This window comes from Eumetopias jubatus, unplaced genomic scaffold, assembly GCF_037043125.1.
Source record: "Eumetopias jubatus isolate StellerSeaLion01/CBP00866 unplaced genomic scaffold, mEumJub1_p1.0 scaffold_1, whole genome shotgun sequence".
NCBI classification, from domain to species: domain Eukaryota; kingdom Metazoa; phylum Chordata; class Mammalia; order Carnivora; family Otariidae; genus Eumetopias; species Eumetopias jubatus.
In genome coordinates this window covers 207,616,353-207,688,441 of record NW_028274807.1, presented here as the reverse complement: position 1 = coordinate 207,688,441, position 72,089 = coordinate 207,616,353, and the positions used below count along the sequence as shown (strand labels likewise).

At 40.8% G+C, this 72,089-nt stretch overlaps 4 protein-coding genes and 2 pseudogenes across 4 annotated transcripts; 4 read left to right on the top strand and 2 right to left on the bottom strand.

The window, feature by feature from the left end:
- Positions 1–2,120: 2,120 nt before the first annotated feature.
- LOC114202854 (olfactory receptor-like protein OLF4) lies at positions 2,121–3,089 on the top strand. Its single transcript, XM_028096243.2, has one exon. It carries the CDS (start codon positions 2,121–2,123, stop codon positions 3,087–3,089), a length of 969 nt encoding a protein of 322 aa, XP_027952044.2.
- A 9,656-nt stretch (positions 3,090–12,745) lies between these two features.
- LOC148165163 (rRNA-processing protein FCF1 homolog pseudogene) lies at positions 12,746–13,537 on the top strand (annotated as a pseudogene).
- Positions 13,538–14,685: 1,148 nt separating this feature from the next.
- On the bottom strand, positions 14,686–15,645 carry LOC114202847 (olfactory receptor 7A10-like). The gene has a single exon (XM_088022424.1). It carries the CDS (start codon positions 15,517–15,519, stop codon positions 14,686–14,688), a length of 834 nt encoding a protein of 277 aa, XP_087878550.1. The 5' UTR covers positions 15,520–15,645.
- Positions 15,646–31,363: 15,718 nt separating this feature from the next.
- On the bottom strand, positions 31,364–32,324 carry LOC148165162 (olfactory receptor 7C1-like; annotated as a pseudogene).
- Positions 32,325–51,768: 19,444 nt separating this feature from the next.
- On the top strand, positions 51,769–52,734 carry LOC148165161 (olfactory receptor-like protein OLF4). Its single transcript, XM_088016823.1, has one exon. It carries the CDS (start codon positions 51,802–51,804, stop codon positions 52,732–52,734), a length of 933 nt encoding a protein of 310 aa, XP_087872949.1. The 5' UTR covers positions 51,769–51,801.
- A 7,253-nt stretch (positions 52,735–59,987) lies between these two features.
- LOC114202851 (olfactory receptor-like protein OLF4) lies at positions 59,988–63,208 on the top strand. The gene is made up of 2 exons (XM_088022412.1): positions 59,988–60,010; positions 62,263–63,208. The coding sequence occupies exons 1-2, from the start codon at positions 59,988–59,990 to the stop codon at positions 63,206–63,208; spliced, it is 969 nt and encodes a 322-aa protein (XP_087878538.1).
- Positions 63,209–72,089: the final 8,881 nt, after the last annotated feature.

Below are 72,089 nucleotides of genomic sequence, written 5' to 3'. Positions count from 1 at the left end.
TCGATCTCCTGTTGAGTTCGTAGGTGTTCAGAATGGTTTGATCCCTATTCAACTGAATTCCTGAGACCAGACGAAATCTAGGTCTCCTACTCCTCCGCCATCTTGCTCCGACCGACCTAACCTGGTTTTATCTCCTCTGTCATTCTCTGGATTTCCTGATGTCTCATTTGCTTGAACTCATTTCTATACAAGTGCATATACATCCACACCCATAAAGAAAAAGACGAACAGTACAGATGAAGTCCCTGCTCCTTTGGTCCTTATGTCACAGTGATAGACAAGAGCACAGTGAGATAAATGTGAGTCTGAGATAATGTCCTCAGATAAGTCACATGAAGAGTATTCAGAGTGAGAGGATAGATTGCCACGGGGTGTGTAGGATTCTACAGAGTCTGGGGAGGTCTTCGCATGTTGGAAAAGAACAGAACCAATAGAGGTAGGTGTGCTCCTGGGACTTGTCAAGAAAGTGACTTAAAACCCAAAGGATATGATGACAAATAATCACAAAAAGATGTCACATAAGAAAAGTGATGAAGTGGCTCACCTTATCCTCTATGAACCAAACAGAAATCAGTGGGTCAAATAAATATGCAATAGGCACAGAAAAAACAGTTCCCCTCCTAGCTTCTATCTGTTAATAAAAATACCTGATTTTGTGAAGTGTTGGTATATTCTATTTACTCATTTTTCTCTTGTGGTGTTCAATCTGTAAGGTGTTTTACACCATAAATAAGTCACTACCTTTGTCTCTGGGCAATTTATTTTTGCTCTTTTATTATTTTTGGTGGTTATAAATGGGGTAAAACCAGGATTGGATGCCACCAGCACCAAGGAAGCTTTCCTTCCTCATAGTGTCTCAGGACAAATGAGCTGATTAGGTCATTTTACTCTTTATGTCCATCTCATTTCTCCCTCCCTCCATCTCTCTCTCTCTATTGAACATAATTATTTATGTTTCCTTACACACAGGTCAGAAAGTGGCCATTCCAAAATGGAGCCCCAAGATGATTTATCCCTGGAAAGCTATGAATAGGAATTTCTGGAATTCTTATGGGAAAAGTAATATGATGTGTATGCATTCATATCCTAAATAGTGTGTTGGGGTGGGTTGGGGGTGAGAAGGACATAGAGTAAGACATACCAGGAGGACATGGTGTGCTGTGTTGTGTGTATGACACTGTGTGTGTGTGTGTGTGTGTGTGTGCGCGTGTGTGCGCACGTGCATGTGGGCACCTTGATGAGTGCGAGCAGTCCTCCACGCAGGGATACATGGGCTCCTCTATTACAAGGTGACACTTATAATACACAGGCCTAACTCAATCAACAGTTGATACTGAGGAGGGATGTTCAATGGACTGGACCCTATTACAACCAGATCATAAAGTGCAAGAGGTACATACTGTGGATGAAGAACTCCCTGTGTCTTGAACTTAAGCAGCTATGAGGCCACATGGTTCTAGGAAATTCACTGCCACCACCTCTCATCACTCCCTCTTGTCCATTCCCCTCAACACCCTGGCTTCCCTCTGAGCCTTGATTTTTCTGACAGAAGCACTTCCTCAGTGCCTTTGCACTGGCTGTTCCATCTGCCAGGAAGACCTCCCATCATCTACCCTCTCTTCCATGAGGTCTCTGTTCAAAGGTCACCTTCTTATCCAGTCTTGACTGAACACCCAACATAACACCCCATTCACTCTCTCCTTTAACGTGCTTCTGTTTTTTTTCATAGCATCTGTCCATTATTTAATCTTTATATCTGCTTCTTTTCTATCACCATCATTGAATTGTAGGGACTATTGCTTTTCAGCACCCTCTACTTTATGACTAGGAATTTCTGAAACATGGTCGACACTCTATATATTCCTTAAATGCATGAAATGATTTCTTATTTAAACTTTATAATATCTGACCCGTTGGGGAACATCTGATGTTGGGAAGGAAATTCCTAATCAGACAGGAACTGGGGATACCCTCAAGGAGCCCAAATCCATTCACAAAATATTGAAATTGTTTCTTGAAATGGAAAATGTAAATTTTAGCATTTCCACAATGTGAGCAATGCCCATTTGTGTGAAAATTAATCATGTTATTTTCCCCTGTGCTGGTAGTCATCTCCAACAATGGACCCAGGAAACACTACAGGAATTTCAAAGTTTCACCTTCTAGGACTATCAGAGGAACCAGAACTGCAGCCCCTCATATTTGGGCTCTTCCTTTCCATGTACCTGATCACTGTATTTGGAAACCTTCTCATCATCCTGACCGTCAGCTCTGACTCTCACCTCCACACCCCCATGTACTTCTTCCTCTCCAAACTATCCTTCATAGACATCTGTTTCACCTCCACCATCGTCCCCAAGATGCTGTGGAACATCCAGACTCACAGTAAGGTCATTAACTATGCACGCTGCCTCAGCCAGATGTATTTTTTCATACTCTTTGCAGGAGTAGACATCTTTCTCCTGACTGTGATGGCTTATGACCGCTTTGTGGCCATCTGTCACCCCCTGCACTACATGGTCATCATGAACCCCCAGCTCTGTGGACTGCTGGTTCTGGTGTCCTGGATCATGAGCATCCTGAATTCGTTGTTACAAACCTTAATGGTGTTGCGGCTGTCCTTCTGTACAGAGGTGAAAATCCCCCACTTTTTCTGTGAACTCAATCAGATGATACAACTTGCCTGTTCTGATACTTTTCTTAATACCATTGTGATGTATTTTGCAGCTCTGCTGCTGGCTGGTGCTCCCCTAGCTGGGGTCCTTTACTCTTACTCTAAGATAGTTTCCTCCACCATATGTGGGATCTCATCAGCTCAGGGCAAGTATACAGCATTTTCCACCTGTGCATCTCACTTCTCCATTGTCTCCTTATTTTACTGTACGAGCCTAGGAGTGTACCTTAGCTCTGCTGCTCCCCAGAGCTCCCACTCAAGTGCAGTAACCTCGGTGATGTACACAGTGGTCACACCCATGCTGAACCCCTTCATCTATAGCCTAAGAAACAAAGACACAAAGAGAGCCCTGATGAGATTCTCTGGGATGGCAGTTCTAAAAGGGCCAATTGTCCAAGGCCTGAAGTGCCCATGATTGCAGGGCAAATGACTTAGAGTCAGAAGTTGTGATTATTTTATGTATACTGTGGAAATAGAACTTGCTTCCTTACTTTATTTCCTAGAATTTCTGTTTTCAATTTCAGTGTCTTATACAATATATGTAACTCATTTTCTTAAGATTTGTGATATCTCTGATATCCAAAAGATTTTCCCTTTGTCATTTTCCTATGTCTCAATGTCATTCCTATCTTTGGATGTGAAATATTTGGACATTCTTATCCAAAGGATTACATTAAGCTGTTAAGAATAATTTCTTTGCAAGAGAGCCTAAAAGGAACATAGACCAGAAAGGAACAGAGACAATATACAGTAACAGTCACCTTATAGGCAATACAAGGGCACTAAATTCATACCTGTCAATAGTTACCCTGAATGGAAATGGGCTCAATGCCCCAATCAAAAGACACAGGCTATCAGATTGGATTTAAAAACAAGACCCATCGATATGCTCTCTGCAAGACACTCATTTTAGACCCAAAGACACCCCCACATTGAAAGTGAGGGGGTAGAAAACCATTTACCATGCTAATGGACACCAAAAGAAAGGTGGGGTGGAAATCCTTCTATCAGACAAATTAGATTTTAAATCAAAGACTGTAATAAGAGATGAGGAAGGACACTCTATCCTTTTAAAGGGTCTATCCAACAAGAAGATCTAACAATTGTAAATATCTATGCCCCGAACATGGGACCAGCCCATTATATAAGGCAATTAATAACAAAAGCAAAGAAACACATTGAAAACAATACAATACTAGTGGGGGACTTTAACACCCCCCTGACTGAAATGGACAGATCATCTAAGCAAAAGATCAACAAGGAAATAAAGACTTTAAATGACACACTGGACCAAATGGACTTCACAGACATATTCAGAACATTCCATCCCAAAGCAATGGAATACACATTCTTCTCTAGTGCCCATGGAACATTCTCCAGAATTGACAACATCCTAGGTCACAAATTAGGTCTCAACCGGTACCAAAAGATTGGGATCATTCCCTGCATATTTTCAGACCACAATGCTTTGAAACTAGAACTCAACCACAAGAGGAAAGTCGGAAAGAACTCAAATACATGGAGGCTAAAGAGCATCCTACTAAAGAATGAATGGGTCAACCAGGAAATTAAAGAAGAATTAAAAAAATTCATGGAAACCAATGAAAATGAAAACACAACTGTTCAAAATCTTTGGGATACAGCAAAGGCAGTCCTGAGAGGAAAGTATATAGCAATACAAACCTTTCTCAAGAAACAAGAAAGGTCTCAAATACACAACCTAACCCTACACCTAAAGGAGCTGGAGAAAGAACAGCAAAGAAAGCCTAAACCCAGCAGGAGAAGAGAAATCATAAAGATCAGATCAGAAATCAATGAAATAGAAACCAAAAGAACAGTAGAACAGATCAACGAAACTAGGAGCTGGTTCTTTGAAAGAATTAACAAGATTGATTAACCCCTGACCAGACTTATCAAAAAGAAAAGAGAAATCACCCAAATCAACAAAATCATGAATGAAAGAGGAGAAATCACAACCAACACCAAAGAAATACAAACAATTATAAGAACATATTATGAGCAACTGTATGCCGGCAAATTAGATAACCTGGAAGAAATGGGTGCATTCCTAGAGATGTATCAACTACCAAAACTGAACCAGGAAGAAATAGAAAACCTGAACAGACCTATAACCACTAAGGAAATTGAAGCAGTGATCAAAACTCTTCCTAGAAACAAAAGCCCAGGGCCAGATGGCTTCCCAGGGGAATTCTATCAGACATTTAAAGAAGAATTAATACCTATTCTCCTGAAACTGTTCCAAAAACTAGAAATGGAAGGAAAACTTCCAAACTCATTTTATGAGGGCAGCATTACCTTGATCCCAAAACCACACAAAGACCCCATCAAAAAGGAGAATTACAGACCAATATCCTTGATGAACATGGATGCAAAAATTCTCACCAAAATCCTAGCCAATAGGATCCAACAGTACATTAAAAGGATTATTCACCACGACCAAGTGGGATTTATCCCTGGGCTGCAAGGTCTGGTTCAACATCCGCAAATCAATCAACGTGATATAATACATTAACAAAAGAAAGAACAAGAATCATATGATCCTCTCAATAGATGCAGAAAAAGAATTTGACAAAGTACAACATCCTTTCTTCATCAAAACTCTTCAGAGTATAGGGATAGAGGGGACATACCTCAATATCATAAAAGCCATCTGTGAGAAACCTACAGAGACTATCATTCTCAATGGGGAAAACCTGAGAGCTTTCTCCCTAAGGTCAGGAATGCGGCAGAGATGTCCACTCTCAGCACTGCTATTCAACATAGTATTAGAAGTCCTAGCCACAGCAATCAGACAACAAAAAGAAATCAAAGGCATCCAAATTGGCAAAGAGGAAGTCAAACTCCCACTCTTTGTAGATGATATGATACTGTATGTGGAAAACCCAAAAGACTGCACCCCAGAACTCCTAGAACTCATACAGGAATTCAGTCAAGTAGCAGGATATAAAATCAATGCAAAGAAATCAGTGGCATTCCTATACACCAACAAGACAGAAGAAAGAGAAATTAAGGAGTCGATCCCATTTACAATGGCACCCAAAACCATGAGATACCTAGGAATAAATCTAACCAAAGAGGCAAAGGATCTGTACTCACAAAAGTATAAAATACTCATGAAAGAAATTGAGGAAGACACAAAGAAATGTAAAAACGTTCCATGCTCATGGACTGGAAGAACAAACATTGTGAAGATCTCAATGCTACCTAGAGCAATCTACACATTCAACGCAATCCCCATCAAAATACCATCAACTTTTTTTCATCGAAATGGAACAAATAATCCCAAAATTTGTATGGAACCAGAAGAGACCCCTAATAGCCAGAGGAATGTAGAAAAAGATAAGCAAAGCTGGCGGCATCACAATTCCGGACTTCCAGCTCTATTACAAAGCTGTCATCATCAAGACAGTATGGTACTGGCACAAAAACAGACACAGAGATCAATGGAACAGAATCGAGAGCCCAGAAATGGACCCTCAACTCTATGGTCAACTGATGTTTGACAAAGCAGGAAAGAATGTCCAATGGCAAAAAGACAGTCTCTGCAACAAGTGGTGTTGGGAAATTGGACAGCCACATGCAGAAGAATGAAACTGGACCATTTCCTTACACCACACACAAAAATAGACTCCAAATGGTTGAAAGACCTAAACGTGAGACAGGAGTCCATCCAAATCCTAAAGGAGAACACAGGTAGCAACCTCTTCGACCTCAGCCACAGCAGTTTCTTCCTAGAAACATCACCAAAGGCAAGGGAAGCAAGGGCAAAAATGCACTATTGGCATTTCATCAAGATAAAAAGCTTTTGCACAGCAAAAGAAACAGTCCACAAAACCAAAAGACAATCCACAGAATGGGAGAAAATATTTGCAAATTACATATCAGATAAAGGCTAGTATCCAAAATCTATAAAGAACTTATCAAACCCAACACCCAAAGAACAAATAATCCAATCGAGAAAAGGGCACACGACATGAACAGACATTTTTCCAAAGACATCCAAATGGCCAACGGACACATGAAAAAGTGCTCAACATCGCTCGGCATCAGGGAAATCCAAATCAAAACCTCGATGAGATATCACCACCCACCAGTCAGAATGGCTAAAATTAACATGTCAGGAAATGACAGATGTTGGCGGGGATGTGGAGAAAGGGGAACCCTCCTACACTGTTGGTGGGAATGCAAGCTGGTGCAACCACTCTGGAAAACAGTATGGAGGTTCCTCAAAAAGTTGAAAATAGAGCTACCATATGACCCAGCAATTGCACTACTGGGTATTTACCCCAAATATACAAATGTAGGGATCCGAAGGGGTACGTGCACCCCAATGTTTATAGCAGCAATGTCCACAATAGCCAAACCGTGGAAAGAGCCAAGATGTCCATCGACAGATGAATGGATAAAGAAGAGGTGGTATATATATACACAATGGAATATTATGCAGCCATCAAAAGGAATGAGAGCTTGCTGTTTGCAACGACGTGGATGGAACTGGAGGGTGTTATGCTGAGTGAAATAAGTCAATCAGAGAAAGACATGTATCATATGACCTCACTGATATGAGTAATTCTTAATCTCAGGAAAGAAACTGAGTGTTGCTGGAGTAGGGGTGGGGTAGAAGGGATGGTGTGGCGGGGTGATAGACATTGGGGAGGGTATGTGCTATGGTGAGCGCTGTGAATTGTGCAAGAATGTTGAATCACAGACCTGTACCTCTGAAACAAATAGTTCGATATATATTTAAGAAAAAAAAGAAGAAGATAGCAGGAGGGGAAGATTGAAGGGGGGGAAATCAGAGGGGCAGACGAACCATGAGAGACGATGGGACTCTGAAAAACAAACTGAGGGTTTAGAGGGGAGGGGGGTTCGGGGATGTGTTAGCCCGGTGATGGGTATTAAAGAGGGCACGGTCTGCGTGGAGCACTGGGTGTTATCCACAAACAATGAATCATGAAACACTACATCAAAAACTAATGATGTAATGAACGGTGATTAACATCACAATAAAAAATTTAAAGAAATGGTAAAAAAAATAGGTGGTTTCCTTGGTTCTAAGATTGCAAGTTTTACTATTACATGCTGTGGGGCCTTTTTCTGTTTTCCTTCATCTTGAGAAGGGTCCTGTCTGCCTCTAGGCATGAATGTTTGTTTCATTCCCCAGATTAGGAAAGTTCTCAGCTACAGTTTGTTCAAATATGTCTTCTAGTCCTCTCTCTCACCCCACCCCTCAGGGATCCCAATAATTCTGACATTGGAACTTTTCATGGCATCACTTATTTCTCTAATTCTGTTTTCATGGATTTTAAGCTGTTTTTCCCAGGCCTCATCTTTTTCCTTCTTTTCCATCAATTGGTCTTCTAGATCACTAATTCTTTCTTCTGCCTTGTTTAACCTATCCTGACATCATATCATGACTTGCGCTGAAATAAGGAGTCACGTGCTCAACCAACTGAGCCACCCAGGCACCCCTAGAAATGTAAGTTTTAAAAGAAACTAAGGGGCGCCTGGGTGACTTAGTCACTAAGCGTCTGCCTTCAGCTCAGGTCATGATCCCAGGGTCCTGGGATGGAGCCCCGCATCGGACTCCCTGCTCAGCAGGAAGCCTGCTTCTCCTTCTCCCACTCCCCCTGCTTGTATTCCCTCTCTCTGTCTCTCCTCTGTCAAAAAGTAAATAAAATCTTTAAATAAATAAATGAATGAATGAATGAATGAATGAATGAAACTAAGAGCTTATGGAACAAAGGATAGCCATAGGAGTAAGAATAGGTTAGGCATGGAGCTATCTCAAACAACAATCTGAAACACAATGACAATCTAAAACTAAGTTTCTAGACAGGTATAAAATAGTATTAATGTAATGACATCAACCTGGGTCACTTATTCAAGATTAAAGTGCTAAAGACTTGAAAACAGGGGTGCCCGGCTGCCTCAGTCAGTCGAAGTACAGCTCCTGATTTGGGGCTTGTGAGTTTGACCCCCACATTGGGCCTACAGATTATGTTTAAAAATCAAAAATTAGAAATAAAAGAATATAACAAAAAAGTGGGTAGGCAGCATTATCTAAAGTGATGCTTTCATCTCATGTAGAGATATATTACTTCATATTTGTTTAGGAAGAAAAGGTGAATGTTAGTCAAATGACAAAGAATACCTTTCAAATGAGGGCTGCCAGTGACATGACTTTGAGAAATAGGTCTAATCACAAAATACCAAAAGATACAATAAGGAATAAAAGAAATGTGAAGATAGGTTGGAAATATGTGTAAATGGTGATTTATTTATTCAAAAGATTCAGAAGAACTTTCTACACTTAAACATGCAAGAAGGGGAAGAAAAATATGACCAAATGATAGGCTTGAGCGCAAGAATGTATTAACTTTCCTACTACCCTCAAATACATACACATACATAAAGGAACTGAAGGTTAAATGGCAAAGTTGATGGAAAAACTCCAATTCTTATGTTTGAAAAATGCAATCAACAACAGGAATATAAACAATCCAAACCCAACAAACAAAGCACAAAAGTGACCCTGACAATTTACAATAGAGAAAGCAAATGTCTTAGAAACTCACAAATATATTCATCCTGGCCAGTAAGGAAATAATTGCAATGTAAAGCTTTTTTCATATACCACTTTCACATATAAATTTTTTTTTAAAAAAATTGATTTGAATGTCCAGCAAAGAAAAGGACTGTGAAATGTACGTCTTATGATCCACTGGTCTGGATCTTTCTCACCAATATGGGAGCATACTCAAATTGTCCCTGGCTTAAAAGAGTAAAAGGAATGCCCTCTCTTGACTGTTTATCCCTCCTGGCTAATGCCCTATATCTCTATTCCCTTTATTCACAAAGATTCTTGGACTTGTGTCTTACTCCTACTGGGACCACTCTCTGCCACCCATCACCACTCTTCCATCACCACTAGTTAATCCTCAACAATCTCCCCTGCATGGCTGATTTGAATGTTTGCTTTTCTTTCTAGGACCATAGATAAATGTATTCATTAGTTAATCCAGCAAGCTAACAACCACAGTGATGTCCACGATGTTCATATGAAGTTATGCTTAGAATCCCACATTACCTTCAGAAATAAGGAATGTGATGCTCAGAAAGCTGAAATTTTTAGTAATTACCTAACAAAGCAGTTAAAACTTATGTACAGGCTTATTGTGTATAAATCATACACAAATAGAAACTTGAACTATGTACTCTTCATTTTTGTGTAGGTCCTTTAATTCACCAAAGTGTATGCAGGTTATTGTGTATAATTTTACATTAATGATTTAATTCAGTGGAACAAACCTAATGGTACATGTCTATGGGTAGGATCTAGAGCACATGTAGCTGACTCTCACTTAAGAGGGATGGGAGATAGCACTTCTAATGGGGAAGAAAGCCAAGTGTTAATACGGATGTATGAACAATGGAATGAAATTTAAGTAATTCACATGATAAACCAATTTTTTATAAATAGAAGATTAGCCTACATTTGGAAATGTAGTAATAAGAGCCCATAAAGTTGCTGAGACAGAAGAGCACTACAGCCACACACAACACTATGGTTTAGCCTTAGAAAAAGTGTGTAGAGATTCACACCTGACTCCAGATCCATGAGAAGCCCAGGAGAGATCAGAAACAAGTCCCAGCACATAATTCCATTTGATTGTAAAGGTGTTATGATATCCCATTTGACAAGGACAGTCTGTTACACAGTAAGAACTGACTGACACAATAATCAAGTGAACAGAACTGAGACAATTACAACTTGTGCTCCTTTTTACTTATGGCTTATCTGACCTTAAGGAGAGCAGTCATGATCATTCTGTTATTCAAGTTTATTTCCAATGACTTTATGAACAAGTGACTATATGTGGGCTCCCTTCTGGGTAACTGAGAGAGTTTGAAGGACATGCACATTTGTGCAGAAGAACTGGTGATCCTGTACCACATGATCAGCAGGACATCCAGCTCTCCTGTGAAGCGTCCTCTGATCATGCAGGTGGAAGAGATTTCTGAGCAGGAAGGAGGTATGAAATGGCTAATGCTGATATTGTCCATTCGCCACCCCTTAGTATTTGAGACAAATACTAGGAAAAGGGAGTTATTTCATGGAACAAGATAGAGTCATATTAGCAGGTAGCAGTGGAAATTTTCAATTAGAAACAGGAATATAACTCTGTGATAAAACTTAGAAGACACTAAGCAATTCTTCACCTCAAAGAATAAACCCCCTCAGTTGTGGACACCAATTATCTATGCTTCAGTAAATAGATGCACACCATGAAAAGGAAATATTTTGGATAGTAATAAAGTTCGTGGCTTGAAATGTTGCACCCTCACAGTTCTTAAATATTTTTACTTTTTTAATGCCAGTATAATTAGCATACAGTGTTATATTAGCTTCAGGTGTACAATGTAGTGATTCAGGAATTCTATAGATTACTCATTGTTCCTCACGATAAGTGTACTCTTTTTTTATTAAGGTTGTATTTGTTTGTTTGTTTATTTATTTATTTATTTGAGAGAAGGGCAGTGTGGGGAGGGGCAGAGGGAGAGAGGATCTGAAGCTGACTCCATGTTTAGGAGGAGCCTGATGCAGGGCTTGAGCTCATAACCCTGATATCATGACTTGAGCCGGAACCAGGAGTCAGATGCCAAATCAGCTGAGCCACTCATGAGCCCCTTGATAAGTGCACCCTTAAACCCCTTCACCTATTTCACCCATCCTCTTGTCCACCTCCCCTCTGGCAAACACCACTTTATTCTCCATATTGAAGATACATTTTCCTCCGTTTTTTTGGTTTGTTTGTTTGTTTGCCTCTTTTTTTCTTTGTTTAGTTTCTTAAATCCCACATGTGAGTGAAATCATATGTTATTTGCCTTTCTCTGACTGACTTATTTCACTTAGCATTATACTCTCTATACCCATCCATGTTGCAAATGGCTACATCAAAACAAAAAGTTCCTGCACAGCAAAAGAAACAGTCAACAAAACAAAAACACAACCTACTTAATGGAAGAGGATACTTTCAAATGATATATAAGACATCCAGATGACCAAAAGACACATGAAAAACACTCAACAACACTCATCATCAGGGAAATGTAAATCAAAATCACAATGAGATATCACCTCACACCTGTCAGAATGACTAAAATCTACAGCACAGGAAACAACAGATGTGGGCAAGGATGTGGAGAAAGGGGAATGCTTTTGTACTATTGATAGGAAAGCAAACTGGTGCAGCCACTCAGAAAACAGAGTGGAGATTCCTAAAAATTAAAAATAGACCTACTCTATGATCTAAGGATCCCACTACTGAGTATTTACTCCCCAAAAAATGCATCCACCTATTTCTGATCATCTCTGACACTAAGAACATATCAAGTCAATCCATTTATTCAAATTTGTATTTCCATGCAGACTCCACTGGGAAATATATGTTTGCTAATCAGTGTTTGCCAGTGTCCGTGATAGGCTTTCTGGACACCTAGGTGAATAATAGAATAAAACAAGGAGACTAGTTTTAAAGCACAATAGCATGTTTGTAGAGAAAGTGCCTGACATGAAGCTTTTGATTTCTGAAGCATGCATTTCAAGGACAACCGTGTTGAATAAACATATTGTCAGGTGTGTGACAATTACCAGATAAGCAGTCAGGCTGTCCCCAGCCACGAAGTATCTCTTCAGAAAGATCTGGGTAACCTCAATACTGAACCAGTAGTGACCCTGCTTTCCCTTTCCCTGCCAGAATTTCACTCTTATGTTTTAAACTGGTCAATAAGGAGTGAACCTAGGAACCCCTAGCCACTCTGCCCATGGACCTCAATAAAGGCAGGGCCCCCAGTTCTGGCTTTCTCTCTCTTGTTCTGAATCTCTGACCCTCTGCACTTTCTGACACTGCTCTCCAGGACCTGTGAGTATAAACCTGGTTTTGTTAGAGTTCTTTGATGGGCACTGCTGAGGCATGTCTTGCAATCACAATAAGAACCCAAGGGCTGGGTTGGTGATTCCGGAAGAAACAAGTGCGCGGCGTGAACATGGGGAAGCAAAAGAAAACCAGAAAGTGTGCGACCATGAAGCGAACGCTTAGTCTCCGAGATCAGAGTCTTAAAGAGAAGGACAGATTAAAACCTAAAAAGAAAGAAAAGAAAGATCCCAGTGCGCTCAAGGAAAGAGAAGTCCCCCAACATCCTTCCTGCTTATTCTTCCAATATAACACACAGCTGGGCCCACCTTACCACATCCTGGTTGATACCAACTTTATCAACTTTTCCATTAAAGCGAAACTTGACTTAGTACAGTCAATGATGGACTGTCTGTATGCCAAGTGTATCCCTTGTATAACTGACTGTGTAATGGCTGAAATTGAAAAACTGGGGCAAAAGTATCGAGTGGCTCTAAGGATTACCAAGGATCCAAGATTTGAACGATTACCATGCACACACAAAGGAACCTATGCAAATAACTGCTTAGTACAGAGAGTAACTCAGCACAAGTGTTACATTGTGGCCACAGTTGACCGGGACCTTAAAGGAAGAATCCGGAAGATCCCTGGAGTTCCCATCATGTACATTTCTAACCATAGGTACAACATTGAGCGGATGCCAGATGATTATGGAGCCCCTCGGTTCTAATTCTTAAAAGATAGAGTTCCTCTGCCTTCCTTTACCAACTTTTTCTGTTGCCAGTTCATATTAGCAATATGCTGTAGCATGAATTATTCTTCTTACTCATTTGCTCTGTTATGAGCTGACTGTAGTTAAATACACTCACTTTTTGATGTTTTGAAATTGATATTTTGTATCATTTTAAATATTGTTGCATCTTTTTATAAATCAGATGATTGCTCATATTAAAAAAAAAAAAAAAAAACAGACCCCAAGGGCTGGTACAGCCACAGCAGAGCCTCTGGTCAGGGAAGCATCTGTGGGAATGTCCAGAAGCACAGGGGTGCAGGGGAGTGCCCAGGCTTTCCTAGTCTGAGCATCGCTGTCAGTAGCCTGAGACTTAATGGGAACAGTGTTAGAGTCCACATTCTCAGGAAGAGGAGTGAAGGTAGTGATGTAAAAAGACTGACAGAATCAAGGTGAAAACTGGGGTTTTGTATTTTCCTCTACAAAAAAGTTATGTGAAGGGCTTAGTGGCCAAGGTAGTTTCTTCCATATGAAGAATACAGCTCATGATTATTCTTTTGGGAAATCTAGGGAAAATTTACTTGGCATGGTATGTCATTTGAAATGAAATTAGCCCGGTGATGGATATTAAGGAGGGCACGTACTGCATGGAGCACTGGGTGTTATACGAAAACAATGAATCGTGGATCACCACATCAAAAACTAATGATGTGAGGCGCCTGGGTGGCTCAGTCATTAAGTGTCTGCCTTCGGCTCAGGTGATGATCCCAGGGTCCTGGGATCGAGCCCCGCATCGGGCTCCCTGCTCCGCGGGAGGCCTGCTTCTCCCTCTCCCACTCCCCCTGCTTGTGTTCCCTCTCTCGCTGTGTCTCTGTCAAATAAATAAATAAAATCTTAAAAAAAAAAACTAATGATGTATTGTATGGTGACTAACATAACATAATAAAATAAAATTAAAAAAATAAAAATTGTAGTACATCTGCTGTTGCTGGGGAAAAAAAAGAAATGAAATAAGTTTGAAGAAATTAGAATGTGGACTCTAACACTGTTCCCATGTAAGATACAGAAATTTCCAGGCACTTGTAATTGAAATTTGGGGAAAACATTGGAACATATGAAAATGGACAAAGTGGAATACTGTCTACATCAGATAGAACAGAAGGTTAAAAAGGGAGTTACTTAAATGTGTGGAAAAGTTGAATTCAAACAATTGGAAATTCCAGGAAATAAATAGAAGGTGCAGATTCCACTTCCCTAGTCAGATCGAAAAATAGCAGTTCCTGGCTCTGAGGCTGTGAGCCTTGCAATCATGGACCCTTCTTCAGCCCCAGGACGATGGGCCCTTACATCACTGGAACCCCAACAATTCTTTTCAGAGCCCTCTTTATGTCTCTGTTCCTCAGGCTGTAGATGAAGGGGTTCAGCATGGGCGTCACCACCGTGTACATCACTGAGGCTACTGCACTTGAGTGGGAGGTCTGGGGAGCAGCAGAGCTAAGGTACACTCCTAGAATTGTACAATAAAACAAGGAGACAACGGAGAGGTGAGATGCACAGGTGGAAAATGCCTTATACTTGCCCTGAGCTGATGAGATCCCACATATGGAGGAAACTATCTTAGAGTAAGAGAAAAGGATCCCAGCGAGGGGACCACCACCCAGCAGCACAGTTGCAAAATACATCACCATGTCGTTAAGAAAGGTGTCAGAACAGGCCAGTTGGACCACCTGATTGATTTCACAGAAAAAGTGGGAGATTTCCACATCTGTACAAAAGGACAGCAACAACACCGTTAAGCTTTCTAATAAGGAATTCAGGACACTCATCACCCAGACCACCAGAACGAGCAGTACGCAGTAGGAAGGTTTCATGATAACCGTGTAGTGCAGGGGGTGACAGATGGCCACAAACCTGTCATAGGCCATTACAGCCAGGAGAAAGTCATCGAATCCAGCAAAGAGTATGAAAAAGTACATCTGCGTGAGGCAGCCGGCATAGGTGATGACTTTGCTCTGAGCCTGGATGTTCCACAGCATCTTGGGGACGGTGGTGGAGGTGAAACAGATGTCCACAAAGGACAGGTTGGCGAGGAAGAAGTACATGGGGGTGTGGAGATGGGAGTCTGAGCTGACGGCCAGGATGATGAGCAGGTTTCCAAACACAGTGATCAGGTACATGGAGAAGAAAAGCCCAAATATGACTGGCTGCAATTCCGGTTTCTCTGATAATCCCAGAAGAAGAAACTCTGAAATTCCTGAATCATTTCCTGATTCCACATGGTGGAGGCGACTACCAGGAAACAAAAAATAACATGACGAATTTTCTCAATAATGAACATTACAAATATCATTGAAATTCTATTTTTATTTTACATTCACAAAGTCAATATCGACAGTTTTCTATAGAAATTGTCCCCTGTCAGGAACCCCCATCCCGGCTCTGAATAGGAATGGGCATCCCACACATGGCCTTTCCCCCAAGTACTCATGTATTCTATACTTTTAATGAGAAATTCTGTCACACGTTTGAGGAATAAACTTGAGTACTGACTAACCTCCAGGCAAAGAATATAGGTGTCAGGAAACAAGTCTGCACAGTTTAGTGATGGAGAAGATAAGCAGATAAAAGATCAGATAGAATATCAGAAGGTGACCTGTACTATGAAGAAAAAGCCAGTAAATGGAAAGAGAGCATGGAGGTGTTATTTTTTACTGGTTGCTTGGGTAGGCCAGCACACTTTTTTTACTTAAATTCAATTAGCCAACTTATTAGTTTCAGATGTAGGTTCAATAATTTATCAGTTGCGTATAACACCCAGTGCTCATCACAACACATGCCCTCCTTGATACCAATCACCAATTACCCCATCGCCCCACCCACCACCCCTCCAGCAACGCTGTTTGTTTCCTAAAGTCAAGAGTCTCCCATGGTTTTTCTCCCTCTCTGATGACTTCCCATTCAGTTTTCCCTCCCTTCCCCTATGATCCTATGTGCTGTTTCTTACACTCCACATGAGTGAAACCAGCACACATTTACACAGAGGCCTCAGGAAGAGACAGAAGGAGACACAAGGTTATCTGAGGAAGTGTGTGCCCATCAGAGGGAACAACCCTGCAAAGGCTCTCAGAAAAGACTTGCTTTTTTTCAAAATCAATTTTTAAAAAAATTTGAGTGTGGTTGACTCACAATGTTACATTAGTTTTGGGTGTACAACACAGTGATTCAGCAAGTTTAAACATTACCCCGTGCTCACCACCTGTGGAGTTTCTAACTGTCACCACACAACGTTATATAATATTGACTCTATTCCCTGGGCTGTGACTTTTATTTCCCCGACCCATTCATTCCTTAACTGGAAGCCTGTATCTCCCACTCCCCTTCACCATTCCGCTTTCCATTTGTTCATTTATTGGTTGAAAAATCACTATTCTCACCTCCAGTCACAATAATAAAGCAAACAGGGATACAAGGCAAGCTGCTGATAATCAGACTGTCTTTCCCCAAAAAATGTAAAACGGCATCCAAATTCCAGGAGCCAAGTCTCCTATGAGCATGTAATCATGGGTCTCCCTTTGAATAGGATCATTTTGTGTCCAGTAGTTAAACAAAAAATCAGTTCCAAAGTCTTTGAGGAATAAAAATAGGGAGAAAGATCTAATAAGCTCAGGTAGCCCCTAGAGATGGTGAGGAGGAGCAAACGTCCTTGGTTCTGGCAACACTCCAACCCCAGTTACAGCGCCTTGATGCCCAAAATAATAAAGCAGCAAGAAGCAGTTTCTCCAAAAGAAAAAGTAGGGATGTCTTTATGTTATCAAGACATCTGACCCATTGAACATCCCACCGGAATAACAAGCAAAGGGAAGACACCCACAATTCACAAAAACAAATACACACAGTACAACAAAAGTGGGGGATTTTAAAAGATTATTTGCTAAAAAAAAAAAAAACTTTTCTAAACGATGTAAAATGCAAAAGTTTTATAATCAGAAACTTGGGTTTTGAATTTTGGATCTATGTATATTTGCTATTTGAATTTGGAGGGCCAACCAAACTGTCCTAAATGTTAATATCCTCCCCCAAATAGGAGGTCTCAAGGTGTCCTTCCTGCTAAGGTGGTTGACAGATTTAGTGAATATATGAAAAGACCTTAGCCTAGTTCCCACCTGTTGATAATGAATGCTTATCACTGGTGATGAGATCTGGCTACTTTCTCTTCTTTCAATGTCCCCATCGCTTCCCAACCTCTTGGGTCCCCAGTTCCACAGCCTTATTTCAGTCCCTTGTCATCTCTACACCTACCACAGGGGGCGCCCTCTAGCCAATATTCACATTTACCCAGAATGCTCTTTCTATATTGCAGTTAAGTTACTGTCCAACTCTTCACCTTAACCCTTTCCAGGTGACTCCCTACTGGAGACTGAACCCCAAATTCCATAGCTTCCAGCTTTTGGCTGGCCTCCCCTGACCCACACCAGCTTCCCACTCACACTGCCTCACACACATCGATCTCACAAACATTGAACCTGAGTTGTAGCTTCACCGGAAGCCCTAGTCTCCAGGCTGAGCCGCCATACACCGGCTGCCCTGATCTATTTGGGATTATTCACCTCCTATCTTCAAATCCCATCGCCTTTTTCAGACTGCAAAGAGTCATCTCCTTCATGAATTTGTTTTTGCTTTGTTTTGTATTTTAATGTTCCCCCAGAAAAAGGACACTTTCTCTTGCAATAATTTGGATGGAGGGATTATCACTGTGTAACTTTTATTTAATTCCATGTATATTTCCCTGCTAGACTGAAAGTGCCATGGGGCATGTTATACAGACTCCTACCCTTTACCCCAGACATATTTTGGTCGGGAACAGTAGGAGCAAATACATTTTCGGGAAGGAATGAGAGACTCTGTGCTCAGTGATGAGAGAGAGAACAGAAGCAGGGAGCAACTAGCACAGGAATGGAGGACATGGGAGAGAAATGTTCTCCATATTCTGAGATTGGAAACATTTGTGGGGTCAGACTGTGGTTTTGTAAGAATATAACATGGTAGAATAAATAAGACACAATAGAAAATATCAGAGTGCATCATATGCAGTCAGGGTGCATAGCAAATCATTTCATGGTTTTCCTCCTTGAGCCATATGACTGCCTGATAGATTTGACCACTCAGAATTTATAATCTCTCACACTAGCTACCAAATAGATCTGTGCATACATACAAGAATTAAACAGCAAATGGCAAATTTGGCTTCAACATTTGTAATTATTTGGTTGAAAGAATGCAATCAAAAAAAAGAAAGAAAGAAAGAAAGAAAATGATTCAGCAAGAACAACACACAATCAAAAGCAAGAATAAAAATCCTCATACCCCAGGATATAGAGCAAAGAACTTGCACAGATAATTTGCCATAGATAAAGTAAATGGCTAGTAAAACCCAGAATATATTCTGCCTCCAGGTAATGAACTGAGTGCAAAATAAGCCCTTTCGCATAAGCCTGTTTATGTTTTAAATAAACTTTTTAAGTGAATACCTAATGTGAGAGAGGCTTCTGTGAAATGTATGTCTCAAGAACAGCAGTTGCAAGTAGTGCCTCCCTCCATTGGACTGGATCTTTCTGATGAATACAAATTTGGTCCAATATACCCCATCCTAAATATTTTTTATTTTTATTTTTTTAAAGATTTATTCATTTATTTGAGAGAGAGAGTGCAATCAAGGGGAGGCGTAGAGGGAAAGGTAAAAAAAAGAATCTCAAACAGACCCCCCACTGAACACAGACCTGGAACAGGATTTGATCCCTGGAACCAGAGATCATGACCTGAGCCAAAACCAAGAGCCCAAAGCTTACTGACTGAGCCACCTAGAAGCCCAGTAAAAGTATTTTGTAAATGCCCCCACTGCTCTGCACCCGCATTCATCCCTAATAGTCTATTTTCATATTCCCCCTTACTGCAAATCTCCTTGAGGTGTTCACATTTTCCTAAAGAGAATGCCTCCCATTCCTTCTTTAGTCTAATCCAACTGGACTTTATTCCCACCACTTAATTATCTACAGTAATCCTTGTATTGCCGAGTTCACAGATACTTCTTTTTTTTTTTTATTAACACATACTGTATTATTTGTTTCAGAGGTACAGGTCTGTGATTCATCAGTCTTACACAATTCACAGCGCTCACCATAGCACATACCCTCCCCAATATCCATCACCCAGCCACCCCATCCCTCCCAACCCGCTCCCCTGCAGCAACCCTGTTTGTTTCCTGAGATTAAGAGTCTCTTATGGTTTGTTTCCCTCTCTGGTTTTGTCTTGTTTGATTCTTCCCTCCCTTCCCCTATGATCCTCTATCTTTTTCCTCAAATTCCTCATATCAGTGAGATCATATGATAATTGCCTTTCTCTGATTTCTTTTTTTAACATATTAAATAAATTGACTAGAAATGAATGAGTTCACCACTCCAACAAACACAGTGATCACTTGGCTCCAGGCTTGGCTGGATAGGCTGTCAGGTGACCTCAGGTAAAAGCTTTCTGCTTCCATTTTCTCTGAACCTTTCCTGAAATACCAGCTGAGCTTTGAGACTCACCGGAATGGGGTCTCTGAGAGGAAGGTCTCCATGTGGAGGTCTGAATCCCCCACTGGATGGCTGATGATGGAGACCGAAGCTTTGTTTCCAGACAAGACAGCAGGAAGGTGTGAAGCATGGGTCCCCCAGCAGATGTAGGAATCCAAATGCAAAAACCGTATCTCCTCACGTTCAAGGTTGAAGATGCCCAGGGGCTACAAAAGAGGAGATAATTTACAACTCCTTATGTTTGCTATATCTGTTCCCTATCCCTGTTCATTAGACACTTTTCCCATTATTACTCCAACCCTTGAGCACATCTTCCCATGGGAACTTATCTGGACAGAATAGAATTTTTTCCTGTAGATTCTTGTTCCCAAGAGACCAGGTTAGAATTCAAGTGCATCCAATGCTTATCACACCTCCCTGAACTTGCCTGGCTTCTAGAGCTCTAACACTGAAATTTTCCACAGCCCTGAGTGAAAGTTTTTTTCCAAATCTAAGACTGAGGAAGCTGTCTTGACCATGCCCCCTGGGTCTCCAAAACGTTGACTCCTGGTGGGACCACAACTCCTGATAGTTCTAGAAAATTGCTCTTCCTTCTTCAACAAGCAACAGTGTGTTCCTTTGCTATAAAAGCATGGGTACAACAATCCTTTTGTTCATAACTCTTTTGAAAAATCAATTAGGAGGTTAATGATTTTAATACAGGTTAAAAGTTGACATTTAGTCCTTCACTTTTAAAACAGTTGGGTGTATAAGAAATGCATTTAGATCACTTAAGGCACCGTGGGCTAAGCTTAGAATCTTATATGGATGGCCTCATTTATTTTGTGCAAAAGACATTCTATGATGACCATAAAATGATGAGCCTCATTGCATATTTATAGAAATGTGACTTGGAAGGGTTGAATGATCGACCCAGAATTATGAACTGGGTCATTATGACCTGATGTGCTTTGACTTGAATGCAACAAGATAGGCCAGGGGTTCTCAACCAGGGATGATTTTGCCTCCAGAGGACACTTGAAAATATCTGGAGAAATTTTTGACTGTCATAGCATGGGAAGTGTTGCTACTAATTTGGCATGTCTAGGGTGGCCCAGAGATTCTGCATCTGTAACTAGATCCCAGTCATTGATGTTGCCTTGTGTGTTAAGGCTGTGGTCCAGTGTCAGAGCCAGGTGTGTTCTTCTTCTCCCAGAACCAACCCCCCCCCACCTCAGATCTGACCTTAGGTAGTCAAACAAGTTTACAGGTGTCACTTTTCCCTCATGACAGGAAATGAACCTTTAAAGCCTTTGTTCCTTTATCGGTAAACTGGAGAAAGCCCATCTAAGGATTCAGTCTGAGAAATTAGTAATATTTTAGAACACACAGGAAATTCCCTGGCCCAGAGCTGGTGCTCCATCCACAGGGACTATTGTGACCATCTAAGTTCCACATTTCCTAAGCTCATTATGACACCAAAAAAGGTCTCCTTTAGGTCTGGAATTAAGTCCAGGATTCCTCTGCGTCTGGGACAGTTTTCTGGGTGGGTTGGGAATGAAGTGTGTGTCACTGGCAGCATCCTGCACAGGTGGGGAAAACAGGCATTCACTCACACACTCACATTCATCCACAGGAGAATTCCCTGGCCAAGAAGATCTCCTGTAGCACTGAATGTGCTGCCTTAGGATAGAGGGTACGTGGGTAAAGTGTAATTGTTCCTCTTACTCTCTTCAGTGTGTTCAATGCTGGCTGTATTTTCCTCCAATTTTAGGCTTGAGTTTCTTCATTGGACCCCTGTACTTCCACGAAGGTACTGTCACCCATGAGCTATTGTCAAAAATAGTGCCCTTGGGGAAAAGAAGAGCGAAAACTCCTATTTCACCATTTTGAGGATTTTTTTTTTTTTAGGAAAATACATGTTTTCCTAGACACTCCACTAAGAGATTTCAGCTCACATACATTTGGGCAAATTTGTGTCATGTGGTATATTAGGCAGAATGATGGCCTTCCAAAAATGTCCACATCCCAATCCCCAGAACCTGTGAAAATATTAGGTTACAAGAGAAAAGGAAATAAAGTTATTGAAGGAATGAGGATTGCTAATAACCTGACTTTAAAATAGTTTATCTGGGGTTATTTGGATAAAGCCATTGTAATCACAAGGGTCCGTGAATGGATAAAGGAGGCAGCAATAAGAGTCCAAGAGATGAAACATGAGAAAGACTCAGCCAGCCACTGCAGGCATTGAAGATGGAGGGGCAGGGCCATAGGACAAGGGATGCAGGCAGTCTCTAAAAGCTGGAGAAGGCAAGAAAGCAGGTTACCCCTTTGCGTTTATCAAAACATTGTGAAATTGGCTTAAGCCTATTGGTGTCAAGACAGGAGAATAAGAAAACACAAATCTTATTAAGAAAAAACTGTTATATTATAAAAGTGGAATCAAAATCAATGAGGAAAGCAAGGCTTTGGAAATAAATGGTGCTTGGTCAATTTGCTATTAGTCAGAAATACAATAACATTAAATTTCTATCTTTTTTTTATTCTTTGTAGAAATCCACCTTTTTAAAAATTTTATTATGTTATGTTAGTCACCATACAATATATCATTAGTTTTTGATGTAGTGATCCGCAATTCATTGTTTTTAAATTTCTATCTTAATGCCAACAACTTTTTGGCATTGAGTGAATTTGTAGAAAAATACAATGACTAAAATGAACCTGTAGAAAAAATATAAAACTGCAGTGGACTTCTAGAAGAAAGATTAAATTAATCCTCTGAACATAAACCAGACGAAAGTAAAAGAATTGAGAACAATAATTGATGGATTCCAGCACATGAAAATCTACAGGTCCAACAATAAAAAAAATTTAAAAATAAGTGTAAATGTAAGAAAAATATTTACAACACATTGGATATTACAAAATATAAAGTGTAACCATGTAAAAAGTTCTTTTAAATCAATGAGAATAAAAATACCTAAGATGAGAAATGATCTAAGGTGCAAATGAAAAATATAGGAAGAATACCTGTGAATAAACATATACATGCAAAAATGTGCTAAGCTTTGTAACAATCAAATGAAGTGAAATTATAATATTAAGGAAACCATAATAAATATCACTGTAGAATTTTATTTATTTGTAAGCCTGCAGCCCCCAAACACAGAACATTTCTTAGCTGGGGAGCTGACTTCCAGAAATGCATGTTTATGTGTTATGGGTTAAACTGTTATTATAATAAAATTTGGCTGGAGGCAACATAATCTGATGCCTGAGAGAGCATCTGAACCAGGCAGCCCTCTACAGACCTCAGAAGGGGTGAGCCTTTTCACCACAGCCTTGACCCTGAGTGAGTCAGCTAGATACCATAAGCTCCACCTCCTCCCTAACAATAGGAGAATGATACTAATCACATAAGTATTATTGGAAAACTTAAATTAGATAATGTGTATAAACACTTAATCAGTACTGGTAGAGTGCTATTATTACTTTTTGTTATCAAGATCCATAACAATAACCAAATTTCTTGAGGCACCTGTGTAGCTCAGTGAACTGACTGACTCTTGATCTCAGCTCAGGTGATGATCACAGGGTTCTGAGTTCAAGCCCCACCTTGGGTCCTCCTGGGACCTACTAAAAACAAACAAACAAAACAAAACAAAAACACCAAATGTGTTTTCTATCTCAACAGTTTTCATTAAATCAATACATTTCATGTTTTGGTCCTGACTGTATTTAACCACCCACACATCTATTTTTCACTCAACAAAAATTCACTGGCCATAAACTCCATCCTGAGAACTATAGTAAGCACTGCAGTTTCAAAGATAAGTAAGAGAGAGTTCTAAAATTCAAGAAATCTATATTGTGGATGAGCAGAGAAATTTAGTAAATTTGATGTGACTGTATGGAAAGTGAATCAGATCAGGAAAAAGGGGGAGAGTCAGATCTTTGAGTTGATTTTATTCACATGACCTGAGAAAACATTTCTGTAAGTGAGTTTTCGGGACATTTCCAAAATAGGCACACATTGCATGACTCTGAGTATGGATATTAACTACATGAGATTTGACTTATTATTTTTTTTTTTAAGAAATCCAAACGATTACCGAAGATTACTGAGAAAAATACCAGGTTGTAGTCACACCAAATGAAAATGACTGGTTATAGGTTGGCGGAGCAAGATGGCGGAGGAGTAGGAGACCTAGATTTCGTCTGGTCTCGGGAATTCAGCTGAATAGGGATCAAACCATTCTGAACACCTACGAACTCAACAGGAGATCGAACAGGAGAGTAGCAACAACTCTCTGAACAGAGAAGCGACCACTTACTGGAAGGTAGGACATGCGGAGAAGTGAATCGAGGTGATACTCGGGAAGACAGACGGTGGGGGAGGGGCCTCCGCCGGCCGCTTCTGGCAAGTGATAGAGTCGCGGAGCACAAAATCGGACCTTTTAGAAGTTGGCTTGGCGGAGGGACGTCGCTGCAGTGGCTAAGCAGGGGGTGGAATCCTCCCGGGACAGTGTGGTCTGAGGACCCTTGGGGTCACAGAGAGACCGGGGGTGCCTGAGTGCGCCAGAGCTCCCAGGTATCAGAGCGGGGAAGCCGGCTGCAGAGACGGAGCAGAGTCGCGGGCTCTCAGCTCGGGGTTGCCATAAACTGTGATCTGCGGCCCAGTCGGGGCACAGCTCCCCCAGCAGGGACCCAACAAGCAGCAGATCCGGGGAGACACCCCTTCCTTCCTGGGGAGGAGCGGTGCGGGAACGCACTGCAGGGATCTGCTGGGTTTGGAGACTCCGCGCGGGGTCGGGTGCCAGAGATAGCAACGCTCGATCACAGGCCGGGTGAGCACAGAGTGCGGCCGGAGACCGGGGACAAGGAAGTGCCTACTTTTCTCTGGGGGCACACTGAGGAGCGGGGCCCCGAGTTCTCAGCTCCTCCAGGTGGAGATTGGGAGGCCACCATTTCTGCCCTGGTCCTCCAAAGCTGTACTGAGAGCTTGCAGGGAACAAAAGCTCCTGAGAGCAAACCGGAGCAGCTTCCTTAGCCCGGACCGACAAGGGCGGGGCAATTCCGCCTCCGGCAAAGACATTTGGAAACCACAGCAACAAGCCCCTCCCCCAGAAGATCAGCACAAACAGCCAGCAAGCCAAGACCAAGTTGATCGACCAAGGAGAATGGGAGAACTCCAGCCCTAGGGGAATACTGCACATAGATTCATGGCTTCTTTTTTTTTTTTTTTACCATGATTCATTATTTCATCAAAGTTAATTTTTGTTGACTGTTTTTTTTTATTTTTCTTTTTCCCTTTTTCAACTAACATCTTATCAATCCCTTTTAAAAAAAAACAGTTTTTATTTTTCATTTTTAGAGTCATATTTTATCACTTCATAGTAGTTACCCTTATTTTTCGCATATATATATAAGTTGTTCTCTCTTTAAAATTTTGAGGTACAGTTTCTTCTAACAGATCAAAATATACCCTAAATCACTAGTGTATGGTTTCGTTCTAGTCTCCTGCCTGATCACATTCTCTCCCTTTTTCCTTTTTTTTTTTCTTAAATCTTCTTTCTTTTTTCAAACAACTTATCTTACCAAGTCCTTTTATAAAATCTTTTATAATTCTCATCTTTACAGTCATCTTCCATCCCTTCATTGTATCAACCCTTATTTTGTACATATATGTCTTTCTTCCTGTAAAATTTTAGGAGGCACTTTTTTCTAACAGACCAAACTACGCCCAAAATCTAGTGTGTGGCACTGATCTATGCACTAGCCTGATCATATTTGATCATCTTCTGCTTTTTTTGTATTGTTTTGTTTTTGTTTTTAACTTTTTTTTCTTTTTTTTTTCCTTTTTCTCTTTCTTTTTTCTTTCTTTCCCTTTCTTTTCCCCCAGTTTCAGGTCTTTTCTGATTTGTATACAGTACATTTGCTGGGGACGTTGTAAACCTGTTAGCATTTTGTTCTCTCATTCATCTATTCTCCTCTGGACAAAATGACAAGACGAAAGAAATCACCTCAGCAAAAAGAACAAGAGGTAGTACCGTCAGCCAGGGACCTACTCAATACGGACATTAGTACGATGTCGGACCTAGAGTTCAGAATCATGACTTTAAAGATACTACCTGGGCTTGAAGAAAGCGTGGAAGTTATTAGAGAAACCCTTTCTGGAGAAATAAAAGAACTAAAATCTAACCAAATCGAAATCAAAAAGGCTATTGATGAGGTGCAATCAAAAATGGGGGCACTAAATGCTAGGATAAATGAGGCAGAAGAGAGAATCAGCAATATAGAAGACCAAATGATGGAAAATAAAGAGGCTGAGAAAAAGAGAGAGAAACAACTACAGGATCACGAGGGCAGAATTCAAGAGATAAGTGATACGATAAGACGAAACAACATTAGAATAATTGGGATCCCAGAAGAAGAAGAGAGAGAGAGGGGAGCAGAAGGTATATTGGAGCAAATAATAGCAGAGAACTTCCCTAATGTGTGGAAGGAAACAGGCATTAAAATCCAGGAGGCACAGAGAACCCCTCTCAAAATCAATAATAATAGGTCAACACCCCGACATCTAATAGTAAAACTTACGAGTCTCAGAGACAAAGAGAAAATCCTGAAAGCAGCTCGGGAGAAGAGATATGTAACCTACAATGGTAGAAACATTAGATTGGCAACAGACCTATCCACAGAGAGCTGGCAGGCCAGAAAGGACTGGCAAGATATCTTCAGAGCACTAAACGAGAAAAATATGCAGCCAAGAATACTATATCCAGCTAGGCTATCATTGAAAATAGAAGGAGAGATCAAAAGCTTCCAGAACAAACAAAAACTAAAGGAATTTGCAAACACGAAACCAGCCCTCCAAGAAATATTGAGAGGGGTCCTCTAAGCAAAGAGAGAACGTAAAAGCAGCAAAGAGCAGAAACGAACACAGACAACAGACAGTTAACAGTCACCTTACAGGTAATACAATGGCACTAAAGGCATACCTTTCAATAGTTACCCTGAATGTAAATGGGCTAAATGCCCCAATCAAAAGACACAGGCTATCAGATTGGATTAAAAAACAAGACCCATCAATATGCTGTCTGCAAGAGACTCATTTTAGACCCAAAGACACCCCCAGGTTGAAAGTGAGGGGGTGGAAAACCATTTACCATGCTATGGACACCAAAAGAAAGCTGGGGTGGCAATCCTTCTATCAGACACACTAGATTTTAAAACAAAGACTGTAATAAGAGATGAGGAAGGACACTATATCTTACTTAAAGGGTCTATCCAACAAGAAGATCTAACAATTGTAAATATCTATGCCCCGAACATGGGAGCAGCCAATTATATAAGGCAATTAATAACAAAAGCAAAGAAACACATTGACAACAATACAATAATAGTGGGGGACTTTAACACCCCCCTGACTGAAATGGACAGATCATCTAAGCAAAAGATCAACAAGGAAATAAAGACTTTAAATGACACACTGGACCAAATGGACTTCACAGACATATTCAGAACATTCCATCCCAAAGCAACGGAATACACATTCTTCTCTAGTGCCCATGGAACATTCTCCAGAATTGATCACATCCTAGGTCACAAATCAGGTCTCAACCGGGACCAAAAGATTGGGATCATTCCCTGCATATTTTCAGACCACAATACTTTGAAACTAGAACTCAACCACAAGAGGAAAGTCGGAAAGAACTCAAATACATGGAGCCTAAAGAGCATCCTACTAAAGAATGAATGGGTCAACCAAGAAATTAAAGAAGAATTTAAAAAATTCATGGTAACCAATGAAAATGAAAACACAACTGTTCAAAATCTTTGGGATACAGCAAAGGCAGTCCTGAGAGGAAAGTATATAGCAATACAAGACTTTCTCAAGAAACAAGAAAGGTCTCAAATACACAACCTAACCCTACACCTAAAGGAGCTGGAGAAAGAACAGCAAAGAAAGCCTAAACCCAGCAGGAGAAGAGAAATCATAAAGATCAGAGCAGAAATCAATGAACTAGAAACCAAAAGAACAGTAGAACACATCAACAAAACTAGGAGCTGGTTCTTTGAAAGAATTAACAAGATTGATAAACCCCTGGCCAGACTGATCAAAAAGAAAAGAGAAATGACCCAAATCAACAAAATCATGAATGAAAGAGGAGAGATCACAACCAACACCAAAGAAATACAAACAATTATAAGAACATATTATGAGCAACTCTATGCCAGCAAACTAGATAACCTGGAAGAAATGGGTGCATTCCTAGAGATGTATCAACTACCAAAATTGAACCAGGAAGAAATAGAAAACCTGAACAGACCTATAACCACAAAGGAAATTGAAGCAGTCATCAAAAATCTCCCAAGAAACAAAAGCCCAGGGCCAGATGACTTCCCAGGGGAATTCTATCAGACATTTCAAGAAGAATTAATACCTATTCTCCTGAAACTGTTCCAAAAAATAGACATGGAAGGGAAACTTCCAAATTCATTTTATGAGGCCAGCATTACCTTGATCCCAAAACCAGACAAAGACCCCATCAAAAAGGAGAATTACAGACCAATATCCTTGATGAATATGAATGCAAAAATTCTCACCAAAATACTAGCCAATAGGATCCAACAGTACATTAAAAGGATTATTCACCACGACCAAGTGGGATTTATTCCTGGGCTGCAAGGCTGGTTCAACATCCGCAAAACAATCAACGTGATACAATACATTAACAACAGAAAGAACAAGAAACATATGATCCTCTCAATAGTTGCAGAAAAAGCATTTGACAAAGTACAACATCCTTTCTTGATCAAAACTCTTCAGAGTATAGGGATAGAGGGTACATACCTCAATATCATAAAAGCCATCTATGAAAAACCTACAGCGAATATCATTCTCAATGGGGAAAAGCTGAGAGCTTTCTCCCTAAGGTCAGGAACGCGGCAGGGATGTCCACTCTCACCACTGCTATTCAACATAATATTAGAAGTCCTAGCCACAGCGATCAGACAACAAAAAGAAATCAAAGGCATCCAAATCGGCAAAGAGGAAGTCAAACTCTCACTCTTTGCAGATGATATGATACTTTATGTGGAAAACCCAAAAGACTCCACCCCAAAACTGCTAGAACTCATACAGGAATTCAGTCAAGTAGCAGGCTATAAAATCAATGCACAGAAATCAGTGGCATTCCTGTACACCAACAACAAGACAGAAGAGAGGCAAATCAAGGAGTCTATCCCATTTACAATTGCACCCAAAACATTAGATACCTAGGAATAAATCTAACCAAAGAGGCAAAGGATTTGTACTCAGAAAACTATAAAATACTCATGAGAGAAATTGAAGAAGACACAAAGAAATGGAAAAACGTTCCATGCTCATGGATTGGGAGAATCAACATTGTGAAGATGTCAATGCTACCTAGAGCAATCTACACATTCAATGCAATCCCCATCAAAATACCATCCACTTTTTTCAAAGAAATGGAACAAATAATCCTAAAATTTGTATGGAACCAAAAGAGACCCAGAATAGCCAGAGGAATACTGAAAAAGAAAAGCAAAGCTGGCGGCATCACAATTCCGGACTTCCAGCTCTATTAAAAAGCTGTCATCATCAAGACAGTATGCTACTGGCACAAAAACAGACACATAGATCAATGGAACAGAATCGAGAGCCCAGAAATGGACCCTCAACTCTATGGTCAACTCATCTTTGACAAAGCAGGAAAGAATGTCCAATGGCAAAAAGACAGTCTCTTCAACAAATGGTGTTGGGAAAATTGGACAGCCACATGCAGAAGAATGAAACTGGACCATTTCCTTACACCACACACAAAAATAGACTCCAAATGGTTGAAAGACCTAAATGTGAGACAGGAGTCCATCCAAATCCTAAAGGAGAACACAGGTAGCAACCTTTTCGACCTTAGCCGCAGGAACTTCTTCCTACAAACATCGCCAAAGGCACGGGAAGCCAGGGCAAAAATGAACTATTGGGATTTCATCAAGATAAAAAGCTTTGGCACAGCAAAAGAAACAGTCCACTAAACCAAAAGACAACCGACAGAATGGGAGAAAATATTTGCAAATGACATATCAGATAAAGGGCTAGTATCCAAAATCTATAAAGAACTTATCAAACTCAACACCCAAAGAACAAATAATCCAATCAAGAAATGGGCAGAAGACATGAACAGACATTTCTCCAAAGAAGACATCCAAATGGCCAACAGGCACATGAAAAAGTGCTCAACATCGCTCGGCATCAGGGAAATCCAAATCAAAACCTCGATGAGATACCACCTCACTCCCGTCAGAATGGCTAAAATTAACAAGTCAGGGAACGACAGATGTTGGCGGGGATGTGGAGAAAGGGGAACCCTCCTACACTGTTGGTGGGAATGCAAGCTGGTGCAACCACTCTGGAAAACAGTATGGAGGTTCCTCAAACAGTTGAAATTAGAGCTACCGTTCAATCCAGCAATTGCACTACTGGGTATTTACCACAAAGATACAAATGTAGGGACCCGAAGGGGTACGTGTACCCCAACGTTTATAGCAGCAATGTCCACAATAGCCAAACTGTGGAAAGAGCCAAGATGTCCATCAACAGATGAATGGATAAAGAAGAGGTGGTATATATACACAATGGAATATTATGCAGCCATCAAAAGGAATGAGATCTTGCCATTTGCAACGACGTGGATGGAACTGGAGGGTATTATGCTGAGTGAAATAAGTCAATCAGAGAAAGACATGTATCACATGACCTCACTGATATGAGGAATTCTTAATCTCAGGAAACAAACTGAGTGTTACTGGAGTGGTTGGGGGTGGGAGAGATGGGGTGGCTGGGTGATAGACATTGGGGAGGCTATGTGCTACGGTGAGCGCTGTGAATTGTGCAAGACTGTTGAATCACAGATCTGTACTTCTGAAACCAATAACGCAACATATTTTAAGAAAAAAGAAAAAGAAGAAGATAACAGGAGAGGAAGAAAAGGGGAGTATGTCAGAGGGGGAGACGAACCATGAGAGATGATGGACTCTGAAAAACAAACTGAGGGTTCTAGAGGGGAGGGGGTAGGGGGATGGGTTAGCCTGGTGATGGGTATTGAGGAGGGCACGTTCTGCATAGAGCACTGGGTGTTATGAACAAACAATGAATCATGGAACACTGCACCAAAAACTAATGATGTAATATATGGTGATTAACATAACAATAAAAAATTTAAAAAAATGAAAGAAAATGACTGGTTATAAAGTGAAAAGGGGAACCCAGGATATAACCTGAAGAAAAATAGAGAAGACAAATAAAAGACAAGAAGAAGAAAAATAGAGAAGACAAGGAAGACCCAAGGAGAGAACTGCTTTAAAATGTGTACACCTGGGAAAAAATAAAGATAGTGAGACGAAGGAAGCCAGGATCTCTGGGCCTCCATATTGTGGGCCCAGCTACTCAGGAGAGTCTTGTAATGGTTCCTGATGCTGAAAGGCATCACCCTCCTGAGAAGCCTGCTCAGGGCCCCCTTCATGTCCCTGTCCCTCAAGCTGTAGATGAAGGGGTTCAGCATATGGGTGACAATGGTGTACTTCACCGAGGCCACCAGACTCGTCCTAGAGGATGAAGTTCCTGCAGAAGTGAGGTCAACCCCAAGGCCTTTGCCGTAGAACAAGGAGACCACTGAGAAGTGAGACCCACATTGGAAAAGGCTTTGTTTTGCCCACAGCTGAGGAAATGCTGGGTATGGAAGAAACAATTTGATAGTAAGAAGAAAGCATTCCATGGAAAGGAATCATGGCCATACTCCCAGTTGCAGAATACACCACTATGTTATCGATGAGGGTGTCAGAACAGGCAAGCTTCAGGACTTGAGGAAGATCCCAAAAAAAGGGTAAGATATCCATGTTTGTGCAGAAGGACAGCCTCAAAAACATCAAATCTCCAACAGGGAGCCCGGGACACTGATGCACCAGCATTCCAAGGTCAGCAGCCCACAGAGCTGGGGGTTCATGATAACTAAGTAGTTCAGGGGGTGACACGTGGCCACAAAATGGTCATAGGCCATCACGGTCAGAAGAAAGATGTCCGACACAGCAAAGAGTATGAGGAAATAAACCTGCATGAGGCAGGCTTCATAGGTTATGACTTTGCTCTGAATCTGGATGTTCCACAGCATCTTGAAGATGGTGGTGGAGGTGAAACAGATGTCAGCAAAGGACAGGTTGGTGAGGAAGAAGTACATGGGCTTGTGGAGGTGGGAGTCTGAGCAGATGGCCAGGATGATGAGCAGGTTCCCAGTGAACGTGATCAAGTATATGGACAGAAACAACCCTAAGAGCATGAATTGAACCTCGGGCTTCGCTCAAAGTCCCAGGAGGAGAAACTCTGAAGTATGTGTTTGATTTCCTGATTCCATGTGGATGAAAGAAGGAGCAGGAAAGGGAAAAAATCAGTATCCAATGACCATCACATGGACAGCACAGAAATGTGATTGCCTTTAATTTCCAGTGAATGGATTAATAAAGTACTATCCTGTTATAATTGCCTTGGGTGGGGAATTTGAAATGCTTCCATCCTTCCCTCTGCTGCCACTGCCATCTGGAAATGTAGTCCTAGTTCCAAAGCGGTTGTGCCCCTTTTAGCCTGGCTACTCAGAGTGTGGTCCATGGACCAGCAGGAGCAGCATTGCCCAGAGCTACTCTGAATGCAGAGTCCCAGGCCACATTCAGACTTGCTGAATCAGAATCCACATTGTGACAAGATCATGGGGGATTTCCCTGTTCATTCATGACTGAGTAGTGCTGGTCTAGAACGTCTGTGGGTTTCAGTCCTTTACTTTTCATCTCCTCACTTTCATTTTCCTCTATACCATCCCTCAAACTTCCTTACATAATATGTAGGCAAAATAGGAGCTCAATAATCAGGGCTGTTTTCTACCATCTGTGTAGAAGGAATAATATTTGTACATTAGTCTTAACTATTCCAGACACTGTGTATGAATCCTGTATTCAGTTTTTCAAAGCAAATATTTGTAAATTTCATAATGATTTCCATTGCTTCTGTGACCCAGATTGTATTATATTATTTTGCATGGTCATTTGTGACACGCTGTTTTTTTTAATGTTTTATTTATTTATTCATGAAAGTCAGAGAGAGAGAGAGAGAGAGAGGCAGAGGGAGAAGCAGTCTCCCCACTGAGCAGGGAGTCCGATGGGGGGCTCAATCCCAGGACCCTGGGATCATGACCCGAGCGGAAGGCAGACGCTTAACCATCTGAGCCACTCAGGCGCCCCTTTGTGACACGCTGTTCTTTGTCATTGGAAAGTCAGACATTATGCCTTCTCTCTTCTTTCTTTGAGTAGAATTTCTTTAAATATCATTTTTAAAAGTAAATAAGCACCACATATTATGCTGATGTTATATTTGGGCATGTTTTGTTTTTAAAGTTAGGGTTAGAAATCCTGCACATTTTATGACTCCAAGTCAAGGCTCTTCTCACTCTGCAGGGCTGCCTCAGTCAGTCAGTGCTTCACAGATAAGAGGAATGGTGAACATTGGAATAAAGCAGGACCCGAGAGGTAAGCAGACATATGGGAGTGTCTTTTCCTGCTGCAGGAGGAGAGGGGCCCTGAAATGATGCTCTGAGAAGAGAAGCAAGAAGAACTGAGAAGGAGTGAAGAGCAAGAATCCACTTCAAGACAGGTAAGATGGTGGAAGAGTAGGGGACCTCGTTTCATCTGGTCCCTTGAATTTAGCAGGATATCTATCAGACCATTCTGAACATCCATGAATTCAGCCTGAGATATAAGAAAACATATCTGGAGCTCTACAAGAAGAAAAGCAACTGCTTTTTGCAAGGTAGGAGGTGTGGAGACATGAATCTGTGGGGAGATATCGGAAGAGAGACAGGGGAGAGGGAGGGAGCCTCCATAAGCTGGCTGGTGGAAAGTGATATAGCCCAGGAGGGCAAGATGAGAACCGTTAGAAACCTGCTCCAGTGAGAGACATCGCTTTCTGAAAGGGGCTCAGGAGATGAAAAGGGCAGAATTCTAAGGTGGGTCAGTGTAGTCTCAGGATCCCAGGAGTCACAGAAGGAGCTGGGGTGCCTGAGCCAGTAGAGTGCCCAAGCAGTGGAGCAGGGAAACTTGTTGCAGGCAGCAAGCCCAGGAACGGACTTTCAGCTCGGGTCACCATAAACCGCAAACCTGGCTGGTCGGGTGACAGCTCTCCCCTGAGTATGTTGATAAGCACTAGGATGTGCTGACTATCTGCCATCTCCCAGGAGGGGCAAAACAGGTGCGCCCATGACCAGGCAACAGCTCTCAGGGCAGCGGCCCCAGAAAGGACAGTAGGGCGAAACTCAGCCATCCCCCAGAATGGCGGAATGAGGAATTAGTGTACACACACACACACACACACACACACACACACACACACACAAGAGCCGGCCGGTGACCACTCTCAGCCCCACTGGATACAAACGGCTGTGACGTGGGTCCCTCAACTCCTTCCCCGGAGGATTGCTGTGGGCACACACCCGCAGGAGTCTGCTGAGTTTGGCACACACAAAAATGAGGACTGTTTGTCCCAGAGGGTTTACTGAAGAGGGGGGAATTGGGATCTTTCAGATGTGGGGCCAGATATTGGGCCACAGCCATTTTTATTCTGATCCTCTAAAGAGCAGCGGAAAGGCTTCAGAGGAAAAAAATCACACAGAGGACCAGCTTACACTGAGTCCAGCCTCCTGGCAATAGGCTGTGCAACTCTTACCGGGAAAAGACACCTGAGAACCAGCACAGCAGGCCCCTCCCCAGAAGACAAACTGGAAGATCATATGCAAACTACTTTATGGATCCCACAAGACTGTAAAACTCCAGGGCCAGGGGAATAGTATATAGAGCTGGAGGTTTTTTCTCATGATTTTGTTGATCTTCAGTCCAAAATTTTCCATTTCCTTTTTTTCTTGTTTCTCATTTCAACTAGTTCCTTATTTTACCAATTCCATGTTTTTAAGTCGCTTTTTAACTTTTATTTGTTACATCTACATTTTATAGATATATGCTTCATTTTTGGCTTTTTTCACTCTATTCAATTTTATATATATACAGAACTTTTATATATAACTTATATATATAGGTTTTTATTTCTTTGAAATTTTAGGAGGTAGTGTCTTCTAACATACAGACCAAAATACACTCAGGAACAAGTGGATCACCCTGCTTTGTCCACCTTATGAGATTATAGCCCCCATCCCCTTTTATCTTCTTCTTTTTTTTTCATTCTCTTTTTCTTTTTCATTCTGTTTTACTTTGATTTTGTTTGCTGTCTTGTTTTGGTTTCTGACAACTTCGGATTTCTCTAGTGTGTATTTTGTTTGGGACATGGTTGATATTTTGGATTCCACTCACCCATTCTTCTCTGGGCAAAATGACTAGAAGGAGGAAGTCTCTGCCACAAATCTAATCGATATGGATATAAGTAAGATGTTAGAGATGAAATTCAGGATAGCAGTTATAAAGTTAATAGCTGGGCTTGAAAAAAGTGTATAGGACAGTAGAGAATCTCTAAGTGCAGAAATGAGATCTAATCAGGCTGAAATTAAAAATGCTATAACTGATATACAGTCTAAATTGGATGCTCTAACAGCTAGAGTCAATGAGGCAGAAGAGAGAGTAACTGATCTAGAGGACAGGATGATGGAAAAGAAGGAAGCTAAGGAAAAGAGAGAGAAAAAAAACTACTAGCCCAAGATGACAGGCTTGGAGAATTTAATGATGCATTGAAAAGAACCAGTGTCAGAATCATTGGGATCCAAGAGTGGGTGGAAAGAGAGAGAAGGCTAAAAGGTATATTTGAGCAAATCATGACCGAGAACTTCCCTAATCTGGGGAAGGAAACAAGCATTCATGTCCAAGAGGCAGAGAGGACACCTCCCAAAATCAATAAAATCAAATCAATGCCCCAACATATAAGTGAAGCTTGCAAGTTTTAGAGAAAAAGTGAGAATCCTGAGAGCAGTTCAAGACAGGGGTTTTCTTGGGGTGCCTGAGTGGCTCAGTCATTAAACATCTGCCTTCAGCTCGGGTCATGATCCCAGAATCCTGGAATCAAGCCCCGAATCAGGCTCCCTGCTCAGTGGGAAGCCTGCTTCTCCCTCTCGCACTACCCCTGTTTGTTTTCCCTCTCTCGCTGTCTCTCTCACTGTCAAATAAATAAATAAAATCTTAAAAAAAAAAAAAAGACAGGGGTTCCTTACCTACAGAGAGGGGAATATCAGATTAACATCAGACCTGTCCACAGAAACCTGGCAAGCCAGAAAAGGCTGGCAAAATATATTCAGGGTACTAAATGAGAAAAACATGCAGCCAAGAATACTTTATCCAGCAAGGCTGTCATTCAGAATAGAACTAGATATGAAGAGTTTCCAGGACAGACAGAAAGTAAAAGAATATGTTAACCACCAAGCCACCCCTGCAAGAAATATTAAGGGGGATACTGTAAGCAAAGAGAGACCTAAAGAGTCACATAGATCAGAAAGTGACAGAAGCAATCTACAGAAACAGGGACACAAGCAATAAAATGGCACTAAAATCATCTTTTTTTTTTTTACTATATTCAGTTACCCAACGTACAGTACATCATAAGTTTTTGTTATAGTGTTCAACGATTCATTAGTTGCCTATAACATCCAGTGCTCATCCCAACCCGTGCCCTCCTTAATGCCCATCACCTGGTTACCCCATCCCCCCTCCTCCATCCCTTCTGTAAACTTCAGTTTGTTTATCATAGTCCAGAGACTCTAATGGTTTTTCTCCCTCTCTGATTTCTTACAATTCAGTTTTCCCTCCCATCCCCTGTGGTCCTCCACACTATTCCTTATGTTACACATATGAGCAAAACCATAGGATAGTTGTCTTTCTCTGCTTGACTTATTTCACTTAGGATAATACCCTCCAGTTCCATCCATGTTGATGCAAGTGGTGGGTATTCATCCTTTCTGATGGCTGAGTAATATTCCATTGTATATATGGACCACATCTTCTTTATCCATTCGTCTGTTGAAGGGCATCTCAGCCCCTTCCACAGGTTGGCTATTGTGGACATTGCTGCTATGAACATTGGGATGAATGTGCCCCTTCTTTTTACTACATCTGTATCTTTGGGGTAAATACTTAGTAGTGCAATTGCTGGGTCATAGGGTAGCTCCAATTTTAACATCTTGAGTAAACTCCATACTGTTTTTCAGAGTGACTGTACCAGCTTGCATTCCCACCAACAGTGTAAGAGGGTTCCCCTTTCTCCATAACCTTGCCAACATTTGTTGTTTCCTGTCTTGTTAATTTCTGCCATTCTAACTGGTGTAAGGTGGTATCTCAATGGGGTTTTAATTTGTATTTCGCTGATAGCTAGTGATGTTGAACATTTTTCATGTGTCTGTTAGCCATTTGTATGTCTTCTTTGGAGAAGTGTCCGTTCATGTCTTCTGCCATTTCTTGACTAGATTACTTGTTTTTTGGGTGTTGAGTTTGAGAAGTTCTTTATAGATCCTGGATGTCAGCCCTTTATCTATTATGTCATTTGAAAATATCTTCTCCATTCCGTGGATTGACTCTTAGCTTTGTTGACTGTTTCCTTTGCCTTGCAGAAGCTTTTTAACTTGATGAAGTCCCAAAAGTTCATTTTTGCTTTTCTTTCCCTTGTATTTAGAGATGGGTCCTGAAAGAAGTTGCTGTGGCCAATGTCAGAGGTTACTGCCTATATTCTCCTCCAGGATTTTGATGGATTCCGGTCTCATATTGAGGTCTTTCATCCATTCTGAGTTTATCTTTGTGTATTGGGTAAGAGAATGGTTAGCTTCATTCTTCTGCATGGGGTTGTCCAGTTTTCCCAGCACCATTTATTGAAGAGACTGTCTTTTTTTCCATTGGATGTTCTTTCCTGCTTGTCGAGATTAATTGACGATAGAGTTGAGCATCCATTTCTGGGCTCTCTATTCTGTTCCATTGATCTATATGCCTGTTTTGTGCCAAAACCATGCAGACTTGATGACTACGGCTTTGTAATATAGCTTGAAGTCAGGCATTGTGAGGCCCCCAGCTTTAGTTTTCTTTTTCAACATTCCCCTGGTGATTCAGGGTTTTTTCTGATTCTGATTCCATTTTTCTGATTCCAAATTTTAGGATTGTTTGTTCCAGCTCTGTGAAAAATGTCAATGTTATTCAGATAGGGATTGCATTGAAAGTGTAAATTGTTCTGGGCAGCCTAGACATTTTAATGATGTTTATTCTTCAAATCCATGAACATGGAATGTTCCATTTCTCTGTGGCTTCCTCGGTTTCTTTTTCTACTTCAATAGGATTTCAATACTGAATATCCTTATCCAAGAGAATATAAATGAATAAGATCCAAGGCTAAATTAATTTCTCTTGAACAAAGTATTATTGGCTAAACGTCTGGATTTGATTTTTATTGTGGTTGCAACAAATTACCATACTGCTGTCTTAAAAGAAATCAATTTGTTTTCTGATAGTTCTGGAAATCAGAAGTCTGAAATAGGTCTCCCTGGGCTAAATTCACTTCTATGCAGACTATGGTCTGCATAGAAGAGTTCATTCTGGAGGTCTGGGGAGAATAGGTTTACTTGCCTATTCCTGCTTTAGAGCCACCTATACTCTCTGGCTCATGTACCCTCCCTTTATCTTCAAAGCCAGCAAAATAGTATCTCAAAATCTCTCTCTGACTCCAAGCCTTCTGCCTCCCTCTTCTACAATTGGAGGACCCTTGTGATCTATTTAGCCCAGCTGGATAACCAGAATAACTTTTTCCTAGGGTCAAATGACTAGCAATGTTAATACTATTTGCAACCTTAATTCTCCCTTGCCATGACACAAGACATAACCAAAGATTCTATAGATTAAGATGTGGAGATATTTTGGGGACATTATTCTGCCTACTAAAAGTCTTTTTGAGAGGTATATTTGATGTCAACTCAGGAGCCCTCACTTTGAAGAATCAAACACAGAATTTATTTCAGACTCCAGGCTGAGTACTTAGACATTCCTTTCCAAACCACACATGAAGAGGATCACATGGCTTATTTATTAACATCACCCCAAAACTGTAAATGGTAAACATCACCTCAAAAGTATAAATGGTAAAGTTAACCCTCAACTAAATAAATTATCATCTCAAGGTTAAGGGAAAGCACAAAGAGGTTTGACCTCTGGAAGACAGGCAAGTTCATGAGAACGAGGAATACAAAACTGGATTCACCTGACTTCTAATCTGGTCTCCCAGGAACAGAGTCTCAGCAGGAAAAATTTCCTTTCTGTCCAGACCAGTGGCCTACTGGGAACGGAGCGTGCCAAGGTAGGAGTAATAATGGGAAAAGTGCTTAATGAGCAGATATACAGAACTTTTTTTTTTTAAAGATTTTATTTATTTGACAGAGAGAGACAGCGAGAGCAGGAACACAAGCAGGTGGAGTGGAAGAGGGAGAAGCAGGCTTCCCGCTGAGCAGGGAGCCCGATGTGGGACTCGATCCCAGGACCCTGGGATCATGACCTGAGCCGAAGGCAGACGCTTAACGACTGAGCCACCCAGGCGCCCAATATACAGAGCTTTAAATATCTCCTCTACCAGAGAACTTCAGCAGAACTTCAGCATGTCAAATCTTGAATTGGCCAGAACATGGTTATTATGGTTTTGTGTTCCAAAATCTGGCTGGGGGACCCATGTTTCACTCCTTCTTGCTCTCCTGTCTGGGAACAGAGCTTCAGTCTCCATCATCAACTATCTAGGGATAAATTCAGGCCTCCACACAGAGACTTTCATCTAATACACCCCTCCCAGGTGAGTCTCAGAGCTCAACAGGTATTTCAGGAAAGGATCAGAGAGAATGGAAGTTGATAACTTTTATCTGAGGTCACCTGAGGCTAGGTAGACTCATTTATAATTAATTTACGTAGTGTGTTCAAAAGAGAAGTGTCCATAGGACCCAGCAATACAGGCATCATTGTTGATGTTACATGGTGGGAATGGAAGTCCAGTTGGATGCGACAGAGGAAGGAAATGGGGGACATAAAGTGGTTCCAGTGAAAGGAGAACATATTGAGTTTTGCAGCTTAGGGGAGTAGGAAAACAGAGTATTAGCTTGGAGGCATGTGCAGTGAACTTTTTAAGATGTGGTGGTTTTGAGCATGTTCTTTATTTATAGAAAGCCCCAGGCCCATTCCGGTAGCTATTCCCTTGCAACAGCAGTTCTTGAGACATACATTTCTCAGCATCTTCTCTCACAGTGAGTATTTACATGAAAAATTGTGTTTCATATGCAAAAAGGGGTATGCTAACTAGCTTTACTTTGTAATACTTCATTACCAAGAGGCATGGAAATGATGGAGGTATTTGTGAGATAGAAGAAAAAACTCAGTCAAATCTCTTCACCTGTGATAATCATTCATCTACTCACAGGAAGGAACTATATTATAAGCTTTTTACTTATACTGACTAACGCTGTCTGCCACCCTAGGAGGATGGATGCTTCTATCCCCACTATTTGAGTAAGGATATTCATATTTGAAATGGGTTAGTTGTCTCTCCCAAGTTCAAACGGCATATATGTGGTAGATCTGACATTCAAAACCTGATTTTCTGATTCCAAAAGTTTTGCATTTTTTTAAATTTTATTTTATTATGTTATGTTAGTCACCATACAATACATCATTAGTTTTTGATGTAGTGATCCACAATTCATTGTTTTCATATAAAACCCAGTGCTTTAAAGCATTCAGAAAAGTCTTTTATTATTTCATCTTTAAAAATCCCCTTCTATTATCCTACACTGTGTATTTTCTGTGGTAATTTGCAGGTTTATTCCCTTTGCACTTTTTTCTAGAGGGATATTCAATCAGTAAAATGTCTTGACATCATAAAAATACCACTCCTTTCTTGTTTAGATACATTATTTTTCCTGCTTTGTTAATTATTCTGGGCAGCAAGGGCATGTGGACTGGGGCTGGAATGCTGCCAGAACCAGGGCAGCTTTCTGCTCATCAGTCTCTCAGGGACCCCCTGAGCTTATTAGATCACTTTTACCCTTCATGTCCCTTTCTTTCCTCTCTGTGTTTTTGGAACGGCTTTTTTATGTTTCTTTAAATACAGGACACAAGGTGATCGGATGAAAATGGAGCCCATGTTTCCATGTCCGTGGGGGGCTTACAAACTAGAATTTAAGTACTATTTATACATTCGTCAGGGAAAAGGTAATCCGATGTTGACAGCTTGCCTTGTACCATTTATTTCAACATTATTGTGGCTGGGGGTGAGGAAAGCATGATAATAACACAGTGCCAGGAGGCCAGAGTTCACTGTATGTCTGTGGTTATGTGTGTGCCTGTGTGTGTGCACGTGTGTGTGTGGCTGCATGAGTAGTCCTCAGGGAAAGGTACCCAAGTTCATATGTTCCAATATGGAACCCTTAAATGCCAAAATGTTAAGCAACAGACGGAAATAAGGAAGGGATCTATCTCTATTTAAAGAATACTTTGGAAAAAAATCAATAGAATATAAAGAACACCATGTGAAGGAAGACTCCCCGTGTGTCCAAGTTCCATCAGTGGCACGAAAGCCAACTCCTTCTTCAACATTCTTTGCCACCACCTCTCATCTCTCTCCCTCTCGCTCATTCCCTCACCAAACTGACTTCATATTGAGATTTGCATATCTGAGGTAAGTGCCTTTTGCAGGGCCTTTGCTCTGTTTTCCCTGCTGGGCACACACCTACCCCAGATACCCTCCTGCTTCCTGCTTAGTCTTTTGTTGAAGCCTCTATTAAAATGTCATCTTTTTTGCAGGTCTTCCTGAACGCCTTTAAAACAAAGCACCCTCCTCATCCATTCCTTTTTTTTTTTCCATTCCTTTTTATAATGACTTTTTTTCCTTCATAGCACCTGTCACCATCTGACATGGTATAAAATTTTTATTTATATATATATATATATTCCTTCTCCATCATTGGATTGTAAGGATTTTTTCTCTGTTTTTATTTAAATATTAGTTAGTAAATATAAAGTGTAATATTAGTTTTAGGTGTATAATTTAGTGATTCAGCACTTCCATTCAACAGTGGACGCTCATCTCAAGAGCCCTCCTTAATCCCCATCATCAATTTCACTCATCGCCCACCAACCTCCCCTCCAGCAATCCTCAGTATGTTCTCTGTACTTGAGTCTGTTTCCCGGTTTGCCTCTCTTTTTTCCTTCACTGTGTTCACTTGTTTTGTTTCTTATATTCCACATGTTTCTTATATATATGAATGAAATCACATGGTATTTGGCTTTCTTGGACTGACTTATTTCGCTTAGCATAGTACATTTTAGCTCCATCCACATCATTGCAAAAGCAAGATTTCATACATTTGATGGTGTAGTGATATTCCATTGTATATGTATATGCCACATCTTCTTTATCCATTCATCATTCAATGGACATTTGGGCTCTCTCCATAGTTGACTATGTTGAAAATGCTATTATCATCAGGGTGCATGTACTCCTTCGAATTACTATTTTTGTGTCCTTTGAGTTAATATGTAGCAGTGCAAACTACAGAATATATGATATTCTGTGATATATCTGATAAAGGGTTAGTATCCAAAATATATAAAGAACTTATCAAACTCAACACCTAAAAACACATAATCCATTTATGAAAAAGGCAGAAGACGTGAATAGATATTTTCCAAAGAAAATATCCAGATGGCTCACAGACACAAGAAAAGATATTCAAACATCATTCATCATCAGGGAAATACACATCAAAACCACAATGAGATATCACCTCACACCAGTTAGAATGGCTAAAATTAACAACTAGAAAGCAACAGGTGTTGTCAAGGATGCAGAGAAAGGGGAACCATCTTGCATTGTTGGTGGGAATGAAAACTGATGCAGCCACTCTGGAAAATAGTACAGAGATTCTTCAAAAAGTTAAAAATAAAACTACCCCATGATCCAGCAATTGCACTTCTAGGTATTTACCCAAAGGGATGTATGGAGGTTTCTCTTTCAGCACCTTATGCTCTTTGTCTAGAAGATGTCAGTACTCATCATATATTCCTCAAAGGCAGGAAGGCATTTCTCATTAAAACTGTAATACATCCTTCTTAGGGAAAAGGCTGAATGGACAGGAATTCCTAATCAGAGATATCTGGGAACTTCCCTTAAGAGGGATCAGATCTATACAAAAAGTATGTATTTCTTTCTTATTCTTGATAGCAGAATATAAATTGTAGAATATCACTCTGTTAATAAGGCCTATTTGCTCCAAATCAGAACCAAAATGCTGTTCTCACCTCACAGCTGTCAGAATGGCTAAAATCAACAACACAAGAAACAACAGTTGGTAAGGATGTGGAGAAAGGGGAACCTTTGCCCTGACAGTATTGTTACAAGGTTGCAGGTTCTTGTTTCATGGAGTCAAAGAATGAATCTCATGGACACAAAAATATGAAGTAAAGTGAAAGTTTATTAAGGGAAGTTAAGAACAGAAAGGAAAGGGAAAAAAAGCTCTCTAGAATGAGAGGAGTCTGGAATGGGTTGACACTAAAGGCTTTTATGGTCAGTGTTTTTTTTTTTTAATTTTTTATTGTTATGTTAATCACTATATATTACATCATTTGTTTTGCTGTAATGTTCCATGATTCATTGTTTGTTCATAACACCCAGTGCTCCATGCAGAATGTGCCCTCTTTAATACCCATCACCAGGCTAACCCATCCCCCTATGCTCCTCCCCTCTAGAAACCTCAGTTTGTTTTTCAGAGTCCATCATCTCTCCTGGTTCGTCTCCCCCTCTGACGTACTCCCCTTCATTCTTCCTCTCCTGCTATCTTCTTCTTTTTCTTTGTTCTTAATATATGTTGCGTTATTTGTTTCAGAAGTACAGATCTATGATTCAACAATCTTACACAATTCACAGTGCTCACCGTAGCACATACCCTCCCCAATGTCTATCACCCAGCCACCCCATCCCTCCCACCCCCGACCACTCCAGCAAACCTCACTTTGTCCTGAGATTAAGAATTCCTCTTATAAGTGAAGTCGTATGATACATGTCTTTCTCTGATTGACTTATTTCACTAAGCATAACACCCTCCAGTTCCATCCACGTCGTTGCAAATGGCAAGATCTCATTCCTTTTGATGGCTGCATAATATTCCATTGTGTATATATACCACCTCTTCTTATCCATTCATCTGTCGATGGACATCTTGGCTCTTTCCACAGTTTGGCTATTGTGGACATTGCTGCTATAAACATTGGGGTGCACGTACCCCTTCGGGTCCCTACATTTGTATCTTTGGGGTAAATACCCAGTAGTGCAGTTGCTGGATCGAATGGTAGCTCTAATTTCAACTGTTTGAGGAACCTCCATACTGTTTTCCAGAGGGGTTGCACCAGCTTGCATTCCCACCAACAGTGTAGGAGGGTTCCCCTTTCTCCACATCCCCGCCAACATCTGTCGTTCCCTGCGTTGTTAATTTTAACCATTCTGACGGGTGTGAGGTGGTATCTCATCGAGGTTTTGATTTGGATTTCCCTGATGCCGAGCGATGTTGAGCACTTTTTCATGTGCCTGTTGGCCATTTGGATGTCTTCTTTGGAAAAATGTCTGTTCATGTCTTCTGCCCATTTCTTAATTGGATTATTTGTTCTTTGGGTGTTGAGTTTGATAAGTTCTTTATAGATTTTGGATACTAACCCTTTATCTGATATGTCATTTGCAAATATTTTCTCCCATTCTGTTGGTTGTCTTTTGGTTTTGTGGACTGTTTCCTTTGCTGTGCAAAAGCTTTTTATCTTGATGAAATCCCAATAGTTCATTTTTGCCCTGGCTTCCCGTGCCTTTGGTGAGGTTTCTAGGAAGAAGTTGCTGCGGCTGAGGTCGAAGAGGTTGGTACCTGTGTTCTCCTTTAGGATTTTGATGGACTCCTGTCTCACGTTTAGGTCTTTCAAACATTTGGAGTCTATTTTTGTGTGTGGTATAAGGAAATGGTCCAGTTTCATTCTCCTGCATGTGGCTGTCCAATTTTCCCAACACCATTTGTTGAAGAGACTGTCTTTTTGCCATTTGACATTCTTTCCTGCTTTGTCAAAGATAAGTTGACCATAGAGTTGAGGGTCCATTTCTGGGCTCTCTATTCTGTTCCATTGATCTATGTGTCTGTTTTTGTGCCAGTATCATACTGTCTTGATGATGACAGCTTTGTAATAGAGCCGGAAGTCCGGAATTGTGATGCCGCCAGCTTTGCTTTTCTTTTTCAATATTCCTCTGGCTATTCGGGGTCTCTTCTGGTTCCATACAAATTTTAGGATTATTTGTTCCATTTCTTTGAAAAAAGTGGATGGTATTTTGATGGGGATTGCACTGAATGTGTAGATTGCTCTAGGTAGCATTGACATCTTCACAATGTTGGTTCTCCCAATCCATGAGCATGAGTTTTTCCATTTCTTTGTGTCTTCTTCAATTTCTTTCCTGAGTATTTTATAGTTTTCTGAGTACAGATCCTTTGCCTCTTTGGTTAAATTTATTCCTAGGTATCTTATGGTTTTGGGTGCAATTGTGAATGGGATCGATTCCTTGATTGGTCTCTCTTCTGTCTTGTTGTTTGTGTATAGGAATGCCACTGATTTCTGTGCACTGATTTTATAGCCTGCTACTTGACTGAATTCCTGAATGAGTTCTAGCAGTTTTGGGGTGGAGTCTTTTGGGTTTTCCACATAGAGTATCATATCATCTGCAAAGAGTGAGAGTTTGACTTCCTCTTTGCCGATTTGGATGCCTTTGATTTCTTTTTGTTGTCTGATTGCTGTGGCTAGGACTTCTAATACTATGTTGAATAGCAGTGGTGAGAGTGGACATCCCTGCCGCGTTTCTGACCTTAGGGGAAAAGCTCTCAGCTTTTCCCCATTGAGAATGATATTCGCTGTAGGTTTTTCATAGATGGCTTTTATGATATTGAGGTATGTACCCTCTATCCCTATACTCTGAAGAGTTTTGATCAAGAAAGGATGCTGTACTTTGTCGAATGCTTTTTCTGCATCTATTGAGAGGATCATATCATTCTTGTTCTTTCTATTGTTAATGTATTGTATCACGTTGATTGATTTGCGGATGTTGAACCAGCCTTGCAGCCCAGGGATAAATCCCACTTGGTCGTGGTGAATAATCCTTTTAATGTACTGTTGGATCCTATTGGCTAGGATTTTGGTGAGAATTTTTGCATCCATGTTCATCAAGGATATTGGTCTGTAATTCTCCTTTTTGATGGGATCTTTGTCTGGTTTTGGAATCAAGGTAATGGTGGCCTCATAAAATGAGTTTGGAAGTTTTCCTTCCATTTCTATTTTTTGGAACAGTTTCAGGAGAATAGGTATGAATTCTTCTTGAAATGTCTGATAGAATTCCCCTGGGAAGCCATCTGGCCCTGGGCTTTTGTTTCTTGGGAGATTTCTGATGACTACTTCAATTTCCTTTGTGGTTATAGGTCTGTTCAGGTTTTCTATTTCTTCCTGGTTCAGTTTTGGTAGTTGATACATCTCTAGGATTGCACCCATTTCTTCCATGTTATGTAATTTACTGGCATAGAGTTGCTCATAATATGTTCTTATAATTGTTTGTATTTCTTTGGTGTTGGTTGTGATCTCTCCTCTTTCATTCATGATTTTGTTGATTTGGGTCATTTCTCTTTTCTTTTTGATCAGTCTGGCCAGGGGTTTATCAATCTTGTTAATTCTTTCAAAGAACCAGCTCCTAGTTTCGTTGATCTGTTCTACTGTTCTTTTGGTTTCTAGTTCATTGATTTCTGCTCTGATCTTTATGATTTCTCTTCTCCTGCTGGGTTTAGGCTTTCTTTGCTGTTCTTTCTCCAGCTCCTTTAGGTATAGGGTTAGGTTGTGTATTTGAGACCTTTCTTGTTTCTTGAGAAAGGCTTGTATTGCTATATACTTTCCTCTCAGGACTGCCTTTGCTGTATCCCAAAGATTTTGGACAGTTGTGTTTTCATTTTCATTGGTTTCCATGAATTTTTTTAATTCCTCTTTAATTTCCTGGTTGACCCATTCATTCTTTAGTAGGACGCTATTTACCCTCCATATATTTGAGTTCTTTACGACTTTCCTCTTGTGATTGAGTTCTAGTTTCAAAGCATTGTGGTCTGAAAATATGCAGGGAATGATCCCAAACTTTTGGTACCGGTTGAGACCTGATTTGTGACCTAGGATGTGATCAATTCTGGAGAATGTTCCATGGGCACTAGAGAAGAATGTGTATTCCGTTGCTTTGGGATGGAATGTTCTGAATATGTCTGTGAAGTCCATTTGGTCCAGTGTGTCATTTAAAGTCTTTATTTCCTTGTTGGTCTTTTGCTTAGATGATCTGTCCATTTCAGTGAGGGGGGGTGTTAAATTCCCCCACTATTATTGTATTGTTGTCAATGTGTTTCTTTGCCCTTGTTATTAATTGCCTCATATAATTGGCTGCTCCCATGTTCGGGGTATAGATATTTACAGTTGTTAGATCTTCTTGTCGGATAGACCCTTTAAGTAGGATAGAGTGTCCTTCCTCATCTCTTATTACAGTCTTTGTTTTAAAATCTAATTTGTCTGATATAAGGATTTCCACCCCAGCTTTCTTTTAGTGTCCATTAGCATGGTAAATATTTTTCCACCCCCTCACTTTCAATCTGGCGGTGTCTTTGCGTCTAAAATGAGTCTCTTGCAGACAGCATATGGATGGGTCTTGTTTATTAATCCAATCTGATAGCCTGTGTCTTTTGATTGGGGCATTGAGCCCATTTACATTCAGGGTAACTATTGAAAGGTATGAATTTAGTGCCATTGTATTGCCCGTAAGGTGACTGTTACTGTATGTTGTCTGTGTTCCTTTCTGATCTTTGCTGTTTTTAGGCTCTCTCTTTGCTTAGAGGACCCCTTTCAATATTTCTTGGAGGGCTGGTTTCATGTTTGCAAATTCCTTTAGTTTTTGTTTGTTCTGGAAGCTTTTGACCTCTCCTTCTATTTTCAATGACAGCCTAGCTGGATATAGTATTCTTGGCTGCATATTTTTCTCATTTAGTGCTCTGAAGATATCTTGCCAGTCCTTTCTGGCCTGCCAGGTCTCTGTGGATAGGTCTGTTGCCAATCTAATATTTTTACCATTGTAGGTTACATATCTCTTCTCCCGAGCTGCTTTCAGGATTTTCTCTTTGTCTCTGAGACTCGTAAGTTTTACTATTAGATGTCGGGGTGTTGACCGATTATTATTGATTTTGAGAGGGGTTCTCTGTGCCTCCTGGATTTTGATGCCTGTTTCCTTCCTCACATTAGGGAAGTTCTCTGCTATTATTTGCTCCAATATACCTTCTGCCCCTCTCTCCCTTTCTTCTTCTTCTGGGATCCCAATTATTCTAACGTTGTTTCGTCTTATCGTATCACTTATCTCTCGAATTCTGCCCCCGTGATCCTGTAGTTGTTTCTCTCGCTTTTTCTCAGCCTCTTTATTTTCCACCATTTGTTCTTCTATATCACTGATTCTCTCTTCTGCCTCATTTATCCTAGCAGTTAGTGCCCCCATTTTTGATTGCACCTCATCAATAGCCTTTTTTATTTCGACTTGGTTAGATTTTAGTTCTTTTATTTGTCCAGAAGGGGTTTCTCTAATAACTTCCACGCTTTTTTCAAGCCCAGCTAGTATCTTTAAAGTCATGATTCTGAACTCTAGGTCCGACATCGTACTAATGTCCGTATTGAGTAGGTCCCTGGCTGACGGTACTACCTCTTGTTCTTTTTGCTGAGGTGATTTTTTTTGTCTTGTCATTTTGTCCAGAGGAGAATAGATGAATTAGAGAACAAAATGCTAACAGGTTTACAACGTCCCCAGCAAATATACTGTATACAAATCAGAAAAGACCTGAAACCAGGGGCAAAGAAAGGGAAAGAAAGAAAAAAGAAAGAGAAAAAAAAAAGAAAGAAAAAAAGATAAAAACAAAAACATAACAATACAAAAATAGCAGAATGTGATCAAATATGATCAGGCTAGTGCATAGATCAGTGCCACACACTAGATTTTGGGCATATTTTGGTCTGTTAGAAAAAAGTGCCTCCTAAAATTTTAAAGGAAGAAAGACATATATGTACAAAATAAGGGTTGATACAATGAAGGGATAGAAGATGACTGTAAGGATGAAAATTATAAAAGATTTTATAAAAGGACTTGATAAGATAAGAAGTTGTTTGTAAAAAGGAAGATTTAAAAAAAAAAAAGGGAGAGAATGTGATCAGGCAGGAGAGTAGAACAGAACCATACACTAGTGATTTGGGGTATATTTTGATCTGTTAGAAGAAACTGTATCTCAAAATTTTAAAGAGAGAACAACTTATATATATATGCCAAAAATAAGGGTAACTACTATGAAGGGATATAATATGACTCTAAAAATGAAAAATAAATTTTTTTTTTAAAAAAGAGATTGATAAGATGTTGGTTGAAAAAGGGAAAAAGAAAAAAAACAGTTAACAAAAATTAACTTTGATGAACTAATGAATCATGTTAAAAAAAGCCATGAATTCTATGTGCAGTATTCCCCTAGCGCTGGAGTTCTCCCGTTTCCTTGATCGGTAAACTTGGTCTTGGCTTGCTGGCTGTTCGTGCTGATCTTCTGGGGGAGGGGCCTGTTGCTGTGGTTTCCAAATGTCTTTGCCGGAGGCTGAATTGCCCCGCCCTTGTCGGTCCGGGCTAAGCAAGCTGCTCGGGTTTGCTTTCAGGAGCTTTTGTTCCCTGCAAGCTCTCCGTACAGTCTTGGAGGACCAGGGCAAAAATGGTGGCCTCCCAATCTCCACCCGGGGGAGCTGAGAACTCGGGGCCCCGCTCCCCAGTGCGCCCCCAGAGAAAAGCAGTCACTCCCTTGTCCCCGGTCTCCTGCCGTACTCCGTGCTCACCCGGCCTGTGACCGAGCATTTCTATCTCTGGCACCCGACCCCGTGTGGAGTCTCCAAACCCAGTAGATCCCTGCAGTGCGCTCCCGCGCCGCTCCTCCCCTGGAAGGAAGGGGAGTCTCCCCGGATCTGCCGTTTGTTGGGTCCCTCCTGCAGGAGCAGTGGCCTGACTGGGCCGCAGATCACACTTTATGGCAACCCCGAGCTGAGAGCCCGCGCCTCAGCTCCGTCTCTGCAACCGGCTTCCCTGCTCCGACACCTGGGAGCTCTGGCGCACTCAGCCTCCCCCGGTCTTTCTGTGACCCCAAGGGTCCTGAGACCACACTGTCCCGGGAAGATTCCACCCCCTGCTTAGCCACTGGAGCAACGTCCCTCAGCGGAGCCGACTTATAACAGTTCTGATTTTGTGCTCCGCGGCTCTATCACTTGCCAGAAGCGGCCGGCGGAGGCCCCTCCCCCGCCGTCTATCCTCCCGAATATCGCCTCGGATTCACTTCTCCACACTTCCTACCTTCCAGTAAGTGGTCACTTCTCTGTTCAGAGAGTTGTTGCTACTCTCCTCTTCGATCTCCTGTTGAGTTCGTAGGTGTTCAGAATGGTTTGATCCCTATTCAGCTGAATTCCTGAGACCAGACGAAATCTAGGTCTCCTACTCCTCCGCCATCTTGCTCCGCCTCCGCCACAGTCAGTCTTTTTTATCGAAAATTGACCAGGGAACTTGGTAAATATCTCATCTATAACATTTAAGACAAACAAAGTGAATTTGTAGCTATCATGTGAATATCTCATCTATATTTGGGACAAACAAGGTGGATTCCTTACTTCCCTTCTCCCTAGTTAATATCTTGTCTATAACATTTCTCTGCATCTGGGATTTCTGTGAGCCTGGTTAATTAGCTCTGCAGGAGCCTAGTCAGGGCATTCAGGAGCCTCCTACCTCTCCCTGCCTATACCTTATCCCTTTCCTTACTCAGGGGGAATGCAAACTGGTGGAGCCACTCTGCAAAACGATGTAGATTCCTCACAAAGTTAAAAAATAGGGATGCCTGGGTGGCTCAGTCAGTTAAGCATCTGCCTTTGGCTCAGGATCCTGGGATCCAGTCCCACATCAGGCTCCTTGCCCAGCGGGGATCCTGCTACTCACTCTCCCTCCACCCCTCCCCCTCCTTGTGTGTGAGTTCTCTCTCTCTCTCAAATAAATAAACTTTTTTTTAAAGTTAAAAATAGAACTGACCTAGACCCAGCAATTGCGCTATTAGATATTTACCAAAAGAATACAGAAATATTAGTTCAAAGAGATATATGCACCTTAATGTTTTTAGCAGCATTATTCACAATAACCAAACTATGGAAACAGCTCAAGTGTCCATCAATATATGAATGAATAAAGAAGATGTGGTATATATAGTACAATGGAGTATTTCTCATTCATAAAACAAAATGAAATCTTGCCATTTGCAATGACACAGTGGAACTAGAGAGTATTATGCTAAGCGAAATAAGTCAGAGAAAAACAAATACCATATGATTTCACTCATATGTGGAATTTAAGAAACTAAACAAATGAGCAAAGGGGGAAAAAAAAAGAGAGGGAGACAAACCAAGAAATAGACTCTTAACTACAGACAACACACTGATGGTTACCAGAGGGGATGTGGTGGGAGGATGGAGGAAATAGGTGACGGAAATTGGGGAGGGGACATGTGATGATCACCACGTGTTGTATAGAGCACTGAATCACCATACTGTACACACGAAATGAATATTAAACTGGAGGTTAACTAACTGGAATTTAAATAAAAACTTAAAAAATAAAAAAATGAATAAAGTACATAAATGAAGCCCATTTGCTTGAAAATTATTATCTTATTTTTTTTCTTCCCCTGTAGTCACCACCACCACATGGAATCAGACAATGATACACAAATTTCAGAGTTTCTTCTTCTGGGATTATCAGAGGACCCAGAACTGCAGCCCCTCATATTTGGGCTTTTCCTCTCCATGTACCTGATCACTGTGCTGGGGAACCTGCTCATCATCCTGGCCGTCAGCTCAGACTCTCACCTCCACACCCCCATGTACTTCTTCCTCACCAACCTGTCATTTGCAGACATCTGTTTCACCTCCACCACCGTCCCCAAGATGCTGTGGAACATCCAGACTCAGAGCCAAGTCATCACCTATGCCGGCTGCGTCTCACAGATGTACTTTGTCCTACTTTTTGCAGGCTGGGATGATTTTCTCCTGACTGTGATGGCCTATGACCGCGTCGTGGCCATCTGTCACCCCCTGCACTACACGGTCATCATGAACCCCTGGCTTTGTGGACTGCTGGTTCTGGTTTCCTGGATCATCAGTGTGCTGAATTCCTTGTTACAGAGCTTAATGGTGTTGCGGCTGTCCTTCTGTACAGAGGTAGAAATTCCCCACTTTTTCTGTGAACTCAATCAGGTGGTTGGGCAGGCCTGTTCTGACATGTTTCTTAACGACATGGTGATGTATTTTGCAACTGTGCTGCTGGGTCTTGCTCCCCTGCCTGGGATCCTTTACTCTTACTTTAAGATTGTTTCCTCCATATGTCAGATATCATCAATTCAGGGCAAGTATAAAGCTTTTTCCACCTGTGCATCTCACCTCTCCATGGTCTCCTTATTTTATTGTACAGGCTTAGGAGTGTACCTTAGCTCTGCTGCTCCCCAGAGCTCCCACTCAGGTGCAGTAGCCTCGGTGATGTACACGGTGGTGACGCCCATGCTGAACCCCTTCATCTACAGCCTGAGGAACAGAGACATAAAGAGGGCTCTGAAAAGAATTGTTGGGATTCCAGTAATTTGAGGGTCAGTAGTCTCGGGGTTGAAGAAGTGCCCATGATTGCAGGGCTCAGAGCCTCAGAGTCAGGAACTGCCATTCCTTGATCAGACTATGGAGGTAGAATCGACTCCTTCTATTTACTTCCTGGAATTTCCATTAGTTTGAATTCAACTTTTCCATACATTTAAGTAACTCACTTTATTAACCTTCTATTCTGTCTGATACACAGACAGGTTTCACTTTGTCTACCTTCATATATTCCTAATCATTTCCCCAACCTTGAATCACAAATGCCTGGAAATTTCTGTATCTTACAAGGGGCAAGTTGGATTTCTTCAAACTAACTTCATTTCAAGTAAATTTTCCCTAGATTTCCCCAAAGAATAATCATGGGTTGTATTCTTCATATGGAAGATACTACCTTGGCCACTAAGCCCTTCATATAACCTTATTGTGGAGGAGAATACAAAACCACAGTTCTCACCCTGAGTCTGTTAGTCTTTTTACACATATACCCTTACTCCTCTTCCTGAAAATGTGGTCTCTAACATTGTTCTGTTTAAGTCTCGGGCTACTGACAGGGATGCTTAGGCTAGGAAAGCCCAGACATTCCCCTGCACCCCTGTGCTTGTAAACATTCCCATAAATGCTTCCCTGACCAGAGTTTCTGCTGTGGCTGCACCAGCCCCTTGGTTCTTATTGTGACTGTAACACACACCTCAGCAACATCCATCAAAGAACTCTAAAAAACCAAGGTTTATTCCTCACAGGTGCTGGAGGGCACATGGAAAAACCAAAGGCCATTCGGGGAGGTCTCAGAGGAGGAGAGAGGCATTGACAGGGAGAAAGAGAGAGCATCACTGAGGGGTTTGTCTTTATTAAGGTTCATGACCAGAGTATATAGGGGTTTGCGGGTTCATGCTTTATTAGAGAATCTTATATGATTAGAATTTGGGTGCTGAATGGGGAAAAGCAGGGTCACTCATGTGTCAGTATGAAGGCCATCAGGGCTTTCTGAAGAGGTATTTCATGGCTGGGGGCAGCCTGAGGGCTTATCTGGTAATAGTGTTCCACAATTGTGTTTATTCAACATGGTTGTCCTTGAATTGCATACCTAAGAAATCAAAAGCTTAATTTCAGGTACTTACTCTACAAACATGCTCCTGTGTTTCCTAACCAGTATCCTCCTTTTTTCCCCAGAGGTAGAATTTACTTATTCATCAGTTGTATATAACACCCAGTGCTCATCCCATCCAGTGCCCTCCTCAATGCCCATCACCCGGTTACTCCATTACCCCACCCACCTCCCCTCCAGCAGCCCTCAGTTTGTTTCCTGGAGTCAGCGTCTCTTATGGTTTGCCTCCCTCTCAATTTTCATCTTATGCTATTGTTACTGTAATTCAGCTCAATATATGGAATTCCTACCATAGCCACATGCAAACACTGATTAGCAAGAATATCTCTTCCAGTGCAGTCTACATAGAAAGACAAATTAGAATAAATAAATTGACCTTATATTTTCTTAGTGTCAGGATGACCATAAGTATGATGAAGCAAAATTTCAAAACACTCATTTTGTTACTAGGCAAAATATTTTTCTTTCTTTTCTTTTTTTTTTTACATCACAGCTCATGCTGTGCATCTATTTATTGGAGCATGAAAGATTGATGTCCACAACTGAGGAGGTTTATTCACTGAGGTGAAGTGTTGGTTAGAGTTTTCTATGTTTTATCACCCATTATCTCCCTATTTCTACTAGAAAACATCCAATGCCACCTGCTAATATGGCTCTTTCTATTGTTACACAAAATAATTCCCTTTTCCTAATATCTGTCACAAATGCTAAGGGATAGTGAATGAATAGTATCAACATCATTCATTTTGTACCTTCTTCCTCCTCAGAAATCTCTCCCACCTGCATGACCAGAGGACGCTTCACAGATAAGCTGAATGTCCTGCTGGTCATGTGGTTCAGGATCACCATTTCTTCTGCACCAATATGCATGTCCTTCAAACTGTCCCAGTGGCCCAGAAGGAAGCCCACATATAGTCAGCTGGTCCTAACGTCATCAGAAATAAACTTGAATAACAGAAAGATCATGACTGCTCTCCTTAATATCAGATCATAGACCACAAATAAAAAGCAGCACATGTTCTAATTGCCTCATGTCTGTTTGTGAGATTATTGTGTCAGCTTCTGCTGTTTAACAGGTTGTCCTTGTCAAATGGGATATTATACTGATGTGGGGTGGTCAAATGCAATGGTCAAGAAATAATTCTTGAGACAATTTTGGCGCAAAGATATGCTTTTATTATAGCACAGAGACAGGACCTGGGGGCAGAAAGAGCTTCCCTGGGATTGTGAAGAGTGGCTGATTCTTGGGGAGGGAGGGGGGTAGAGAAAATGTAAGTTTCTGAGGAAATTCTGTGCGCTGAACATGAGGTTTACAGGACCTTAGAGGGCTGGCTATTGTCAAGATGAGGTTGCTGTCAGTATCTAATGAAACATCAACATTAAGGCAGCCCTGAGTTCCTCGGGTGGTGTCATGCTCTGAATGTCTGAGGGATTCAACAGGGGCTGCAGATTGTAAGGAGATTGACTTTTACCTACATTTCTCTTGCCTTTGTTCTCCTCATCAATTATGTCTTTACAGTCAAATGGCATTATATTCTCAGAAGCATTTCTGATCTCTGACGGGCTCCTCAGGGGTCTGTGGTCAGGAGTGAATCTCTAAGTTGTGTTTCTAAGGTTCATCCACGGTGTTGTATGTGGCTGGAGTGTTCTTCTGTCTCAGCCAATTTATGGCCTTATTACTACATTTCTATATGTAAGATATTCTATTTAGAAATTAAATAAAATTAAGTGAATCGTTTGAATTTCATCCCACTGTTCCTGCATCTAAGGAAAACACTTGTTTTCCTTCCCTGTTCAAAGAGGTCTCTCCCAAACCTTCAATGGAGAGTCAGCTACCTGTGCTCTAGGCCCTACTCTTAGCCATACACCGTAGATATTTTCCACTTAATTCAATTATTGGAGTATAATGTCATACAATAAACTGCATATTTAAAGTATAGAATTTGATGAATTAAAGGAGCTACACGAAAAGGAAGAGTACATAGTGCATATTTCAATTTGTATATAATAAGACTGTTAGGTAAGCTTCAACTGCTCTGTTAGGTACTTATTAAAAATTTAAGCTCCCTGAGCCTCTTTCCTTATTTCTCAAGGCAGTGCAGAATACTAAATATAATGTTAAATGAATCTTGTTAGAAAAGAACAAAATGTATGGAAATTCATTTTTTTTACTCCTAAGAAAACATTCCAGTATAGTGGTTGTGACTTGTGTGTGTGTGTGTGTGTGTGTGTGTTTGTACACATTTTTCTTTAAAATAAGCCCACTCCCAAATGTTTATACAATTTATGATATCATCTTTTATGTTGAAAGAAAACTTGAGGGAGAGTTGGAAAGGGTAGCACTGAAAAAGAATGAATGGTTGAACTAACATGAAATAAAAAGGTGCAGATATATATATATATAGACACAAAATCATAAATTACAATGAGTGACCTTAATTTTGATCCTGAGTTCCTTTGCTATGTCACTACCTCAAAGGCCCCAGAATCAAACCACAGGCACATTTATGCCACGAGGAATTCACCATACCAGCTGATGGGGCAGAATGTCTCCAAACTGATTTAATTTTTTTTCTAATTAATGTGGGTTCTTCAGATGTAATTTGCCCTATCCAAGGGAAGTGCTGAATGAATTGGAAAGATGAAACTTAATATCCTCAAATAATTTCATTGACTATGTCCATATGAGATTCCTCCTGCTGCTGTAAAATATCCCCACGCTACTTGTTTAAAACAAACACACATGTACTCTTAACTTCTGGAAGCAGAAGCTTGAAAGGAGTCTCATACTGCCCATAGTAACATGTCTGTACAGTTAAGTTCCTTCTAGAGGCACACGGGAGAATCTGTTTTCTTTCCAATTCTAGTCTCAATTTTTGGCCACCTGCATTCTTGATTCATGGCTCTTCCTCCAGCTTCAGAGCCAGCAGGGCAGCATTCTCAAAGTCTCTCTGACACCAACTCTTTTGTCTCCCTCATCAACATTTGGAGGACCATTGTGATTACCTTGTCCCACCTGGACAACCATCGCTAATCTTTTTATCTTAATAGCAGTTGATTAGCAATCCCGTTCAATCTGCTACCTTAATCCTTGCTTGCTATAAAAAGTAACACCTTAAAAGTACTAGGGATAGTTCTATTTTGAACTTTTTGAGGAACCTCCATATTGTTTTCCAGAGAGGCTGCACCAGCCTGCATTCCCACCATTGGTGCTAGAGGGTTCCCCTTTCCCACATCCTCACCAACACCTCTTTTTTTACGAGCTGTTACTTTTAGCCATTCTGACAGGTGTGAGGTGGTATCTCATTATGGTTTTGATTTGTATTTCCCTGATGATGAAGGATGTTGAGCATTTTTTCATGTGTCTGTTGGCCATTTGTGAAGACTGATATTTTTACCTATTCCTTGCTGATCTGAATGCCTTTTATTTCTTTTTGTTGTCTGATTGCTGAGGCTAGGACTTCCAGTACTATGTTGAACAACTGATTACAGTGAACATCCCTGTCGTGTTCCTAACACGTTAAGGGAGAAGCTCTCAGTTTTTCCCCATTGAGGAGGATATTAGCTGTGGGTCCATCCGACATGGCCTTTTTGGTTTATTTGTGTTTTTTTATTATGTTCAGTTAGCCACTGTATAGCACATCATTAGTTTTTCATGTAGCGTTCAATGATTCATTAGTTACATATAACACCCAGTGCTCATCACAACACGTGCTTACATGGCTTTTTGATTTTCAGGTATGTTCCTTCTATTCCTACTGTCTTGTGGGGTTTTTTAAATTTAATTTAATTTTATTCTGTTATGTTAGTCACCATACAGTACATCATTGTTTTTTGATGTAGTGTTCCATGATTCATTGTTTTTGTATGACACTCAAGGCCCACCACATACTTGGATATTCAGTGTGGACAGATCACTAGACAGCATCAAGCACCATGTCTACAATGTAGATTGGAGTTCATAAATGTACTTCCTCAGAGATAAGATGTTTATAAAATTAAATCAAACAATCCCTATGAGATGCAAGCTCATGTTATAGTACACAAAAATATCTAAACACATCTGTTATAATTATGAACGATTTTATGACAAAGGGCTAGGTGATAGCTCTTAACATATAAAGAAATTCCTAATTGTAACAGCAAACATGTCTTGAAGCCAATGTGTGTGAAGGACAAGGTTTATTATATTATCATATTATATTATCTTGTATTATATTATAAGAAGAAGCCTCTTCTCTGCCTTTTTGAAAAGAAGAACAGACCCTGTCTTGAGACAGCAGGACTGGGTCCCCACCACGTGTAAATTCTTTGAAAATAAAGAGACCTAATCCAGGCAGGTTACTAGGTCTTAGACTTGGGAGAAAATTATAACTTGGAGCTGAGATAAGATGCTAGGAGATTCACACATCAAGAAGGGGGCAAGTACAGGGAAAGGGAGTAAAAGGAATTTTAAAAATTACCAAAAACTGGATTCACTTGACCTCTAACCCTGTCTTTTGGGAACTGAGATTCATTAAGAAAGCATCTTTTCTGTCCAGAGACTTTTCCACTTGGGAATCATGTGCATAGAGACTGGAGTCACAAGAGGGAAATGTGCCTAATGAGCAGACAAAGGGAGCTGTGAATACCTCCTCATCTCCAGTCCATCAGCCCGGGCAACCTTGGATGGGAAGGACCATGCTTCTTGACTGTTTGTTCCAAGTCCTTATTCTGGCTGGAGTTCGATGTTTCACTCCCTCCTGCCTCGGATGAGGACAGAGCTTTAGGCCCTATCATCTGCTGTCCAGGGAGGAATTCAGACTTCCTCAGGACACCTTCCTCTCAGACACCCCAGCCAGGTGAGTCCAACCCCCCAGTGGACCGTGGATGACAGGATCAGAATGGAAGCCAAGACCATCGACCAATCATCACCTGAGAGCCAATTCAACTTAGCCCAGAGCAAAAGATCCCTGTGTTTGTTTGATTGATTGATTGATTGGCTGATTGACTGATTGATTGACTCAGAGCTAATGTCAATTTCGCAGAGTGACTGCTACTCACACTTTTGAAGGTCTTTTATATTCTTTATCATTAAATTGCTATTATTGCAATGCTAGAAAAAGTATGTTGAGATTGTTAAACTCAAAGTGTGGTTCTAATCCGGTGTGATTTTTGTCCCGAGGGTCATTGATCACTGTCTGGAGCCAGCTTTGCCTGTCACAGTGGAGAGAGGTGCATGGAGGTAATGTCTAAACACCCTACAATGCACAGGACACCCCAGGGCAGGCTCTGGCCAGAATGTCCATGGTGCAAAGATAGAGAAACCGTGAGGTAAAGAATATCAGTATTTGAATCACAGCTGCATTCAAGTTCTGCCTTCAATCTTGTAACAACTTACATTTCTGCCAGCAAATTCACAGTAGCCCCTTGGCCACCAGTTTAAAAGTTCCAACCACAAAGAATGTAACAACTCTATATAGTTTTTGTTCCCCAGGCTGCTGGTGATAGAGATGTTTCTTACTGTTCTTAAACTATCCCTCAGGTTCAGTGAACTTCATATATTTGATGATCATTCTTACTGGGTTTTATTATTATATACCCATATGTTATTCTCCTTCTCAAGCTCTCTTTTATTTTTAAAACACTATCAGCATTTCAAATGATTTCTTCAGATCCTTATTTCTCAATTGACTTTTGGAACATATTTTAACCATAAAAATTTGACATTTTATTTAAATACATCTACCTGCTTACTTCTGAGTTTCTTGTTATATTTAAGCGGTGTAGGTCCTTTAATTCATCAAATTCTATACAATAATTGAATTAAGTGGAAAGCTGAAATTTTTGTGTGTAGTTTTCTTCATGTTCTAATATATGCTATGGTTACATCAATACTGAGGTCATAATCCTCTGAGTTTGAGTAAGATCCGGGAGAGGGGACCAATTTCATATTCTTCCAAATAGATATCCCTTTATGCCACCATTTATTTAGCAATTCAGCCTTTTCCAATGAAACTGAAATGCAATCTTGCCATGTAGTAAATGTCCTTATACATTGAGACCTAATTCCTGACACATACAACAAATAAAAACTGAGGACCCGTCATGGACCAGAACATTCGAGGGACATTACATGTTATTATATGTAATATAACATTACATGTTATATCCTTTCATATCTAGGTTTTTTCCAATTTAGTTATTTTTTTTAAGATTTTATTTATTTATTTGAGAGAGAGAATGAGATAGAAAGAGAGAGCATGGTGGGGGGGGGTTCCGAGGGAGAAGCAGACTCACCGCTGAGCAGGGAGCCCGACGTGGGACTCGATCCCGGGACTCCAGGATCATGACCTGAGCCAAAGGCAGTCGCTCAACCAACTGAGCCACTCAGGCGCCCTCCAATTTAGTTATTAATCCATGTTGATATCATTGATGATTGCTATTTTATATCCCATTTCAATTTGTTTTGGTTTTTCATACAAATTCGCCTAGGACAGTTGTATTGAAACTACTCATTTTACATTTTAACCTGGTTTTGTGATCCCTTCATATTTTTCATTCTCTAACTTTTCATATTCTTAGGTCTTTTTATATTAAGCACTTATATTCACATAACTTGGTGAAAAAAACAAAAGTAAACCAGGAAGGTGAAGTCCATGAACTTTTGAATCATGTATCATAACAGTGAGGACAGAGCACAATGAAATAAATGTGTGTATGATATGAAGCCTGCAGACAGAATTATCTGAAGCAAATTTTTTTTTTTGAGGCAAATTATTGAGTACAAAATGATTTAATTGTCATGGTGTGGACAGGATTACAGAGCATGGTCTGTGGACCCCTTTGCACCTTGGATGAAATTCAGTTTGAGGATTAGAGTGTTCCCTTTGGGTTTGTCAAAGGAGAGAACAATACCCAAAGCCCAAGAATATCAATAAAAAGATGCCACATAAGAGAAGGGAGAAAGGCACTAACCTCATCCCTTATCAGACCACATATAAAAGAATCGGCCAAATAATGATGCAGGAGGTACAGGAAAAATACGTCTTCTATGCTTGATATAAAAAATGCCCAACTTTTGTTGTTTTATGTACACTTCCTTTTGTGAGGTGTTGGTTTAACCCTTTGATAATTTGGGGAGTGTACTATATATCTATATATTACACCCAATTAGAACCACACATTGAGTTTAACAATCTCAACATAATTCTTCTAGCATTGCAGTAATGGCAATTTAATGGTAAAGAATATGAAAGACCCTCAAAAGTGTGAGTAGCAGACACTCTGTGAAATTGACATTAGCACTGAATAAATTAATCAATTATATATATGCATATATATACATATAAACATAAATATGTATATATGTATATATATTATTTGTCCATGGGAGGCTTAAGAATTGGCATTTCTGCACTTTACAGGAGAAAGATCACTTACCTGGCCTAGTTGGGTTGGATCCATTCCTAACATAACCAGGATGGTGAGGCTGAGAAAGACAGGGGAATAACACAACCCAGGAGGCCATGGTGTCCTGCATGCGTGTGACTTTAGAGTGTGAGCAGTCCCCACAACAGGGTGCCAGGGCTCATAACTTCCAAGGTGACACAACACAGGGGCCACTAAGAAGGGGATCTTGTTCAATTCATGGGATGCCTCTGCAACATGATGAATACAGTGGGAGAGGCAGTGTGCACAAGGAAGTCCCTGTGCCTTGAGGGTTCAGAGGTAGCAGAGAGGCCACTTCCCTCCTCAGCATGTCGGACAGCTTCTCTCCTCAGTCTCCCTCCTGTTCATTCCCCTTGCAGCGCTGGCTTTGCTTCTTTGACTTGAACCTTGGAAACAAGTACCTCCCTCGACGCTTTTGCACTGGCCATTCCCTTTGCTGGGCGCACACTTCGCCCATATTCCTTCATCTACCCCTCTGTCTTACATGAGGTCTGTGTTCCAGTGTCACCTTGTTTGCAGAATGGCCTACATACCCATGAAAATAGCATGCCCTATTCACTCTCTGCTTTATCCCTGCTTTCCTTTTCTTCATACCACCTGCCACCGCTTGAAATATTATTTAAATTTCTTATTTGTTAATGTATTCTTTCTCCATCATTGAATGATAGGGACTTTTGTTCTTTACCACCCCATACTCCTTGCTTACACAATGCCTAAAATGTAGACAGCACTTAATTTATTTTTCAGAAGCTTACAATAATTTTTAAATTAAAATTATAGAATACATGGCCTTTGGAAAAAAAGTGATTGGAACAAAAATTCCAAAACTATGGGGGTATAGAAGTTCCCCTAAAGTGGACCATATGTAAGCACAACATATTAAAGTGAATTTCTAGAACATAAAATTTAAAAAGTAGCATTTAAAAACTGAGCATAATACCAGATCGTGTGAAAATTAGTCATGCTCTTTGCTTCTGTCCTTGAAGTCACCTCCACCACATGGAACCAGGAAATGAAACACAAATTTCAAAGTTTCACCTTCTAGGACTATCAGAGGACCCAGAACTGCAGCCCCTCGTATTTGGGCTTTTCCTCTGCATGTACCTAATCACTGTGCTGGGGAACCTGCTCATCATCCTGGCCGTCAGCTCAGACTCCCACCTCCACACCCCCATGTACTTCCTTCTCGCCAACCTGTCCTCTGTAGACATCTGCTTCACCTCCACCACCATCCCCAAGATGCTATGGAACATCCAGACTCAGAGCAATGTCATAAGCTACGCAGGCTGCATCACACAGATTTATTTTCTCATACTCTTTGCTGGGTCAGAAATCTTTCTCCTGAGTGTGATGGCCTATGACCGGTTTGTGGCCATCTGCCACCCCCTGCACTACACAGTCATCATGAACCCCCAGCTCTGTGGACTGCTGGTACTGGTGTCCTGGATCATGTCTATCCTGAATTCCTTCTTACATAGTTTAATGATGTTGCGGTTGTCCTTCTGTACACACTTCCAAGTCTCCCACCTCTTTTGTGAACTCATTCAGATGATCCAACTTGCCTGTTCTGACACCTTTCTTAATAACTTGGTGATGTATTTTGCACTTGTCCTGTTGTGTGGTGGTCCTTTTGCTGGGATCCTTTACTCTTATTCTAAGATTCTTTCTGCCATATGTAGAATATCATCAGCTCAAGGCAAGTATAAAGCATTTTCCACCTGTGCATCTCACCTCTCCGTTGTCTCCTTGTTTTATTGTACATTGCTTGGTGTGTACCTTAGCGCTGCTGCTCCCCAGATCCCCCACTCAGGTACAGTGGTCTCTGTGATGTACACGGTGGTCACGCCCATGCTGAACCCCTTCATCTATACCCTGAGGAACAAAGACATAAAGAGGGCTCTGAAGGGAATCATTGGGGTTCCAGTGATGTAAGGGCCAGTCGTTCTGGGGCTGAAGAAGTGCCCATGATTGCAGGGCTCAGAGCCTGAGAGCCAGGAACTGCCATTCTTTGATCAGACTGTGGAGGTAGAAACATCTCCTTCTATATATTTCCTGGAATTTCCATTTGTTTGAATTCAACTTCTCCATACATTTAAAATAACTCATTTTATTAACCTACTCTATCTGATATACAGACAGTTTTCCCCTTTGTCCATAATATACTTTTAAAACTTTTTTCCAACCTTGATCAAAAATATTTGGAAATTCTCATTTATTTCACGGGGTACCATGGATTGCTTTCTTTTTTTTTTTAATTTTTTAATGTTACGTTAGTCAGCATACAATACATCATTAGTTTTTGATGTGGTGATCCACGATCCATTGTTTTCCTATAACACCCAGTGCCCCATGCAGTACGTGCCCTCCCTAATACCCATCACTGGGATAACCAAACCCCCCTCAAACCTCCCCTCTAAAACCCTGTTTGTTTCCCAGAGTCCATAGTCTCTCATGGTTCATCTCTCCCTCTGATTTCCTCCACTTCATTTTTCCCTTCCTTCTCCTAATGTCCTCCATGCTGTTCCTTATGTTCCACAAATAAGTGAAACCATATGATAATTGACTTTCTCTGCTTGACTTATTTCACTTAGCATCATCTCCTCCAGTCCCATCCATGTTGATGTAAAAGTTGGGTATTCATCCTTTCTGATGGCTGAGTCATATTCCCTTGTATATATGGACCACATCTTCTTTATCCATTCATCTGTTGAAGGGCATCTGGGCTCTTTCCACAGTTTGGCTATTGTGGACATTGTTGCTATGAACGTTGGGGTGCATATGGCCCTTCTTTTCACTACATCTGTATCTTTGGGGTAAATACCCCAAAGACTGTCTTTTTTCCATTGCACATTTTTTTCCTGCTTTGTTGAAGATTATTTGACCATAGAGTTGAGGGTCCATATCTGGGTTCTCTATTCTGTTCCACTGGTCTATGTGTTTGTTTTTGTGCCAGTACCATGCTGTCTTGGTGATCACTGCTTTGTAAAATAGCTTGAAATCAGGCAACGTGTTGCCCTTAGCTTCGTTTTTCTTTTTCAACATTTCCTTGGCGATTCGGGGTCTTTTCTGATCCCATACAAATTTTAGGATTGTTTGTTCCAGCACTTTGAAAAATGTCATTGGAATGTCGATCAGGATGGCATTGAAGGTATAGATTGCTCTGGGTAACACAGACATTTTAGCAATGTTTATACTTCCAATCCATGAGCGTGGAATGTTTTTTCCATCTTTTTGTGTCTTCTTCAATTTCTTTCATGAGTGTTCTGTAGTTCCTAGAGTATAGATCCTTTACCTCTTTGGTTAGGTTTATTCTGAGGTATATTATGGTTTTTGGTGCTATTGTAAATGGAATACAGCATCCTTTCCTGATTAAAATTCTTCAGAGTATAAGGATAGAGGGAACATTCCTCGAGTTCATAAAATCCATCTATGAAAAACCCACAGCGAATATCATCCTCAGTGGGGAAAAGCTCAGAGCCTGTCCCTTAAGATCAGGAACACGTCAAGGATGCCCACTCTCGCCACTATTGTTCAACATAGTACTAGGAGTCCTAGCAACAGCAATCAGACAACAAAAAGAAATAAAAGGTATTCAAACTGGTAAAGAAGAAGTCAAACTCTCTCTTTTCACAGATGACATGCTACTTTATGTGGAAAACCCAAAAGACTCCACCCCCAAATTACTAGAACTCATACAGCAATTCAGTAATGTGGCAGGATACAAAATCAATGCACAGAAATCAGTTACTTTCTTATATACTAACAATACAACTGTAGAAAGAGAAATTAGAGAAACGATTCCATTTATAAAAGCTCTGTTATTTTTCTTAATGTAGACATTTATAGATATAAACTTCCCTCTTAGAGTTTCTTTTGCAAAATCCCATAAGTTTTGATAGGCTGTGTTTCCATTTTCATTTGATTAAAGATTTTTAAATTTCCTTTTTGGTTTCTTCTTTCACCCACCAGCTGTTCATGAGTGTGTGGTTTAATTCCCACATACTTGTGAACATCTCGGATGTCTGCACCCTTAAATTCATTGTGGCATTATTTGCAATAATCAAGATATGGAAACAACTGAGTATCCATCGACAGATGAATTAATGATGATGGCATACTTATACAGTGGAACCTAGCAATAAAAAAGGAAGACATCCTTTCCTTTCATATAACATGGATGGCCCCTGAGGGCATTATGCTAAGTGAAATAATCAGACAGAGAAAGACCAGTAATGTATGATCTCACTTATATGTGAAATACAAAAATCTGAACTCATAGAAACAGAGAGTAGGTTGATGTTTTCCTATGGCTGGGGTTTGAGGAAATGAGAAGATGCTGGTGAAAGCCTACAAACCTTTAGTTATAACATGAATGAGTTCTGGGAAGGTAATGTACAGCATGGTCATTATGGTTAACTTTATTGCATTGTATACGTGAATGTTGCTGACAGAGTACATTGTAAATGTTCTTACAATAAAAAGAAATGATAACTTTGTGAAATGATGGATGTGTTCACTAATGTATTCTGGTGATCTTTCACAATGTACATGTATATGAAATCACCAAGTGGTAGGCTTAAACTTCCAGAATTTTACATGTCAGTTATTTTTCAATAAAAATGGAAAAAGGAAGGGTAGGGAGATGGGGTATTTGGGTGATGGGCATTAAGGAGGGCACATGATGTGATGAGCACTGGGTGTTATAATACAACTGATGAATTATTGAACTCTACATCTGAGACTAATGATGTACTATATGTGGGCTAATTGAATTTAAACTAAAAAAAACTTGGAAAAATGAAGAAAAAATCTCCTATGTCTCTGTCTTCCTCCTTGCATTTCAAATGTCACCTCCTTCCAGCAGAACCCTCTCCATAAAAAAAGTGCTAGAATGAAAACCATTATGAATATGTCAATGGAAAGGTCAATCAATAGGAAAACAGTACGTACATAAGGATGCCATGAAGATGGCATCAGTGAGGGGGTGAGGAAAGATGGCGGAGGAGTAGGGGACCCCATTTCAACTGGTCCCTGGAATTGAGCTGGATACCTACCAGACCACTCTGAGCACCCACGAAATCAGCCTGAGATATAAGAAGATCCGGATCTCTACAAAATATCGTGGGCGGTTGGTTTCGAGGTATGAAGCAGGGACCCGTGATTCCGTGGGCAGATACCGGAGGATAAATGGCAGCGGGAGGGAGCCTGGCCGTGGGGATCCTACACCACTGGTGAGCGACAGCCTCACATGCTGGGGACGGGGCACAGACTCACAGACCGGTAGCAGCGGGGAAAGGACTTTAGGGCAGCCCCTGGGGCGGAAACCCAGAGTGGTGGGGTCGCGCATGGGAACTGGGAGTGGTTGGCGGTTTTAGAAGCACAAAGGGCAGAGACGTGCCCCAACCTGGAGGCAGAATTGGGGGCACTGAGGAGGGGTACACAACCCAGGATGCTACAGTTTATAGCAGCACGGACAGAAACGGAGACAGTGTGGCCTGGAGAGCTCACTGAAGAACAGACTGCGATCTCTACTCTGAAGCAGAGGGTTGGAAACGGTCTCTTCTGCTCTGACTCGCAGAAGAGACACGGAAAGCCATCAGGGAAAGCCGCCAGAGAAAAAAAGCCCCCAAAACTGATTCCCACTGAGCCCATCCCCAACCACAGGGAGGCAGGGCAACTCCCCCCCAAACAGGGTTGCCTGAGTAATAGCGTGGCAGGCCCCTCCCCCAGAAGACAGGCTGGGAAAACAAGAGGCCAACAACTCTAAGGTCCCTAGAAAACAGGTGCATCTTGCTTGGGTTCCAGTCAATAATCTGGACTCTATACATTCCCTCAAACACCCATCAACAGAATGACTAGGAGGAGGAATCCCCAAAATAGAAAAGACTCAGAGATTATGACTTATGCCGCAGATTTACAAATGGATGCAGTTATAACCAAGATGTCGGAGATGGAATTCAGGCTAGCAATTGTGAAGACAATAGCTGGAATGGAGAAATCAATTAATGGCAACATAGAGTCTCTAAGGGCAGAAATGAAAGCTGAACTGGCAGAACTTAAAAATGCTATCAATGAGATCCAATCCAATCTAGATAATCTAGCAGCTAGGGTAAGTGAGGCAGAAGAATGAATAAGTGACCTGGAAGACAATATAATAGATAAAAAGGGAAAAGAGGAGGCCAGGGAAAAACAACTCAGAATCCATGAAAATAGAATCAGAGAAATAAGTGACACCATGAAGCGTTCCAATATCAGAATAATTGGAATTCCGGAGGGAGTGGAGAGAGAGAGAGGACTAGAAGATATATTTGAGCAAATCGTAGCTGAGAACTTCCCTAATCTGGGGAATGAAACAAACATTCGCGTCCTAGAGGCAGAGAGGACCCCTCCCAAGATCAAGGAAAACAGGTCAACACCCCGGCATGTACTAGTAAAACTTGCAAATCTTAGAACCAAGGAAACCATCTTAAGGGCAGTTAGGGGGAAGAGATTCCTTATGTACAGAGGGAAGAACATCAGAATAATGTCAGACCTATCCACAGAGACCTGGCAAGCCAGAAAGGCCTGGCAAGACATATTCAGAGTACTAAATGTGAACATGCAGCCAAGAATACTTTATCCGGCAAGGCTGTCATTTAGAATGGATGGAGAGATGCAGAGCTTCCACGACCGGCAGAAACTGAAAGAATATGTGACACTAAGCCGGCCCAGCAAGAAATAGTAAGGGGGGCTCTATAAAAGGAGAAAGACCCCAAGAGTGATATACAAGAGAAATTTACAGGGACAATCTATAAAAACAACGTCTTCCCAGGCAACATAATGACAATTAATTCATATCTTTCAATAATCACTCTCAATGTGAATGGCCTAAATGCTCCCATAAAATGGCACAGGGTTGCAGATTGGATAAAAAGACAGGATCCGTCCATATGCTGCTTACAAGAGACTCATTCTTCACCTAAATATACATCCAGACTGAAAGTGAAGGGATGGAGATCCATCTTCCATGCCAGCGGATCTCAAAAGAAAGCTGGGGTAGCAATTCTTATATCAGACAAATTCGATTTTAAAGTCTGTAATTAGAGACACAGGAGGACACTATATCATTCTTAAAGGGTCTAGCCAACAAGAAGATCTAACAATTGTAAATATCTATGCCCCCAACATGGGAGCAGCCATCTACATAAGCCAACTGTTAACCAAAATGAAGAGTCATATCGATAACAATACGTTAATTGGAGGAGACCTCAATATTCCACTCTAAGCAATGGACAGATCATCTAAGCAGAAAATCAACAAGGAAACAAGAGCTTTGAATGATACACTGGACCAGATGGACCTCATAGATATATACAGAACATTCCACCCTAAAACAACAGAATACTCATTCTTCTCAAGTGCACATGGAACTTTCTCCAGAATAGACCACATACTGGGTCACAAATCAGGTCTCAATCGATACTAAAAGATTGAGATTATTTCCTGCATATTCTCAGACCACAATGCTTTAAAACTGGAACTCAATCACGAAAAAATTGGCAGAAACTCAAACACTTGGAAGCTAAAGACCACTCTGCTCAAGAATGTTTGGGCCAAGCAGGAAATCAAAGAAGAACTTAAACAATTCATGGAAATCAATGAGAATGAAAACACATTGGTCCAAAACCTATGGGATACTGCAAAGGCGGTCCTAAGGGGGAAATACATAGCCATCCAAAGCTCACTCCAAAAAATAGAAAAATCCCGAATTCACCAACTAACTCTACACCTTAAAGAACTAGAGAAAAAGCAACAAACGATGCCTAAGCCACACATTAGAAGAGAAATAATTAAAATTAGAGGAGACATCAATGAATTAGAAATCAGAAACACAGTAGATCAGATCAACGAAACTAGAAGTTGGTTCTTTGAAAGAATTAATAAGATCGATAAACCACTGGCCAGACTTATCCAAAAGAAAAGAGAAAGGACCCAAATTAATAAAATTATGAATGAAAGGGGAGAGATCACAACTAACACCAAGGAAATAGAAACAATTATTAAAAATTATTATCAACACCTCTATGCCAATAAACTGAGCAATCTGGATGAAATGAAGGCCTTCCTGGAAACCTATAAGCTGCCAAGTCCAAAACAGGAAGAAATTGACAACCTGAATAGGCCAATAACCAATAAGGAGATGGAAGCAGTGATCAAAAACCTCCCAAAACACGAGTCCAGGACTGGATGGATTCCCTGGGGGAATTCTACCAAACATTCAAAGAAGAAATAATACCATTCTACTGAAGCTGTTTCAAAAAATAGAATCAGAAGGAAAACTTCCAAACTCATTCTATGAGGCCAGAATTACCTTAATACCCGAACCGGGCAAAAACCCCATCAAAAAGGAGAATTTCAGACCAATATCCCCAATGAATATGGATTCCAAAATCCTAGCTAATAGGATCCAACAACACATTAAAAGAATATCCAACATGACCAAGTGGGATTTATCCCTGGGATGCAATGGTGGTTCAACATTCGCAAACCAATCAGTGTGATAGAACACATTAATAAGAGGAGGGAGAAGAACCATATGGTCTTCTCAATTGATGCAGAAAAAGCATTTGACAAAATACAACATCCTTCCGTGATTAAAACTCTTCAGAGTATAGGGATAGAGGGAACATTCCTCAAGTTCATAAAATCCATCTATGAAAAACCCACAGCAAATATCATCCTCAATGGGGAAAAGCTGAGAGCATTTCCCTTAAGATCAGGAACTTGTCAAGGGTGTCCACCCTCGCCACTATTGTTCCACATAGTACTAGAAGTCCTAGCAACAGCAATCAGACAACAAAAAGAAATAAAAGGTATTCAAATTGGCAAAGAAGAAGTCAAACTCTCTCTTTTTGCAGATGACATGCTACTTTATGTGGAAAACCCAAAAGACTCCACCCCCAAATTACTAGAACTCATACAGCAATTCAGTAATGTGGCAGGATACAAAATCAATGCACAGAAATCAGTTGCTTTCTTATACACTAACAATGCAACTATAGAAAGAGAAATTAGAGAAACTATTCCATTTACAATAGCACCAAAAACCATAAGATACCTCGGAATAAACCTAACCAAAGAGGAAAAGGATCTATACTCTAGGAACTACAGAACACTCATGAAAGAAATTGAAGAAGACACAAAAAGATGGAAAAACATTCCATGCTCATGATCAGAAGAATAAACATTGTTAAAATGTCTATGCTACCCAGAGCAATCTATGCCTTCAACGCCATCCTAATCAAAATTCCAATGACATTTTTCAAAGTGCTGGAACAAACAATCCTAAAATTTGTATGGAATCAGAAAAGACCCCGAATCTCCAAGGAAATGTTGAAAAAGAAAAAATAAAGCTGGGGGCATCACGTTGCCCGATTTCAAGCTATATTACAAAGCAGTGATTACCAAGACAGCATGGCACTGGCAAAAAAACAGACACATAGACCGATGGAACAGAATAGAGAACCCAGATATGGACCCTCAACTCTATGGTCAAATAATGTTTGACAAAGCAGGAAAAAACATGGAATGGAAAAAAGACAGTCTCTTCAATAAATGGTGCTGGGAAAATTGGATAGCCACATGCAGAAGAATGAAACTCGACCATTCTCTAACACCATACACAAAGATAAACTCAAAATGGATGAAAGACCTCCATGTGAGACAGGAATCCATCAAAATCCTAGAGGAGAACATAGGCGGTAACCTCTTTGACATCACCCACAGCAACTTCTTTCAAGATACATCTCCAAAGGTAGTGAAACAAAAGCAAAAATGAACTTTTGGGACTTCATCAAGATAAAAAGCTGCTGCGCAGCAAAGGAAACAGTCAACAAAACAAAGAGGCAACCCACAGAATGGGAGAAGGTGTTTGCAAATGACACTACAGATAAAGGGCTGGTATTCAAGATCTACAAAGAACTTCTCAAACTCAACACCCAAAAAACAGACAATCAAGTCAAAAAATGGGCAGAAGATATGAAAAGGCAGTTCTCTGAAGAAGGCATAGAAATGGCTAACAGACACATGAAAAAATGTTCATCATCATTAGCCATCAGGGAAATTCAATCAAAACCACATTGAGATAGCACCTCACACCAGTTAGAATGGCAAAAATGGACAGGGCAAGAAACAACAAATGTTGGAGAGGTTGTGGAGAAAGGGGAACCCTCTTACCCTGTTGGTGGGAATGCAAATTGGTACAGCCACTTTGGAAAACAGTGTGGAGGTGCCTCAAAAAACTAAAAATAGAGCTACCCTATGACCCAACAATTGCACTCTTGGGTATTTACCCCATAGGTACAGATGTAGTGAAAAGATGGGCCATATGCACCCCAATGTTCCCCATAGCAGCAATGTCCACAATAGCCAAACTGTGGAAAGAGCCGAGATGCCCTTCACCAGATGAATGGATAAAGAAGATGTGGTCCATACATACAATGGAATATTGCTCAGCCACCAGAAAGGATGAATACCCAACTTTTGCATCAACATGGGTGGGACTGGAGGAGATGATGCTAAGTGAAATAAGTCAAGCAGAGAAAGTCAATTATCATATGGTTTCACTTATTTGTGGAACATAAGGAACAGCAGGGAAGACATTAGGAGAAGGAAGGGAAAAATGGGGGGTGGGAATGGGAGGGGGAGATGGACCATGAGAGACTATGGACTCTGAGACACAAAAAGGGTTTTAGAGGGGAGGGGGGAGGGGGGATGGGTTAGCCCGGTGATGGGTATCAAGGACGGCACGTACTGCACGGAGCACTAAGTGTAT

Excerpts from the sequence above, each read along its gene's own strand:
- LOC114202854 (XM_028096243.2), top strand. The coding sequence starts at position 2,121 with ATGGACCCAGGAAACACTACAGGAATTTCAAAGTTTCACCTTCTAGGA.
- LOC114202847 (XM_088022424.1), bottom strand. The coding sequence starts at position 15,519 with ATGTACCTGATCACTGTGTTTGGAAACCTGCTCATCATCCTGGCCGTC.
- LOC114202851 (XM_088022412.1), top strand. The coding sequence starts at position 59,988 with ATGTTATATCCTTTCATATCTAG. Across the intron at positions 60,011-62,262 it reads TTATATCCTTTCATATCTAG|TCACCTCCACCACATGGAAC; the intron begins GTTTTTTCCAAT and ends CTGTCCTTGAAG.
- LOC148165161 (XM_088016823.1), top strand. The coding sequence starts at position 51,802 with ATGGAATCAGACAATGATACACAAATTTCAGAGTTTCTTCTTCTGGGA.